Source organism: Arvicanthis niloticus, chromosome 8 (genome assembly GCF_011762505.2).
Source record: "Arvicanthis niloticus isolate mArvNil1 chromosome 8, mArvNil1.pat.X, whole genome shotgun sequence".
Classification (NCBI taxonomy): Eukaryota; Metazoa; Chordata; class Mammalia; order Rodentia; family Muridae; genus Arvicanthis; species Arvicanthis niloticus.
In genome coordinates, this window is record NC_047665.1 from 69,395,774 (window position 1) to 69,467,862 (window position 72,089).

At 40.6% G+C, this 72,089-nt stretch overlaps 1 protein-coding gene across 2 annotated transcripts; it reads left to right on the top strand.

Annotated features, from left to right (window-relative positions):
* The first annotated feature begins 368 nt into the window (after nt 1-368).
* Spag6 (sperm associated antigen 6) lies at nt 369-59,609 on the top strand. 2 transcript variants are annotated; one of them, XM_076939566.1, is made up of 12 exons: nt 369-1,438; nt 4,555-5,097; nt 5,171-5,266; nt 19,584-19,750; nt 25,119-25,302; nt 41,987-42,192; nt 43,070-43,243; nt 44,342-44,494; nt 47,029-47,220; nt 52,680-52,796; nt 55,691-55,836; nt 59,304-59,609. In XM_076939566.1, exons 2-12 carry the CDS (start codon nt 5,073-5,075, stop codon nt 59,371-59,373), a joined length of 1,530 nt encoding a protein of 509 aa, XP_076795681.1. In that variant the 5' UTR covers nt 369-1,438; nt 4,555-5,072; the 3' UTR covers nt 59,374-59,609. The 2 variants fall into 2 exon arrangements, with proteins under 2 accessions (XP_076795681.1, XP_034366380.1); XM_034510489.2 differs by having other exon boundaries at nt 369-5,097.
* Nucleotides 59,610-72,089: the final 12,480 nt, after the last annotated feature.

The window sequence follows — 72,089 nt, forward strand, 5'->3', positions numbered from 1 at the left end:
AACAATAATTAATGACAGTGTGTGTCCTTTGTAGGAATGAATTGTGCTATAGGGTCCTCAGATTCACTCTACATTTCAGCGGAGCTCACTGTCTGACCATTTCTGTTTAGAGGAACGGACCTGCAGAACTGATAAACAAGAGACGCTATTTTTACTTCAAAGGTTTCAGAAACCTAGCAAACCTTTTCTGTACGTTTGCAGTGACTTTCAGGAGTCAGCTCACACAACCAATCTGTTTCTGAAACAATCAGTGTACAGGACGTTTTGGCTTGAGACTAGTCACAGAGAAAGAACCGCAAAAGTTAAAAAAAAAAAAAAAAATTGGAACCTTGCACATGCGCATTGAGGTGCAACTGCTCCGTCACCCTTCTCCTCCTCCTTTCCCCTCCTAAATAAGCTACTGTGTCCTGTCCCTGCCTCTGGGACCCGGTGTACGCCTGTGGTGAACTGGGCTGGCTGCTGGGGACCTCGCAGGGTTCTCGCACAGTCCTTGCAAAGGGACCTGGAGCACTTCGCCACCCTGTCCGCGGCTTGGGAGCGTCCCTGGAGGAGACCGGCCCGGCAGGCCCAGCTTAGCCGCCGCGGGGCGTTTCTTGGTTGCACCCAGGCTGCGGCCTGGCCGCTCGGTTCCGGGCCGGGTCGGCGGAGGCCTCGCTCGCGTCGTGACCGCGCTTTTCCCAGGCGCACCGCCGGGGAGGGGGGGGGCGACTCATGCCGAGACCCCTTGCGGCCTGCGGGGGAGGCCTGGCTGCAGAACCCAAGCGGAAGGCCTCTCTTCGGTCAGCCTCGCAGGCTCCAAGGCCGGAGTGCGGCCGGAGGACAGAACCGAGACCGGAGGCCGCCGGGCCAGGCCCGGTGCGCGGCCAGCCGCTTCCGCACTCCGCCCGCGCGCTCCCTCCCTTCCCGGGGCCCCGCGCGCTCCCCTCCCTGCGGCCCGCGCGTCCCCGTGACTTCGTGGGTTGTTCTTCCCACTCTGCTCCCATGTCCCCACCTCGCTGTTCTCTTCTGGGCCTGAGGTTCCGAGGATGCTCCTGGGAGCTTGAGAAACTTTGGGCGAGTGAGAACGCAAAGGAGGCCGGGGCCTTGCCCTTAAGCTCAGCGGGGCGTGTTGATGCTGGTCACGAGCCTCGGGCGCACCCCTCTCTTCGGAGACCCTAGCACACCGGTGACACTGGGTGATCTACCGGCACCCCCACCCACCTTGGGTCTAGACCGCACCGCCTGTTCTGGGGGACCTGCACCTGAGCAGTGCATGCCCTCCCTCCGTACACGCCGGGGTAGTCTGCAAAGAAGCACCTTCCAGGGTTGTCTCTTGTGTTTTGTACAACAATGATAAGGAGCGGATTTTAAACTCCGGAGTGCAAATTCCCACATGATCTCTAAGAAAAGTCTAACAATAAAATTTGGGAGACATAGAGGGCTCTTGAGATGGTGGCAGGTAATTTTAAATGTAGAGCATCCACAAAGTTTTCTTTCTAGCCATGCTGGCTTTGGAGCAACTTTTAATTAAGAAAGCTCATGTAAGTAGGATGCTTACATGCATCTACTGCGCAGCAATAATTTGTTTTGCTCTGCATGTTACAGCATGAGACATATTACACTGGTTGACTCCTACATTTAAACGTAGATTTTTTTAGTAATCACCACTGTGCTCCTTGGTCTTTTAGAGGCGTGGGGTGGGGGCAATGAAATCATCACTCTGATCATAGTTTTCCTTGGGAGGGAACCAGACGCCTTGAAGCTTTGCATCCACTCAGACACTTCGGGGGAAGCCCTGTGTAGGTGGATCTAGATCTGTCGGACTAGTCCTGGTCACCTTAACTTTGTACTGGCCTGAAAAGCACTACTAGACCCTTAAGACATACAAGGTCGACTGTAAAATATTTGAGAAGCAGAGTCAAATACGAATAAAATACAAGTACAACATATACTTAGAAAAGCCAGCCTTTTCTAAGGGAACTAAGGGAAGTTCTACATCTTCTTTGCTCTGGGGGCAACACAACTGAGTGGTCTGCTCACACCTAACTGCATACTTTAAACAAGGACTGTACCATAATTCAGATAGCCCTATGTTTACTTTCTTCATGATCACATCTGAGCCCCTGAGCACCAATTTGGCTGCTGTGGAGCACACAGTACTTCTGTCAACTGGAGTGAGGAAATGTGCAGCTACTTCAGTGATTTTACACTTGATGTTGGCAAATGACAGTTACCAATGGAATGCCTTTGAAAAATACTAACATGTTTGAGTTGAAAAGATTTCATATCTATATAAAGCAGATAACGTTCTGTTAATAAGTTTTTTTCTAGTTTTAAACTGTCTCAATAGTTTGATTCCCTAATTTACCCAAACCCTCTCATCTTTGCTCCCCAAACACAATATTTGGAATCACTATAGACCTGAAATCAATAGTAGGCATTCTCATGTTGAATTAATACAGACTGAATTACATGGAGAATGAATTATTTTCCTCCTCCATGCTCTGGAAGACAGGCACATTCTCCCAAGAGCAAAGTGTCTGAAACGCAGGGATATTGTTATGTGTCCAGCTTAAAAGGAGAATGTCTGCACATTTCAAGTACCTCAACAGGTTTCTGAAATAAAGAACTTTGCCTTGTAAAATTCAGCTAGGAACTGGAAATAGACATGTTAAAACAACCAAAGGATCTTTTATGCATGAGTAACATAGAGTCCCACAATAGAATTTTCTGGATTCTCAGAGGAGATTTGTGAAGAGAAGCGGAACAAGATTTAAAAACTGGTTTTATACTTTGGGGTTTTCAGTGTCATTTTCATAAATAATCAGGGAATAATTTTGAAATTGTATTACTAGCCTTTCCCAAAAGGAGGCAAAGACTGCCAAACTTTTCATTGAAACAATTTTTCAAGTTAATATTTCACTACCAGTCAAATGCATAGTTTTATTTGGCAAGTTCATGATACACCTGTAAATTCCACTGGTGCTTTAAGAACAATAATCTTAAGTATTCCCTTGAGTAGTTCTTCATTTAACCATTAGTCTAAAGGTTTATATGTGGTCTTGGAACATTAATGTAACTATGTAAAACAAAGAAGCATTTTGTCTTAGAGTTAGTATATTGAATGGGTCAGGAAATATAGAATGGCTTCTTTTCAGTTACAGTAACCTCTTCACTATATTTTATATTTAAATTACCACTTATGGGTACAATATGATCATTATCTTACATTTCTTCATTGAACTTTAAAGGACTTTGGGGGAAAATACTGATAAAAACAAAGATATAACTTCTTTACTCCATCCAGCTTCTTCAGATCTGAAATAGGCATCCTGTAATGCATTTCATCAGGATAATGATTTCTACTAATGGGTATTGTTTGTGACATACAGACTTTAGAGTTTTAAATTTAAATATTCTTTCTACTTGACTTTTAAAACCATGTAGCATCCCATACGGAGGTTATTGAGTTCCTAACAATTTTAAAGTAGAAAATAAATAAAATATAGAAATAGAAAATAAAGAGCAAAGCACCTACTAAAAATGGATGGTATAGCAATTTGGGAGTTTGAATTGTCTGAAGACTGAAACTAAGCAACAGGACCTTTAAGTTGTGAGGGGTTTTTTTTTTTTTTTTTTTTCTTCTTCTTCTTCTTCAAAATGCTGCAGGGAACCGAAAATAAATTGAGTACACTCCATTAGCAATTTTAGTAATTCACTAGGGGTTTCCCTCTACCTGGGGACAGATACTTCTGCTTTAAAGGCCCTGTTGGGAAAAATGTAGAAGGCAACTGTGAAACTTCCAGAGTTAAGTAAAAGGTTGTGTCACTGGCTGCTGAACTGCAAAAGCCAAAGGCTGTCCTGGTGTGTGAAGCAGAGGACTAGTATAGTATTCCCTTGAGTAGTTCTTCATTTAACCATTAGTCTAAAGGTTTATATGTGGTCTTGGAACATTCATGTAACTATGTAAACCAAAGAAGCATTTTGAAAGAAGCTAATGGACACTCTATATACCCGTGTGGGCAGTCTATGTCCCAGCCTTTTGGGACTCCAGAGAATACCAAAGATTCTTCAGAGAGCTCCTATCAGGATGAGACTTTTAAAGTGACTAAAGTAGAAGATTCCTAGTATGAAAACCAGAGATGTGTGTGCTCCCTCCAGGTGACAGCAAAGATTTCCGGTCTGCCACTATTAGGCAGCAGCTGTGGATAGTTGCCCATTTGACACTTGGTGAAATGGTAGTTTCAGAGAGAGAAATATTTAAAATTGACACCTGTCACTGAAACATTTGGTACAGAAGTTTCAGAGAGAAGCTAGAACTAATGGTGAAATGTAGTGCTTAAATCTGGTGAAAAAGAAAAAGTCGTGGAGTTCACTTTATGTTAGCTGGTCTTTCCAGGCGAAGGCTCTTTTGGAAATGTCACTGGGCAACAAAATAAGGCCCGAATTTAAGAGAAATTGTTTTTTAAACAGTCATATTGAAATACGGAGACAGCAAACTTGGTAATTAGGAAAACCTGCAAGATGGATATTTATCACATTATTTTCTTTTCTGCTTTTCCACGGACTCTCTAGGTGTCTTCAATTGCTGTTAATATATTGTAATTCAGTGTGTGGACACAATTGCTGTGGCTCTTCAGGAATTCGGAAATCAGAAATGCCAAGTAAGGAAGAGAGGCATTAAGAGCAACACGGACTGACTTGATGTTGTGTTGCCAGTGCTGCTTTGATCCGATGACATGCCAAGCTAGCGCGTCTAACGGACCGACGTCTGGTATCCGAGCACCCTCCTTCCGTCCAGCCCCTAGTCTGCACTTGCAGCCCTCAGACCAAGTCCTCTCGGGAGATTCCTGCGCCCGGTGTACGGCCAGCAGGGAAGTGACAACCGACAAAGTGCCACGAGCAACACTGAGTCCCGGGTCATTAGATTGTCCCTCCGCCACTCCATCTACCATTGTGACGTCACGCCGGGGACCTACTGTTGCGTCCCAGTTCCGGCCGGTTGCCGGTTGCCGGGGAGTGTGGGTACACAGAGCAGTCCCGAGGGACGTCGAGGGGTCGCAGCGTGCGGACCCGACGCGCGCTGCGGCACCATGAGCCAGCGGCAGGTGCTGCAAGGTAGGAGCCTTGGGAAGGCGCCCCGACGGGCTGGCACCGAGGGCCAGCTACTCCACTTCGCTTCTCTCCACAGTGTTCGAGCTGTACCAGAATGCCCGGACCCGGTTCGTGCAGATGGTGGCCGAGCAGGCGACCAGACCTCAGAACATTGAGACACTGCAGAATGCAGGTGAGCCGTCACAACGCACGGGGCCATGGTCTCACAACTCACCCCTCACCCATCTTCCTCCTTCATCGCCCTGGCCTCATCCTTCACCCCACACTTCATCCTCACACCACTCAGTGCCCCAGCCTCGCCTGGTTCCGGGTCCTCCTCCTACCCCAGCTGTCCATTCGCCTCCACGCTCCCTTACTAGCTCAACTTTTGGGGAGCCGAGGAAGTGGGCTAAAGTGGTGCCAAGTTCCTCCGGACTCCCTCTCCTTCGCGGGATCTTGTGGGTGAGTCAGTGTAGGAGGCCTGGTATCATTTCTATCTTCGTTGCAATCAGCCAGTCATATGAACTGCCTGGAAGTCATTTTCCTGGATGGGAATCTACCCTAACCAGACCGATGCCCTCTCTTGTCACACTCTTTGATCACATTCACTTCCTAGAAACAAAGAAATTCCAGGCTGCTTTCGTTCTCTTGGCACTGATGGAAGAATAGTATGCTTGAATCTTTTCCAGGAGATTCGAAGTAGGCAATACGGACCTAGTATCTTTTCCCCACCCTTTAGTTTGAAAGGAAGGAGGGAAGCGAGGAGAGTTCATAGTCGGTGAAGTGAAATCCATCTTTGTTCCACCACCACTGGTGTGTGTGTGTGTGTGTGTGTGTGTGTGTGTGTGTGTGTGTTTCTGAAGAAAGAACACTTATTCATCCCTGAAGGGGCACCAAACACAGAACACTGAAGGATTCCATCCAAATCTAGCTTGGAGAACCAGTGAGTTTACTTAGCATTATTAACAGGAACCAATCTACCAGTGGCTACACCACTGAAAACACGTTTCTCCATCAGTTACCTTAACCACTCAGACATCCTGGAGAGGGTTCGGACTTTATAAGCCTCTCCTCTAGATGTCTTTATCTGTAGCCACCCCATGACGTAAGGGGTGAAGATGAGAGAGAGAGAGAGAGAGAGAGAGAGAGAGAGAGAGAGAGAGAGAGAGAGAGAGAGAGAGAGAGAGAGAGAGAGAGAGTTTGGAGAGTTCCTGCCAGTAACCACAGCTGCAAGAGTTCAAGAGGGCACTAGCATCGCCCAGAAGACAACTTTCCACTAGTGCCTCTGACTGAACTGTAAGCTTGATACCACTTACCAGGTCTTAAGAAAACCTCAGTTTACAGGATGAGCTCTTTAAAATTAGTTTAAATGAACACATCATTAAAAATAAATTAAGACCACATTGCCATGGTCACAGCATTTAGACAGCATTTACTCTGGGTTTCTTTGAGGAAACACCTTCTCTTGATCAGATTCTTTGTTTCCTCACTGAATTTTACTGTTTATTCTTTGGGTGTTATCTCTGGCTGTGTTGGGGAGCCATTTATAATAAAGTATGTTTTCAGTATTTAAGTATCTGTGAGATAATTGTAGGTTTAACCCCCTCCAGTGCCATCTTTCAAAACTTTAGTACAGGTTACAGGGAGGATACTGAGACAGAAACTCCTTGATCTTGATTTCCAACTTTTCAGTTTTGTTTCAGTCTATAAACTTGTCTTTAAAACCTCTGCCATGGTTAGGATACTGTATGACAAAGATCTCTTGTATTTTTCTTTTAAATTTTAAATTAGTGTGAATGCACATGCCATGTTGCCTTGGTTGCTAGAAGACAACTTAGGAGGTCAGCTCTCTCCTTGCACCTCATGGGTCTGGGATACTGAACCCAGCCATCAAGCATCAGCACACTGAGCCACCATGGCTGCCTTGTATTGTGCTTCTAAATCATGATTACTTCCAGCTGCTGTCTCTAACCCTGAGAAACCCCTGAACTAGTATCTATTTTTAAAATGTTGTCATTTCAGAACTTATTTTGTCCTGTAACTGTTTCATGTATATTGATTTCCTTTATTCTACCTACAAACATTTTTGTTTATTAGGGCATTTTACCTTTTAAAGACACAGTTACCTTTAAATTTATTTTTTCTCAGTCTTACTCAATGTGCTTGATATTCACAAGGATTTACTGCTTAGACAACACATATGTAGACAAAGAAATATTTTTAAAATAAAAATACTTAGAAAAAAATACTGAAACATTGCAATAAATATACACAATACTGAAGATAGAGTATCTTTGAGAATTTTAATGATGGGTTGCCTCTTTCCATCAGAGTACACAGTAGAATACATTGTCAGTTTGTCTTTTGTTTTGTTTTTATTTTGAAGACAAGGTTTTAGCTTTGGTGCCCAGGTTGTCCTTGAACTCTTTTGCCCTTCTGCCACAGTTCTATCAAGAAGTTGGGAATATGGACAGGAGATAACGGTCTGAGTGTATGGGGAATTTAACATAAACTAGCTGGCTAAGTGGTCAAAGTATAGGAGGCTTGTGGCTCAGGCCTGTATGTGTAGCTTGTGAAGAAACGAATCAAGGAGGATATAGTAGTCTTTCAAAATTATCCACTTTTGACTATCATTTTAATGGCACATTAAGATTTTTTTTTCTTTTCTGGAGAAGCACATTTTTAACATATTTGAGTTTATCTAGATCTCCTAATTCTTATAATTTAAAATCATAAATATTACTGTATATATATTCCTTAGTTCAAAACAACCTACAAGTTTTATCCTGAAACCTTGTCTTCCTTACTAGTCAATAAGATTAACCATTCTAATGTTATATTCTTTAAAAAATAATCACCATGGGTCTAAACATGCTTTTGAATGTGTTGGAATTTATATTACAACCAAGCTTTAATTAGGTGAGTGGTTTTCTTTTGACAGTAAGGTGTAAGTGCACTTTACTCTTGACTTTGATACATGGCCTATGTATCTGGCAAGATTTTGTTTTGTTCCACATCCCCCAACATATTCTTTAATTAAACATGCACCATAGATCTAGGATAATAAGAAAACATTTTCCACGTAGGCATAATGAGCAAAGCATAATTCCCGTGCTAAGAATCTTTAATCACTGTATGTGAAAGGAATTTTTAAAATGAGAATTACTAAAAACGTTGACACTAACTGTTTAACGAAGGTCTCTGTCTTTAGGTACTACTGATAGTTATCAGATAATAGTGAAGGTGGTCGGCCCATGGGATCTCCTTGGGAACCACCTGGGAATTTGAATGAAGTCAGCCTTGGAAAACCTTTACAGATAAACCCCTGGAGGTGGGGGCTGATTGTAAATTTAAGCTGGCCTCATAGGGAGCTTTAGGCTTCTCTGTCTCAAAAAAGACAGTCTTATCAAACCGGAAGCTCTTTACAAGTGTACAGAGAAAAGTCCTGGATCCCATAGGAACTGAGAGCCAATAAAGTAGTTCAAAGAATTGAACTGATAATCTGCCTGGATCAAGGCAGGTCCACAGAGACCAGTTTCAAGCCCATGACAGTCAGCTGATCAAATTTACTGCTTGGGAGAAGTAGGGGGAACAAGAGGTGGTATTTGCTATTTGTTGGTTTGTTTTTAAGTCCACAACGAGCACTTTATTCTTTGTTTTTGGCTTAGATCATACTTTGTGTAAGTTAATTTTAGCAGAGCAAAACTGGGATTTCTGCTGAACAGTTGTGTTGGTCCTAGGAGAAACGCATGGCTACATTTTTAGGAAGAATGTTGGCCTTGTCTAAGAGCCAATGGGCTGGTCTGTGAAGATACAAGCTAAGCTATGTTAGTTTCCAAAGAGGAATGTTGGCTTTGCCATTTGCCTTATGATTCCTGCCATAATGATCATTCAATATTAATTTTTAAAGATTTATTTTATTTTGTGTGTATGATTATTTTGCCTGCATGTATGTATGCATGTATGTATGTATGTATGTATGCATGTATGTATGTATGTATGCATGTATGTATGTATGTATGTATGTATGTATGTATGTGCACTATGTGTAGGGCTGGTACCCATGGACAATGCCCTGAAAATGGAGTTACAGGTGATTGGATGGTTATGAGCAACAGGGACTCTTAACTGCTGAGCCATCTCTCCAGCCCCTTGATGGCTTGTTTGGGTTCTTTCAGAAGTCCAGCTGACAATAAGTGATATTTGTGCATATCTAGAGAGAATAATCTCTGCTTAGTTTTCTAAACATTCTAACTTTGTGTCTGTCACATCAGTCAGTGTCAAAGTGTGCAGTAGACTACTTTGTTTTTTCATAGAAAAAATTTAAATATATACTTAGTATTATAGACTTAGTTTAACAGCAATGCATCTTGCTACCAGTCATCCAGACTGTTCTGCTCCAGCCTCAGCCTCATGGGTGCTGGGATTGCAGGTGTGCACACCACACAAGCTTATAACATGCATTAAAGAAAACCCTGAAGTCTAATTTTAAATGAAATAGATGTCAATAAAGACATTGGCCTCTTGCCCAAAGAATGTATTAAATAATATACTTATTTATTCCACAGTTACTTGTTAATTATTTATTATATGTCAAGTTAGCTACTATATAAGATATTTCTGGTAGAAAATTGCTCCTTTTTATTGTCCTGTAAAATATTCTCCCTCTTCTTTTGGTGCCAGGAAACTTGTACTCAGTCATCAACTTCAATAATAATCTTATATTTCTGATACAGTTATCAGCTCTCTCCTCTTATACGTAGCTATTGAATGTTACCACTTTACACATATCACTTTTGTGTGTCCTGTGGTTTGAATCCAGGGCCTCTAACATGCTAGGCATGTCGGGTACCATTTATACACAACTTTTATGGTGAACTTTCTCTAATATGCATGCCATAGAGTAAACTGTCTAAATATTTTAGAATGATTATGTACAATAAGGAATTAACTATATGAAGATTGTGTGTGTTTGTGTGTGTGTGTGTCCATGCATGTGTGTTTTGCTGGACATTGAATTCAGTCTTATGTATGCTAGCCATGTACTCTACCATTGAACCATATAAGCCTCAGACAATTTTCTAGCGAATTGCCTTACAAATATCTTTTTTTTGTTGTTTTGTTTTGTTTTTCGAGACAGGGTTTCTCTGTATAGCCCGGGCTGTCCTGGAACTCACTCTGTAGACCAGGCTGGCCTCGAACTCAGAAATCCGCCTGCCTCTGCCTACAAATATCTTTTTCTGCAGAGCTTACCCATGAAACCTGAAGCAGCAGCTAGTTTTTTTGGTACAGCCCTCATTAGTTAACATTCTGACTTCCCCCTAGATATATTAATTACCTGAAGTTTAATAATTATACATATTGCAAAATAAAAAATCAACACACCAGTAGAGGACATAAAAATCAAGAGTTCAGCTGTCCACGTGACTTTTGAATTACATGGAATTGTGTCTGCATGGTGTAAATTTAAGGGAGGAAACAGTTTAAATGGCCATATGAGTTCCTTGAAGTTTTATGAATTTGTAATTGCATTATTACTATACTTGACCTTGTATGTATAACATGAAAGTAACTATCACAAAAGTATTTTTTATTTTGTTTTTAACTAAAGTTTACTTGAAATGAAATTAATTTGCATGGTTGGTTCATTTGCCATCTGTGAACATTTGTGGCACGCACATGTGCCAGATGGACGTGGAACATATGTGCTGATCACGCAAACATTAAAAGGAGCAGTTCCTGCCCTTCCGTGGCTTATTTGCTAATGTATGTAGTTTATATATATAATATATATTACACACTTATAACAGGTATAATATGTAGTATATATTACACATATGTAATATATAATATGTATGTTTTATATATGTATATAACTGTTATATATTTACATATTACTATTTATTTGAAAGACACCTAAATCAAGATTTGGATAGGAGAGGTGCTATACAAGGGATGCATCTTGGTGTAGATATTACCTCTGTTGAATTTCTAGAAGGTAGCTGGATGCAACTGCTTTTAGGCAGAGAAAACATTATGTGTAAAGACAGGAACTTGAGACAGTGAAGAGGTGGCAGAAAATGCCAGCCTTGAGGTCTGGCTGGAGCTTGGGAACCAGGGCAAGGGGAGGAGAGTCGGTTGAAGCTGGAGAGAAAAGCAGGCTTACTTGTGAAGTTTGGGTTTCTCCTGCAAGAAATGCAAAGCCATCACAAGTTTGCAGCCAGAGGAATGACGGGGCCACTGTTGTGTTTGGGAACATGATTTTGGGGTTAGTGTGGAAAATAGTTTGGAATGGTTTAAACAGCACCACAAAGAGCTGGTGCCTGTCATGTGGATAAGAGCTGGCAAATGGGTGACGTCTGCAGGATGGAGTGACTTAGAATGGAGGGCAGGGTCAGGTAAAAACAAAGACAGGTTGGGAGATAACTCCAAGAAATCTTGTCTCTTGGACACACCAGCACCATTCAGAAATAAAGACTATTCCAAAGCAGAAGGACTGGCTTCTTCCTCTGGAAGAACATGGAGGGAGAAGTGTCTGAGGTGACGAGCAGCTTGGAAATAGAGTGAAGCTTAGAAAGGAGATCTTAGCTGCAAAGAAGTTTAGACCCACAGAACTTACATCTTTATCTGAAAACTATGTAAAAGCCCATTTAATGTTTCCTCATGTAATTATGTCCTAACAACTTTGCCTACAGTATAATACAACTCAATTGGACGTAGCTTTTTCATGCAGTGCTAGGGATTGAATCCTTGCTAGGTCTGCATAGCTCATGCCATCACTGAGCTGTATGCTTGGCTCTGAGGTAAAATGTATGATCTCACGTGAGACCTCATGGACAGATGGTAGTGGTGTTGATCAACTCAAGGGTGAGATAGATGCACTAGGAAAATTAGGGGATCGTTTATTTAATGTAATGGTTATAGAAGATAGCTGTATCAATGCTAATGGCAGAATAATGGGAATTCCTCACTGGCAGTCCAGAGGCTGTGGTACTCCTTGGCAGTTCCCCACAGTGGGCTCTTAGTTTTCATGCACTCATTGTGATCTATGGACTCCTAAACAATCAGTCAGGTAAAAAGAAAGCTGCTGTGGTTTTTTTTTTTTCTTCTCTTACTTTTCCGCTTCTTTTCTCTCTGTCTCTGTCACTTTCCTTCTTCCTTTAGTGAGTGTTTATTTTTAATATCATCCTCCTCACATCTGTATGTTTTTACAACAAATCTACCTATTATCTCCTGTCTTCTATCATCTATCCATCGTATGGTTCTGTGGAGTAAGCCTAGGGTTATATGTACAGTAGGCATGCATCCTAGTTAGGGTTCCTGTTACTGCAATGAAACACCATGACCAAATGCAAGTTGGGAAGGAAAGGGTTTATTTGGCCACACTTTTGCATTGGAAGCTGGCAGGAACTCCAACAGGGCAGAAACCTGGAGGCAGGAGCTGAGGCAGAGGCCATGGAGGGGTGCTGCCTTATGGCTCTCTTATGGTTTGTTCCCCAAGGCCTGTCCAGCCTAAATTTTTTACAGAACCCAGACCACCAGCCCAGAGATGGCACCACCTACAACAGTCTGGGCCCTCCCTGTCAATCACTAATTTAAAAAATGACTGAGAGCCAAATCTTATAGAGGCTTTTTTTTTTTTTTTCAGTTAAGGTTCCCTCCTTTCAGATAACTCTAGCTTGTGTCTAGTTGACATAAAGGAAGCCAGCACAGTTGTTCTACCACTGAGGTACAACTTGATCATTGATCATTGGAATAGTGAAGCTGTAAGAACACATCCCTAGGCAAAGAGAACTGCCTGATGACGGCTACATATAAAATATAAGCTCTAATTTAGGAGATAGATATTTGGGGAACTATTTGAAAATTTGTTTTCTTCCCTAAAAAAATTTAACTTTCTCAAAGTCACTTATTTAATGAAGTTATTCAAATGAAAATATTTCAAACAGACCTCTATTTTCTGTAATTTTATATATTTTAAAAACGTTTTTAAAATTTGCATTGTGTTACTGTCTAAAGTAAGGAATGTATGATGCTTGTGATATGGCAGAAATACAGGGAAAAATCAGTTAACTCTGATTTGGGACAGAAGAAAAAGAATTACCAGTCATCTATTGTCTTTGCATTTTCAAAAAGATGTGTATGTGTGTGTGTGTGTGTGTGTGTGCGTGTGTGCATGTGCAGGTACCTGAAGAAGCTAGAAGAGGGTCTCCTGAAAGTGAGTTAGTGAAGTTATAAGTGTAAGCTGCCTGGTGTTTGCCTGAGGAATTGAATGTAGGCCTTCTGGGAAAACAACAAATGCTCTTAACTTTTAAGCTCTCTCTCCAGCCTAGTCTTAATAGTTTATGAGTCAGATGTATTTGAAAAATAAAGAAAACATAAAAGGAAAAAATTTCTCTGACTATGTGAACTGGTGATATAAAAAGTAAAATTTCCCAAATTGGGAAACTTGTAGTTGGTTAATTGTAACTAATAAGTCATTACTAATAAACATTTATAATTTAATTAAATACTATAAAATAATAATTCACTTTAAGCTTTTTAATTTAATTTAATTTATTTATTTCAAAGATAGGTTCTCACTATGTTGCCCTGGTTGGAGTTGTTATAGAAAGCAAGCTGGTTATAAACTTACAGATACTCTGCCTCCCTACTGCCAAGATGAAGAATGTGCACCACAATTCATGGCTATTTTTGTTTTTACAGTCTTAACAGTTCAGAGTTCTTGTGGTTTAATTTTAAATATGAAAACCCAGTATTGACTTTACTCAATGATATATTTCAAAAGATAAGCTGCTGCCTTCACATAAATATATCAAAAAGAAAAGAAAAAATATCAATCATCTGAAAACAGAATAACAAAATCACAAAGGTGCATTCTCAAAGTCTCAAAGGTGCATTCCCTGTGATACTTTACTATGTATGTTTTGACTGCTTTTAATAAAATTGTTATATTTATTATAAGTATGACAACCGATACTTGATACAAGTCAACCCAAAGGAAGAGATGGGCTAAACCCTCAGATACATTTCTCCAGTAAAGATGTAGACCAGTAAGCACATGAGAAGATGCTCAACATTCTTAGCTGGGGAAATGCAGACCAGCCACAGTGCTGCTGCTGCTGCACTATGCACACCATGAGGATAGTACTACTCGGTTGTAGAGATACTGGGCCCTGTGTGGTGTAGCTGCTGTTGAAGATAGGTAGTTCTTCATGAAGGGAGGGACTCATGGCTCCACCTGTATAGGTAGTTGAGGATGGCCTTGTCAGGCATCAGTGGAAGAGTAGGGCCTTGGTCCCTGAAAGTTTGGATTCCCTAGTGTTGGGGAATTTGAGAGCAGGGAGGAGGGAGTGTGTAGATGGTGGGAGCATACCCTCACAGAAGTAGTAGGAGAAGAATGGGATAAGGAGATATTTTTGGGGGGCGGGGAGAGGAGGTAACATTGAAAGGTAAATAAAAAATATCCAATAAAAAAAACAGATAATGGATCTGGCAATTGTAGTCGAGCAGTTGAGACTTTTTGTCAACAATTTATTACGGGAATTTTGTATAATCCTCAAGGACCAGGTATTGTGGAAGAGGCCCATGGAACTTTAAAAAGCTTGGTGAGACATACTGTTGCTGAGACAAAGAATGATGCCAACCTGTGAGCTTACTGGGTGCCCTGACAAGGGTGACCGGGGAGCTGTAGTGGACATATGTTCCTGACCCACCTTTGCTTGACTATATCCCAGATGGAGCAAGCTGCCTTGCCTCAAGTTTTTAGACCTTCTGGGATAGAGAATCGAAAAGAGAAATTATAATATCTCTTGTAATCTTCTTAAAGGTGACCAGCTATTAGGACTCAATCATGTACTGCTCTAGAAATCAATTCAACATGGGAAATAACAGTCTACTTTTGGAAAACTGGATCTGGACTTTGTCAGAGACATATTTGAAGTTAGCTGTAGCTCACTATGATGTTACAATAGAAAGAGATAAAGTTGGGACAGGATCTGGATTTCAAACCAGGGTTAGTGTATGTTTTAAGGCTCTTTTAATTGTCAAGCTAAAATTGATTTTGTCTCTTCTACAATATTTATTGTAAGTCGCATTGACTGTGTAATTTCCAATTGTGTTAGTGTGTTGAAACCTGGCATGTCTGTTACAGGGGTCTATCAACCAGCTTTCATCTCACTGCCCTGAGTGTTAGAAAACCTTGATTCTCTGAAAAATGCTTGAAAGTGCTGGAAGAAGTGAGTTAGGCTTTAAGCAGAAACAAGAGGGTAGCGGGCTTGATTATTGCTGGTATAACAGCTTTAATTCCATTCATTGCTAGCACCACTGCTTCTGCAATAGCATTGACACAAGGAGTTAAGACAACTATTTTTGTTAACCATCTATCAAAAAATGTTACTAATGCACTGAGTATACAAAAGGATTTATATAGGTGTCTGGAACAATGGATGGTGCTCTATAACCCATTCAAATTATCTGAAGGAGGTTCAGGGTTCAAGAGTTAGGAGCCATCCCAAGTGTCATGACAAATATCATTGGAGTAGTGTTACTTTTGAAATTCACAATGATTGTCATTATAATTAGAAGTTTAAAGACACCTGTAAGATATTTGGCATAATCCTAACACCTCTCTGGGTGTGTTAACTTTGCATAGTGAGATTATGAAATTAAAGAATGCTGCTCTGTTGACCTTTGATGCTGCAGATAATGCGGATAAAATTATCAATGACCTGAGGTCAGTATTTCTATTTTGGTCAAACCTTAGGAATGACATATATAACTTGATCAGGCTAGCCCTTCTTATCCTGGGAATACTTTTATTCCTACCCATCATGTTAAAGCTTGTCTTTAACAACATCAACATGTTGGCAGCCAAAGTATATGACTTGAAACTGAAAATGGACCCCCAGACAGAGTTATTAAATTAACAGGCTGGCAAGCCAAGAATGGGTAAGATTCTCCACAGAACCTTATCAGCCTAAGACAGAAGTGCATTGCTTTTGATAATGCATATTCCATGGCAGGTAAGGAAGGCACTCTTGTCAGAATGACCTAAGACAGGCTCAGTCTTGTTAACAAAATAAAAAATGGGGAGAGGTGGAGAGTCTCTGGGGCTGCTTGGCAAGAAGCTTACATGGGCCGAGGACAAGGAAATGGGCTGTTTGGCAGAAATATGACATGGGCCAAGGACAAGGAAGTAGGCTTCAAGCAGGAATCTGACATTAGGCTAGAACAAAGAAGTAATTTCAGGTAGGAATCTAAATCTTAGGCTACAACAAAGAAGTAATCTCAGGCAGGAATCTAAATATTAGGCTAGAACAAAGAAATAATTTCAGACAGGAATCTAAATTTTAGACTAGAACAAGGAAGTAGGCTTCATATATGAAAATGACCTTGAGTTAGGATAGGGAAGTAGGCTCAGATACTTTGGTCATCCTGATAAGCCTTTAGAAACAGTGATCACGGGAGTGTTCACATAACTGGGTTTAATGCCTTGCTTTTTCTTTGACTATTTGTGTTTATTGTATTGCTTGTTCCTTGTCTATTTGCATCTATTGTATTGCTAGACCCTCAACCTACAACTGACCTAATATATGCATGTAATCAAAATGGTATAAAAGTATAAGGGAAGAAGGGGTATAGGATAGGGGGTTCTAGGGAGGGGAACTGGGAAAGGGGATGGCATCTGTATTATAAATAAATAAAATATCCAATTAAAAAAAAGAAGATAGGTAGTTCTTAGCTGGGGATGGTTAAACACCATTGTAAACAGACAACACTTGTGTACAGTTACAAAGGATGGAAAGGTAAGTTTGTTATTTGTATTTTATCACAGCACAAGGACAAAAGTAAGGAAATGTTAAAATGAAATAACTATTTTTTTTAATATCCAGAAACTTTCTAGAAATAACCTGTGTGCACATTTGGTAATTATTGTAATTCTTTATTCTGTACTTTAAACATTTTGTTCTGAGACTTCTGAAGTTATCTCTCTTAGGAAGTCTAGTGAAAAGTATAAACAGCATTCATGAACATCAGGGCTTGGTTAACACAGGCCTGAACCACATGTGAGCAGGCAGCATCTTCCATCCAGGCAACTGTCTTATGGAACATGGTCCAATCTGGCCAATTTAAACACAGAAATAATAACCAAATAAAACCTGAAGCTAGGAAAACTCACAGGCTGTATAATTAAATACATCTTGACACACAGTTGTTTCTAGCTTATGCTATTTCTGGTCTGATCTCATGTTATTATGAATGCTATTTTTTTCTCTTTCAAATGTTTCTAAATATAGAGTGATGTAAGGATATTCGGTAATATTTGTTTTTGTCTATCACCAGAATATATGTGTGTGTGTGTGTGTGTGTGTGTGTGTGTGTGTGTATATATATATGTCTTTCTAACTTTTAAAATTATATCTTTATTTACTTTTTTGGTGTCACATGTGCATGTGTGTGGGTGTGCATGTGCCACAGCTTGCATGTAGAAGTCAGAGGATAACTTGTAGTAGTTAGTTCTCGCCATGTAGGTCCTGGGGTTGGAACTTAGGTAGGTAGTTGGTGGCAAGTTCTTTTATCTGCTGACTCATTGGTTTCTACCAGGAGATATTTTAAAGGAATGGTTGTAAGGATGTTTAATAGGTATGTACCTTAAATAACACTTGGAAAGCCAAGAAGCACTTTGTTCCAGTTTGAATGCTGTCATTGTTTCTTGTAATGTTAGACTTAAGTGGTTACTCGGAAGCAGAAGCAGCACATGGAAGATAAGGCTAGTACAAGGAGTTGAATATCCTGTGAGATAACCATAATGCATTTATTACGAGGTTCCTTTCCCTGGCTTCAGTTCTCAACTAACATTTGTTCACTGATTATCAACAGAGATGTTGATAATTAGTCTGAATTCTAATCTCATTCCATCAGTTCTTAATTGTGAACAATTTATGTAGTCCTTCTCAGCTTCAATTCCTTTATTTGTGAAAGAGACATAAAGAGAGGGCCTAGTTCTTAGGTTTGTCATGAGAGTTAAGTGAGTTACTATGGAACAAAGCCCCTAGAGCAATGCTTTTGCATCAAACTCCCAGTCCATATAAATGGACTTACTGTGATGGTGATGATGGCCATATGGCCACTGTGTATTCAACCCTGGCACAAATATTACCAGAGAGCCAATGATACATTGTTTCATCAGAACAAGGATTTGTTTAAAGATCCATCTAGCTGGCTATTGCTACACTGTGGGTTTTTCTTTCTCCTACTTTTCCCTACCTCCTTTCTTCCACCAGTTCAACATCCCAACACTAGGTAGGAGAGAAAAATGGATAAAGGACAAAGGGAAAGATATTGTCATTTGACTAATTCCTGCTGATTAGGGACATCAAATTTCTTGGAGCAAGTTTGATCTTTGCAAAGAGGGTATCTAATTATTTCTCCTCCTCCTCCTCTAGCTCCTCCTCCATCTCCCTCCTCCTCCTCCTCTTCTTCCTCCTTTGTCCCCAATTATTTAACAAACTGCAACCAAAAGTATCCAACCAACCACCAACAACCCACCCACCCCCTAGCATTTATGTAACCTCTGAAAAAACTTCAGAATTCAAAATGTCACATAATCATAGAACCTATCTGCAGCTGTCAAAATCATGCTACAGCACAAGAAAAATCATAGTCAGTTGCTGTAGACAATCTGAAGCAGCCTCATATCCCTCACCTGGAATTAAAACAAAAACATATTCTCATCATATTTCCAATTTTTTTAAAAGAAACCAAAATTCTCACTACAGATCTACTTGTTTCTCTTGTGAGTGTGATCACTGACCGGCACACAGTGGCTCTCTATCAAGTTTGAAATAGAACCTGAAATTTTTTCTGTAAGAAAATGTAGAAAAACCAGATAAAACAAAGGATCTGGACCAGTCCTTGAGAGACAGGACTGGCAAAGGTGGTGGGGCTGGGGGCTGGGCTTTGCCCCAGATACACTAACCTTTCTCTGCATCCCTCCTGATGATGTCATAGGTGTTTACCTGCTGAGCAAGATGTTAATTCTCATCCAGCTCCAGAGCTGAATTTCCCCTCTGCATGCATTTGTAATTTTGGCAGCTTGCATGATTCTGTGTGTCTTGACCATCAGATATCTTTAAAACATAACTAATTAGTTTTCAGTGGATGCTCTCTCTCTTCCTCTCTCTCTCCCTCTCTCTCTCTCTCTCTCTCTCTCTCTCTCTCTCTCTCTCTCTGTGTGTGTGTGTGTGTGTGAGAGAGAGAGAGAGAGAGAGAGAGAGAGAGAGCACAAGAGATTTGAACCCATGATTCCTCTGCCTCAGCCCCATGAAAGCGGGGCATTACAGGTGTGTACCATTATGCCTAACTCTCAATTGTTTTATTTATTTGTTTTACTAATTTTTTTCTGTTTATTTTTTAAGCCTCCATTTTCTGCCTACATATGTGCTGAATCACGTTTTGCCTTTTAAAGTAAAATTTGCCTGAATTCTGTTTCTCATCCTTTAACTCAGGTATAATGTCTTTGCTGAGGCCTCTTCTTCTGGACGTGGTCCCAACCATTCAACAGACTGCTGCCTTGGCTCTGGGGAGGCTGGCCAACTATAACGACGACTTAGCAGAAGCAGTTGTGAAGGGTGACATTCTTCCTCAGCTTGTGTATTCATTGGCAGAGCAGAATGTAAGACTTTTTCAAAAAACTTTTTTTTTTGTCTTGGATTTTACAAATTGATAGCTTTGGCACAGTTGTAAACTGGAAGGCATTAGAATCCCAGAATGCAAGTACAATCTTAGATCCCTATATGCACATGAGAATATCTTTAGGGAATTTTGCTTTGGGGCTTAAAGACATTTTTCTGTTACTGTTAATTTAAGAGGACCATGCAAAAAGTTCAGGGGATACATACACACAGTGTTTCTTTACACTTCAAAGTTCTAGATCTACCTCAGGGAAGAGGACAACACCCTCATGAGAACATAGCTGCTTTCAGAAGACCTCAAATGCAGATGACAGAATAAGAGAATAAGACAGAATAAGCCTGTGTTAAATTGACAGGGAGAGCCTGCGTTAAATTGAAAGTTTGATTAAGCACGTTTCTAAGTAGACAAGCATTCTATCTCTTGCTAAAGAACTCTTAGTGTGATGGGGGGGGGGTTAAAGAAATAGTCCTTAAAGTGCTTACCCCATAAACACTAGTACCTGTGTTCAGTTCCCAAAATCCATGTAAAAATGGCAGCCATAGTGGTACAGGCTTCTAATCTCAGCACTGGGATGCAAGGCAGAAACATAAGGGCCTCTGGAGGTCACCGGCCAGCTAGTCTAGCATAAGTGATGATCTAGGCCAAAGAAAGACAATGTCTCAAGGGAGCAGAGGGCTTTCCTGAAGATGACCCCCAAAGTTGGCCTTTGGTCTACATACACACACACACACACACACACAGACACACACACACACCACAGACACACCACAGACACACAGACACACACACACACAGACACACACACACACACACACACAGTACTTTGGTGTTATTCTGTGTTCCTAATGAGCTATATCTGGTGTCTGTAAGTAGGGTTTTAGACCACCTCTTAGTTATTGTAATGCAGGTATGCACATTCTTTTTACTTCCTTAAGACTAGATTCCTACTTATATAATACAAAGATAAATAAAAACTGAAGAATGGGCAAAGAACTTGAATAGCTACTTCCCTAAAAGAACATCTCCGAATGGTCAAAAAACAAGAGAAGTTTGGCAGCATCAGTAAGAGGTACAAGTCAAAGGCATGGAGTGGTGTCATGGCACACTTACCAGGTGTTGGCAGCATCAGTAAGAGGTACAAGTCAGAGGCATGGAGTGGTGTCATGGCACACTTACCAGGTGACCATAACAAACATCCTTAAGGAAAACAAGGTGATGATGTAAAGAAGCAGGAACTCTCAGTGACTGCCAGAAGGAATGGAGAATGGCATGAAGACCATGAGTAGTAATTCAGCAGGTATGAGGCAAGCTCCTGTGTTTGTGATACCAATAAGCAATTCTAGTGCCTGAAGAACTAAACACGACACTCACAAAAGTCATGTACAAATGTTCAGAGCAGTGTGACTCACAGCATGGGATGAGAGAGCAAACCAAGTCTATCAACAGGTCAACCAGTAAGAAAACATCATCCATCCCACACAATGTACTGTTACTCTGTCATAGAAAGGACCTGAGCACTGATAAATGCCACATGGATGATTCTTAAATCATTATGTATAATGAACGGTGCCAGACATGAAAGAGTGTACAGTATAATGCATATGAATGTAGAGAATATGCAAATCTGTGTAGACAGAAGCAGGCTCGCGGCTGCCAAAGGCTGGTGGAAGAAGGAAGGGAAGGCTGCTTATTTTAAGGGATTCTTGGGTGGTGAAAATGCTCTAGAGCCAGACAGCAGTGCTGCCCGCACAACACAGGGAATGCATCACAACTAACGTGGGGAATTGATGATACATTTATTTTACCAGACTCAAAATATCTTAACTATGCAGAAATCTGTTTCATTTGATAGGTTTATCTTTTAATGCCTTTTCAAGGAATTATAGAAATTTCATTTTTCTGTGGGTGTTCCTGCTTCATCTGTGCTACCAGGCTTTCTCCCTCTGGACCATTTGGTCTTTCCTTGGAGAGCAGGCTCTATGCTTTTGCATCCCATGTGGAAAGTCTCAATCATTTTCTAAGTATGACTGACTATGTATTAGTTATAAGCACTAGACACAGAAGTGAGGCGGGGGCTTGAGTACAAGCAATGCAAGGAAGTGAGGCATTACCCGTGAGGCTCTGCGGCCTTCACTGTAGCTGTAACCCATGTCCTCTTTGTAAGTGAATAAGTCCTGTGACCTCACATTTTGTGTTCAGTTCTTTTGGCTATAGGAATAAAAACACAAAACATGAAACATTAGAACTGTGTAGGAGAATGTGATCAGAAAGTATGAATTATAAGCTCCCTGTAGTTGGGCTGGAGAGATGGCTCAGAGGTTAAGAGCACTGACTGCTCTTCCAGAGGTCCCAAGTTCAATTCCCAGTAACCACATGGTGGCTCACAACCATCTGTAATGGGATCCAACACCCTCTTCTGGTATGTCTGAAGACAACTACAGTGTACTCATATACATAAAATAAATAAATCTTAAAAAAAAAGACTCCCCATAGTTAACAGGGAGCTATTAATAACTTTATGTTATAAATCTGATGATTCTACAGAATAAAAAGTCAAATTAGTTTAAAGGTCATGACAAGAAATGTGCCATTATTTTTTATGATTATAATAAAGTAATCTTTAGAAAGTTATTTTAAAATTCTACTGAAGTGGAAACTTCTAGTTTCTTTGGAAAGTTAGTTGTGTCAAATGATGTTTCTTTGGAACACACAGGTGAAAAGATGTCTTGCTAAAGTAGACACGTGAAAGAACATTTTCCCAAAGCAGACATGTGTGAAAGGATGTTTTGCTGGCACAGATATGTGAAAGAATGTTTTCCTGAAGCAGACACAGGTGAAAGGATGTTTTGATATAGCAAACACACGAAAGGACCTGTGATGAAGGAGTATAAATATGACCCCACAGGCAGTGGGAGAGGAGTACTGAGCATTGGTTTGGTTTGCTCCACCATCCTATTCTTTGATAATGACAGGCATGTATTGGTTCATCTTACATACCTTTGTTGAGCTCAACTTGTGGTAATGGCGCCATTAAGAGAAACTTGCCCAAGAACTGCTTGTGAGGTTTCTATGGCAGCTTGGGGCTTCCATGGCCTCACTTCAGGCTGGTTGGTGAGCCTGACAGTTTCTTCAGGATTGAACTACAGCTGTCTGCTTGCTAAAAGGACCAGACTATAGTTGCTGGTTCATGCCTGTTATCTGCCTGCCTAGAAGACTGGTCTGCAGCTGCTGACTGAGTCTTATTTAGTGTTGGCTACAAGACTGAACTACTGCCAAAGAAGATTGAGCTTCCTGAACAGGTCCATTTCCCCCATATCCTAATAACTTTTCTTTTTCACTACCTTTACTGGGTGGTGGGCTAGAGGAGAGGTTGAACCTTTATCAAAAATAGGTTTCAAAAAATTTATGCCTACCGTCTACCTTAATTTTGATAATAAATTAGAGATTGTGTTCTTGACATAATTTAAGAAAGTAAAGGAAATATGTCACATTAAAGCACCAGACCAGTACTAACATAGGATATTATTTTCATTGACATGTATAACTTTTTTAGATATAGCATGTTAAAATACACTTAGTGTGTTTTCTGTCTCTTATAATTTATTATTGTTTGTGTTTTTTGTCTAAGTTAGTAGAAACCTTTCAGAGAAGGTACTGTAGTTGGCTAGTCCTTTCTAGTATAGTGGTTTGAATGACAATGGCCACAATAGGCTCATATATGTGAACACTTGATCCCAGTTGGTGAAACTGTTTGAGAAGGATTAGGAGATCTGGCCTTGTTGGAAGAGGTGTCACTGGAGGTAAGGTTTGAGGTATCAAAAGCCCATGTGTGATGGTTTGTATGTGCTCAGCCCAGGGAATAGCACAATTAGAAGGTGTGGTCCTATTGAAGTAGGTGTGTCACTGGGTGGGTGGGTGGGTGGGGGCTTTAAGATCCTCATCCTAGCTGCCTTGAAGCCAGTTTTCTGCTAGCAGCCTCCAGATGAAGATGTAGAACTCTCAGCTCCTCCTGCACCATGCCTGCCTGGATGCTGCCACACTCCTGACTTGATGATGATAGACTGAATCTCTGAACCTGTAAGCCAGCCCCAATTAAATGTCGTCCCTATAAAAGTTGCCTTGGTCATGGTGTCTGTTCACACCAGTAAAACCCTAACTCAGACACCATGCTAGCCATGTCTGTTTACTTTTCTGTCTGCCTTCTGGTTGTGAATCAGATATGAGCTTTTAGTTGCTGCTTCTGAACCATGCTTGTCACCTACTGCCTTGGTTATGGCGTCTCCTTACAGTAATAGAAAAGTAACTTAGATGGTAGTTAACATAAAAAAATTATAACTGATGTCAAGTAGGAGATTAATTGAGTTTTATTAATAAGGAGTGTAAGATCAGCTGAATGTGGTGTATATGCCTTTAATGTCAGCACTCAGTATATAGAGGCAGGCAGATCTCTGCGAGTTCAAGGGCAGCATGGGCTATGTGATACGGCCAAGGTCAGCCCAGTACACACAGTAAGACCTTATCTTAAACAAACAAGCAATGAAACCAGAAGAGAATTATGAGATATTCTCTATATTATAATATTCATATAACTGTGTTGTACCTAAACATTTCCTATATATTTGTTTAGCAACATGAAGAGAGAAATGTGTTACTCCTGTGTTTCACTTCCATTTTTTATTCTTTAAACAAATGAAATTTATATATTGGCCATATTATACATGTGGAACAGCATTCACAAGTCACACAATGGCTGGCTTGTCTTCATCTCTTAAAAAACCCTTTGTAGAATAGAAAAATAACATCTTTTTGTTTATTTTTTTTAACCAGGAGAAGTTTTAGAAATGTTGAGAATGTTTTACCTTAATGTGATTTCGAGGCATATCTCAGAGCAGAGCTGCTATTCAGTGTGGTAAACTGACGTCAGGAAAGCCTGCCAAACTGAAAGGCTGAGGGAAAATAAAGGAGAAGATGTATGTGATCAGTCGACAGAGACAGTTAATATACTAACATTCCAGAGTTCCCCATGAGTCAAACAGTACCTTTTAGTATCAAGCAAATATAGAGAATCCAATTGTTTTATGAATTTCCAGAAAGTTCCATGTTTATATTCGATTTTATACCATTTCCAAATGCATGCATCAAAGTAAAACATTTTTAGCACAATTTAAAATTTACCTTGTTTCCAGGTTAGTTACTGAACAGAAGCAGTGGGGGAGATAAAGAATCAGCATGTTCCCAGACTGCTCCCATTGTCTGCATTCAGAGTCTGCTGTGCTTTACATTAAAGCAATTTTTGTGTTGCTTTCAGGCTATTTTAAATTCTGGATTTGTTCTCTTTTCCCCCGTAGTGCGTCTACAAGAAAGCGGCTGCGTTTGTGCTGCGAGCAGTTGGTAAACACTCTCCTCAGCTGGCGCAGGCCACAGTTGACTGTGGTGCCCTGGACTCACTGGTGATATGCTTGGAAGATTTTGACCCTGGAGTCAAGGAAGCTGCAGCCTGGGCACTTGCATATATTGCAAGGCATAATGCAGGTACTGGGGTGTGCTTGAAGACAGACTCAAGTTTAGCTTTATTGGATAAAACCAGTTTTGTTTAGTAAATCACTGATGGAGGTTTAAAGGTGTGGCTGGACATTAGGAGAGACCTGTCTTGAAGGATAGCCACACTGTTTTGGATGACATATTTACAAAACACTTCTACATTTGAGCCCTAACAGAAGGGAGTCTGAAGGAGAGAAGTGATATGGCAGAATGGGACTGGAAGCCAGTAACAATGGTACATGCCTGTAATCCCAGTATTCAAGAAGCAGAGGCAGAAAGCTTAAAAGTGAGTTCAACCAGCCTGGGCCACACAGCCAGACACTGTCACAAAACCAAACCGAACCAAGCTAGATAAAACAAACTAAGTTCATCCAAACCAACCAGATACACACACTCTTGGTAACTCGTCAGAAGATTGTTACTGGTTTGCCGTGCTTTGAGCTCATTGTCATTCAAGACAGGACATTTAAAGCCAATCAAAGAGCCAAATCACATGGGCGAATGATGTGGTGAGATGATATAAAGTTGTAGAAAATGTTTTATTCCCCTGTGTTAGCAGGAAGGAGGAGGAAGAAAATAAGGGCAACACTCTGTAACAACTGAAACCCTGGTGTGGTCACCAAGCCGAGACGGGGCTCTCCTGGGAGAAAGCTGTGCAGACGCATGATTGAGAAATGATATGTGGGGGTGTATCCGCTCCATCTCTCCGTAGAAGCTGCTAAAGAATAAATGACAAATGGCAGTTGAGAATGATCAGCTTTGCTAGGAATCTGCACCCTGCATGCTGAGCAGGGCAGGACTGCCACATTGTTAGGATCTGAATTCCAGGACAGGCATTGTGCTCAGCTGTGTGACCTCAGTCTCAGTTTTAGAACTGCTGGACATTAACATCCTCATTTGAACAGAGAGTAGCTGACAGTCAGTCCTGAGGTTTGTAATAAGGATGGTGAAACTACAAGCACAGAGCTCTTACCAGTGCTTGGCATGAACCTGGTAAATACGAGATGTCCTTAGTAGTTACTATTGGAAAGGCACCATAACACTGATGACTTTTAGCCAGGTGTGGTGACATGTGCCCATAGGCCTAGCTACTGAGGCCAGCCAGCACTGCACAGTAAGGCTTGAATCTTTAAAAAGTTAAAAAAAAAAAAAAAAGAAATGACATTTATTACATTGTGAGGAGGACGTCCAAATTGCATAAACTAATGGAAAGCAGTTTATCAAAATTAGTGGCAGTCCCGGGAGAGGCTTACTCCAAACACCTGCTCTGGAAATTGATCCTGAGGAAAGAATATTAAAGAAGGAAAAAGCTGTATTTGTGGGAATGTTATAACATTATTTATAGTATCAAAATGCCTCAAATATTTGATAGAACTTGAGTGGTTAAATTATAGTAATCCATTTAATAAAATCTCATGCAATAAAGTAAAAAGTAATTAGGGTCCCCACAAGCTAATGCAGAAAAGTAAGTATAATACTAAAATGGGGGGCAGTGAGTGGGATGTAATGTGAATAAGTAAAAAAAATTTTTTAAAAAGATAAAAATTACTGAAACAGAGAAAGTTGTATATTGCAGTTACAATACTGTAAAATGAGCCTTTCTATAGATGTGGACTATGAAATGCATGTTGCATTACTAAGCTGGTGGAATTAAAGTTGTCTCTTCGCTTCTAGATTTTCCAGTGTGTACAGAGAACAGCAGCTTCTTGTGGGGAGTCGCTGTTGAGGCTAGCTCTGTACCTTGCCGTTCTGATACATTGTCTCCTTTTGACTGTAGCTGACCTTTGCTGCCTCTTTCTCTACTTGAGAGAAGCTTAGCCAATAGGCCTGTGGTGATGTGAAGGGAGGTATGAGAATCCGTGTCTAAATCTGTATACTCCGAAGTCCATGTTAGCCACTGCACCACACAGCTGGGCTGATCACTTCCTGACAGCGCTAGAGGAAACCCACAGAAGCAGACAGAGGCTCTCTCTCAGGTTATGCTTGGTTCTTAATGGGGACAGGATAGAAATAGAGCAGCAGGAAACTAAGCTGAAAAAGAAAACCCTTAGTTTAGAAAGGTTTGTATTAATTTTCATCCCATTGTATCTGGAGTTTGTAAGTTGTTAGCCTGTCATATAGTGTGTTGAGAGAACTCGGTGTTTCCAATCAGAAGCAAACAACTTCACAATTGGATTCTGATGAGTCAGGTGACATGTTCCACACCGTGCTAAGTCTCTCTGAGTAGTTTACAGAGCTCTGTGGAATGGCCACACAGACACATTAGTGGGAAGGATGTTTTGTCCTTGATTGCCCAGGCAGGGAGAAGTTACTGTAGTTCATAAGAAGGACCTGACTGAGGGATCACACTCCACTTTCTTTCAATGATTTGGATTCCATGTTGAATTCCCACTGCAACCTAATATTTCACAGGCCTAGGGTCCAGAAGCTCCCCAAAGAGATCACTGCTGATTTCTCAGAAGGAAAAGGAACTGCTGTCCAGTACCACAGAAGTCACTGGTCAAAATCAAATAAAAGGCAAATAACCCGCCCCCCCCACCCCAATAACTGGTCTGTCTCTCAATGTTTTCCTAAAAGTGGAACTTATTGAGATCACTTGGAAACATCCATTCAGTTCTCTTCTTGATATTCATGAGAAGTCACGTGATAGTTTTAAAATGTTTTAGACCTCACGTGAAATGCCAGAGGAGTTATACCTTACTTAAGGGCAAGAGGAAGATAAGGTTGGAGGTCTGAGGTCAGATTTTTTCTTTTCTTTTTCTTTTGTCCAGAATGGTCCCTTCTTCCTTCCTTCTTGCTAGTCTTCCCCACTTTGCTAACAGGTCAGTTACAAACAGGTTAGCTAACAAGTCTGTTATGATTTTCAGGGCCTTATCTTGCTTTTGGAGACAAAAGTTCCTGACCAGAGGCATGAAGGATTAGGAAGAAAGGGCGGTAGGATTGTAACCCCTGGGCAATGGAGCAAGCAGATACAGAGAGATGCCTCAGGATTCCTGGCCCCAGTATCCCAGGTTGTAGCCTCAGGAGCAGAGGTGGGCTAATTAAAAGTGCAGAATGAGGCAGAGGCCAGAAACAGCTTAATGTTTTGAGGGAAACTTCTCTACAGCTAGGCTCAAAAATAAGTTTTAAGTGTTAAAAGCTTTAGTTAAAAATCAGGCTATCTTTATTTGGTTGAACTTAGTCTAACAAAGAGGAGAACATTTGATGAGATATTCTACCACTTCTGCATGATTCTGGGCCAGAGTCCAGCTTAGGTAGGTGTGATGGCATGGCCAGAGGGCACTGCTGGCCACCAAAAGCTTCTAATGGGACTCTTGGACAACCAGTAGCTTCTCAGTTCCTCCTCTGTGTAAGGAAGATGTTCAGGATACCATCCTTCTTCTGTTCAAGACACCCATGATGTCAGGCACCGCTGCCTCTAATTGCCAGGGCTGATTTCCACATATGTGCCCACTCTTCTTCTTTAGCTTTTATTTATGTGCAGCTCAGCCATGAGATGGAGCCACTTCAGCCTGGAGCCTGGTTCACGCCTGGCTGCTGTGGACACCACAAGAACATTTGCTGTTGGTGTTGTGAAGAAGGTAGAATGGCCTAGAAGCTATAATCAATTTTAAAACTCACATATTTATTTATGATGAAATCTAAAATAAAAAATAAAATCTAAAATCTACTAACCAATTTTCAAAGTAATTATCTTTTAAAAGTGCAAGTTTTGATGATCAGTATTGGAGACAAGTGTTAGTGATATTAGCACCATTAGCGTGAGATTAGATGAAGAGCAGGGGGCCAGTTCTGCTGTCCCAGGTACTTGGGAGGTAAAGTGGGAGCATCCTGGGAGTTACAGAGCAGCCCAGGCAGCAGAGTGAATCTTCCTATCTCAGCAACACTGTAGACATTTCTGACTTTATCTTAACATATGCTATATTATTCATTTTATTATTCATTATATATATTTAGTTTTGGAGTGCTTGTGGTACACAGAGAGGCAAATGAATCTTACAGGATCACAGTATTTTATATCTATTTGATCTTGACACTTATTTCTGAAATTCCTTTCCAATGACAGTGGTGCTAGGGAAAGGAAAACGAGAAAAACAAAAGTCTCCTGTATGTTTTCAGGGAGTAGAGGACAAATGTGTTAAGATGGTATTCTACTTAGAACCGTGTTTTACAGGGAAGTTATTTTGCTTGTCATCAGTGTGCATGTAGGTAAGTTGTTCACTGTGATTTTCCTGTAGTTTTAAAATCCTTGTGATTTTGCTGTTGTCATTGTTACTAAGAATTCAGTAAATAAAATCTGATTTTTTTAATTACAAAAAGAATTTGGAGTGTGAAAGAACAAAGTGTAATTATTAAACCTCGGTGTCCCCAGTCACCTGGCCTATGGTGTCCCTAGTCACTCAGCCTATAACAGTGGCTATATGACTGGTAATCAGCTTGCTCAGTGACATCCTCATCATGGAACTCGTGAAAAACCAGAGGGACTGCAGTGTGTATTTCCATATCTTTAAAAATATTTTAATCATAAACATTATTTATATAAAACATTATTTTTCAAATAAAGAAAAGCATCATACATCAGAATTAACCAGGCTTAAATCTATACAACTTTTGGGCTTTTGTACAGTTAGAACAGGCATTTGGAATGGAAGCTGTGGAATTTCACATTAAAATGTACACTCTGAGTACTGAATACATCTGCTGCACATATCTACTACTCCAAAACCAACAAATCTGTGATGAGACCAGAATTAGACAGTGGTTAGCTTTACGTCCTCTCCCGTAACTCCTGTCAGTGCACACATAAGCCCTTCCTCATCCCATGTTTAGCCTTTCTTTCCCTCTTTCTACATGTTTTATGGCACCACATGTACATTTATCTACATACAGACCTAGGTTCCATATATGAGAGTATGATGTTTTTTAATTTCTGAGATTATCTGACCTCACTTAATATTATAAAAGTCCGTTTTCCTGAAGTTTTTTAAAATTCATTTTCCATTATATATTCCAATCCCTTGCTATAGAGAATGAAGTGGACATAAATACAGGGTGTGAATATCCTTATGGCAAGGCACATGCCCAGGAATTAGATAGTTGGGCCATATTTTCCCTTTCTGATTGTTTGAGAAATCTCCAAACTGACTTCTTCAGTGACTGTATTAATTTGCACCACAAGCAACAGTAAATAAGAGTTTCTTGCCACATTATTTTTGATATTGGTTATTAGATTTCCTGACAATAGCCTTTCCGACTGGAATATCAAAGTACTTCTAATTTGTATTTTGCTGACGATGAGGGATACTTTTAATAATAGTTATTGACCATTTTGTTTCTTAAAAAACATTAGTTCATTTATCTATTTGTTGATTGGCAGTTCTGTTTGCTTGGTAGTTGATTTCAATAATCCTTTGTAAGTTCTGGAGATCAGCCCCTTGTGTAAAGCATGACTGGTGTCTGTTTACTGATTGTTTACTTTGCTTTACAAACCCTTTTTATTCTCATATCACTGTATTTTTCTTAATGGACAGAATAAAATAAGTTGACTAAGATCTCAGCCCTGAGGGGGAAAATAATTGCTACAAATGGGCATCAAGGCCATGCAGGCAATGGGGTTCACATCAGACAGGAATGCATGCAGGCAATGGGGTTCACATCAGACAGGAATGCATGCAGGCAATGGGGTTCACATCAGACAGGAATGCATGCAGGCAATGGGGTTCACATCAGACAGGAATGCATGCAGGCAATGGGGTTCACATCAGACAGGAATGCATGCAGGCAATGGGGTTCACATCAGACAGGAATGCATGCAGGCAATGGGGTTCACATCAGACAGGAATGCATGCAGGCAATGGGGTTCACATCAGACAGGAATGCATGCAGGCAATGGGGTTCACATCAGACAGGAATGCATGGAACTACACTACTGTATTAAAGCGCATGTATGAGGGCCAGTGGCTCAGTTGGCACAACACTGGCTGTGTGTAGCCAGTCTTTGGCTACTTTGTGGGTTCTTCTTTCTTCCACCCTTCCAACCCCCATCACTAGATAAGAGAGAAGAAAGAATAGAGAGTAAAGCAAAGATATCACTGAATAAAGTCGGGGTCTGAAAGGGGGTGACATTATCACTAGACTACTTTCTGCTGATCAGGGGCATGAAGGTCCTCGGGGCAAGTTGGATCTTTGCTCTCAGAATATCTACTTTCTTCTTCTTGCTCCTTCCTTGCACATGACTACTTAACAAACCTCAGCCAACAACTAACAACTACCACCACCCACCCATCCACAAGAACTAACAACCACCACCCACCCACCCACAACAACTAACAACAACTAACAACCAACCACCTACCTCTCGGGACCCTAGCATTTATATACCCTTTAAAAAGTCCCCAGAATTCCAAATGTCACACAGTTGCAGAATCTCTAGCTACCAAAATTATACCCCTGCTAGAGCATGAGACAAATCCTAGTCAGCTACTATGAACAGTCTGAAAGCAGCCCCATATCCCCACACCTGGGATTAAGACAAAAGCACCTTCCTATTTCTGTGTTTTTTAAAGAAACCAAAATCTTCACTACATATGTGTGGTTCTCATTACCATATAACATGGGCATGGTATTGTAATTCCAGTACTGAGAAGGTGAAGATGGGGAGAATCAGAAGTTCTAGGTCATGTCTAGTCATATACGGTGTCGAAGGCCAACCTGGGATACATGAGATTCTGTCTCAAAACAAAACAAGCATCTATAACGCATCACATTATATATACTAGGATAGTGACATATAAGTGATGGAATACAATAGTAAAAGCAAAGGTCACCAGAACCCCGGTCTAGGCCCATCTCATTTTCCTCTTAAGGACCACTCAGGTGAGCACTGACCAGACTTTGGGAATTGAAAAAGAGAAGGCAATGACATGAGACATGGGAGAAGAAAGAGTCTTCTGACCTCTCCCATTGATAGCACCTAAAATTCTTGTAGTCTTGGATTCAACTTTTGGTTTTCTGTTAATACTTGTGGGAGAAACATCTCTCTGTGTGGCTGAATGAAGAGAAGGGTCTGGAGTGCTGGAACACAGTGCCGTGACACCCCAGAGTCTAGGCCACCCTGCTTCTTGAACCTCATTGATTTTCCAATTCACATAACACTTTTTAAATACGGAGGGGGAAACATTTTAATTTGCAGCTGAATTTCTCGGACTACATTAGGCATAATGCATTTGAAACCTGAAAGTACTCTGCTTGGGCATTTCACAGCCCTGAGGAGAGAAGTTAGCTATTGAACCTTGGGACTGTCAGGGCAGGAATTGTGCTCTGCAGTGAGATATGCATGGCACCTAGCCTCACCATACAGCTTAACGCCACGCTCTTCAGGACACAGCAAGTGTACTGTGCTAGCTGACATTGGGAGGTTTTTTGTTTTCATATGTACTTTTAGATGAATGGCTCAGCTTGCTTTCAAAGTGTAGAATAAGTTAATTACATCAAAGCTATTTACTCAAACAGTGTTTCTAAAGTTGTTAGGGTGAGAGCCTGGGCCCTGGCAGCCCTAACAAGCTAGGCTCGACCACCCATCCTCAGGAGACCAATTAAGTAAATAAGTAATAGTGAAAGCAGAGAAAGGAGATTTATTCAGTGTGGTCACAGCAGGAGGGAGAACAAGAGGTCCTGTGACCCCTCTCCAGCACCATCTTAGAAGCCCTAGCAGGAGGCTTATGTTTAAATAGAAGGCACAGGTACACACAGCTAAGCAGGCAATCCCGAACAGTTGGCCAGCCAAGCTAGCCAAAATGGTCAGGTTCAGCAGGGTTTCCTGCCTCAATAAAGTGAAAACACTTGATGTCCATCTCTGATCTCCACACACACACAAATGTGCAACTACACATAAAGTATATAAACATGACTAGAATACAATCAGTGTACTGTCTGCTAAAATAGCAACCAAGCTAAGCAAAAACACTTGTCTAGGGTCTGACTGAGGAAATGATGGCAGTATGTACCCAGGGAGACTTCAGACAAATATTAAAAGTGTCTGGTGAGGATTTGGAGGCTCGGTGGTTACGAGCAGCTAGTTCCAGAGAACCTGAGTTTAGCTCTCAACACCAGTGTCAGGGGGCTTACACCTGCTGCTACTCCAGCTTCTCTGACCTTCATGGGCACTTCTGTGCACATACCCACACAGATGCCTGACACAGACACAGACACAGACACAGACACAGACACAGACACAGACACAGACACAGACACACACACACACACAGACACACAGACACACAGACACACACAGACACACACAGACACACACAGACACACACAGAGAGAGACACAGGCACAGAGACAGAGAGAGACAGACACAGACACAGACGACACAGACACAGACACACAGATACACAGACACACAGACACACAGACACACAGACACAGAGACACAGACACAGAGACAGAGACATACAGACACAGACACAGACACACAGACACAGACACACACAGACACACAGAGACACAGACACACAGAGACACAGACACAGACACAGAGACCAGAGAGAGACACAGAGACACAGACACACAGAGACACAGACACAGAGACACAGAGAGAGAGACACAGAGACACAGACACACAGACATAGACACACAGACAGACACACACACACACTATATATATATATATTCTTCATTGTTGAGTTAGCTCCACTTCAAGACACTCAGGGAGGCTCAGTAGAAGCTCAGAAACAGTCCTCTTTTCCTCTTTTCTAAAAGCCCGTGTTACTTTTGTTTGTCCATTATGAAGCAGGATCTTTTTATGTGGTCCTGGCTGTCCTGGACCACATTATGTAGATCATAGATCTTGAATTCACAATGATCCACCAACCTCTGCCTTCTTCATGCTGGAATTAAAGGTATGCGCCACCATGTCTGGCGTCTGGTGTGACCTTTTTAATCTCTAGTGTCTTACTGTTGTTTGCCTTCCTCCTTGCCCTGGTTCCATAGAGAATTCTGTCAGAACCTTGTAAGCTTTGCACAGTCTTCTCCATCCCCCTGGGTTTCTACAAGGCAGGGACTTTACCTAGCACTGAGCAGAAGCAAAAATAAATACCAATAAAGTCTGAATGAAAACCATTGGCATTTCCTATAGTAAGGATTTTGTTTTTAACATTGTAGGCTAAGTGAAATCCCAACCATGGGAGCAAATCTCTATCAAGCAAGCAGATAATGTGAAAAAACTTGTAGATATAAAAAACACATTTTATAAAGATCGAATTTCACTTAATTTACTGTGCTGGCTCCTTTTCACTCAGGCACTCTGGACCTGCTCAGGAGCTTAGCTTTACCCAGTCTCAGCTGCGGAGAGTCAGAGGCTAACGTGGTAGTGGCGGTGGGGCATAGGGTGCTTTAAATCCCCTATTTACTGTCCTTCAGGCTATAGCCAGGATTCTTCTTTTTCTGCTTTCTCTTCTTTAGTCTTCGTTTCTTGACTTTCCTACACCATGTTGTCAGGCCACTTTTTATAGAAGCCCATGTAATTGTTGCCTGCTCTTTTTGTTGTCCAAACCAGTTGACCATAATTTCTAACTAAAGCCCCATTATCTGAAGATCAATGGCCTGATTGACTCATAAGTTTTTAAAGAAGCCGAATTATTTTGCCTTGGAATCAAACGTATGTGTCTATGTTGCCCTCTAAACTATCATTCGATCCGTATGTTAGGGCTGAAGGATGACTATGAAGACCTACCAGAAGACTGTGAGATGGGAGTTATGGAAAGACAGTAACATCCGTAAGTGGGAGGAGGAAGAAAATTACACCAAGCTTTTTCATAATGCACAGAAAATTCCTCTCTGTGCTTTTCCTATTTCTATCTGCAAACTGAGCTGTCAACCAATCTGCTCAAAGTTATAGCCAAGCTGAGGGAGTGCTGGCTCTGGATGTGGCATCTCTCAGCTGTGTTGATGAAGACCAGGTTGCCATGGGCGCCACCCCAGTGGTGTCTGCTTCCGACTGTGTGCATCCTGTGTGGTCTGCCCCAACAGACATGATATTCTGTAACTTCCAAGCTCCTTTATGACAGAGTGCAGGGTTGGTATTGGATCCTGTGTTCTGGGCCATCATTTTAGATAGACCCCTCCTCTGATGGTCTGTTGGGAAGCCCACGTACTGGAAAGGGCAAGTTCCAAGACTCATGAGTGTACTTGGAAGTAAATTTCAGATGACTGAAGCAGCCATCCAGCGAGGGTGACCCCTCAACTGTAGCCTAGTGAAAGGTTTGAGTCCCTTGGCTAAACCATTTCCGTATTTCTGACCATCAGAGACCACTAGGGAGTAAATGCTTTAGGTTTCTAAGTTTGGTGTAATCTATTACATAGTAGTAGATGACCAAGCAAATAAACAAACAAAAAACCCAACCCAAAATGTAAACAGCTGGGTTACACCAAGACTAAATTAATTTTGCTTGGAAGAGCTGTTGTTAAAGTCATACTGAAGCTTTGGGAATAAAGCTTGTTTTATTTTTAAATTATAATTTCACCTAATTATGAAAAATTGGTTGAATGGGCTGTCAGATTATTATTAATGTAAGAGTATGTTCTCAATGTATTTTTTCTATTGCTTTCTTTTAAATTTTAATTGGGCTGGGGATACAGTCAGTTAGTAGAGGGCTTGCCTAGCATCTGCTTAGCATGCTGAAATGGTATGCTAGCTAGCACTCTGAGGCTCAAGCAGGAGAATGAGAAGTTTAAGGTCATCAACATCATGAGTTTGAGGCCACTAGCTTGGGATACACACGACTCTGTCTCTAAATAAACAAAAACAAATAGACAAATAAATAAATGAAAGTTTGGAAGTGGTATAGCTATCTATGTATTTTATTTTTATGGTTAGAGCAAAAACCTCCCAGCCCATTTTAAAATTATATAGGGCCACCTAAGTGCCAGGCATTGGATTGTGACTTCTGGTACTTTTATGAGAAAACAGGTTAAAATACACCTTTACAGGGCTTGGCAATAAAATAAGTAAGGTTAAAGAAATTAGGTTTTCGATGGGCGGTGGTGGCGCACGCCTTTAATCCCAGCACTTGGGAGGCAGAGGCAGGCGGATTTCTGAGTTCCAGGCTAGCCTGGTCTACAGAGTGAGTTCCAGGACAGCCAGGACTACACAGAGAAACCCTGTCTCGAAAAAACAAAAACAAAAACAAAAACAACAACAACAAAAAGAAATTAGAAATTTTCAGAGGAGTTGCTGAATTTGTAGATAGTCCCTTGTAGATAGTGATTTCCCTTCTCCATTGTGCCCAAGTGCCCTGCTTTCTCTTATTTCTTTGGGCCTTATTTTTTTTAGTTTTGATTGATTAATTGCCTGAGCCCTGTAGGCATTGCTTTTACCACCTTTGATCCAAACAGACAACGTCTTAATGCATAGTTAAAAAGTGAGATTCAGCCTGAGGATGTATCCCAGTGTTACACAGATGGGTAAGTAAGATCTCTGATGCCCTTTCTCTCCCAGCAGTGTACAGAGCATCTTTTGGCTCATAAAAGCTGGCAGGAAAGAACAGTTTGTTTGTGAGTTAAATACACAAAATTCAAGATTTAAAGCTAGGGTCCTGTGTTGGCTGCTTTTATGTCAACTCGACACAAGCTAGAGCTATGTGAAACTGCTTCCATAATACCCAGATGCAGGACATTTTCTTAACTAGTGATTAATGGGGGTCTAGGCCATTGTGGGTGGGGCCATCCTTGGGTTGGTGGTCCTAGGTTCTATAAGAGAGTAGGCTGAGCAAGCCATGATGAACAAATCTTTAAGCATAACTCCTCCATGGCCTCAACTCCTGCCTCCAGGTTCCTGTCTTTAGTTTCCATCCTGACTTCCTTTGATGATGAATAATGATACAGAAGTGTAAGCAAAAAATAAATCCTTTCCTCCCTAACTAAGACAGTCCATAGATGAGGGAGAACATAAGGTGTTTGTTTGTTTGTTTGTTTTTTGAGACATGGTCTCTCTATGGACCCCTGGCTGTCCTGGAACTCATATGAAGACCATGCTGGCTTCAAAGTACAGAGGTCCATTTGTCTCTGCCTCCCAAGAGCTGGGATTAAAGAAAGGTATGTGACACTAGGCCTGGCAGGAGGTGTTTCTTTTTATCTGGTTACCTTACTGAATATCTTTTTCTAATTTCATACAATAACCTGCAAATTCAATGAAATTATATTTTGTATATGTGTCATATTTTCATTAGCCATTCAGTTGATGGACTTCTAGGCTGCTTCTGTTTCCTAGCTGTTATGAATAAAATGGCAATAAACACAGGATTTCATGTAGCTTAGGCTAGCCTCAAACTTGCTACAGAGCTGAGGATGACCTTGGACTAATAATTATACCTACCCTCCCAAATCCACATCACAGAAGTGCACTACCATACCAATAAAATATATATAATAATGTATTATATGTTATTATACTATTATTATATATTATAAAATATATAATTATATATTATATTATATAATTATTACATAATACAATGTTATTATTTAATAACTATATATTAATATACAACATATTAGTATATAATAAAATATGTTTATAAATTAACTTTGAAGATTAATTTAACATTTAAGCTGAGGTTAAGATATTTTCAGGTACTAAAGATAAATTTCTTGACTATTCTTAAAAAATTGATTAAAGTTTTACTATGTAGCTGACTGACCTAGAACTCACTATGTAGATGAGGCTAGTCTGGAATTCACAGGGTTTTGCCTGCCTCTCGCCTTTTGAGTACTGGGGTTAAAGGCATTCCCTAGCACACTCGGCCTTCTTGTGTATTTTTGAAACAATCTTCAGTGAGCATCTGTGTACATAGCAATCATTGCTTTCATAAGTATGCCAATTGAATAGCCAAAGCTGGCTTCTAAAATAGTTTTAAAATGAGTTCCCTGAGGAGAGATGGCTCAGTAGTCACTGACTCTTCCAGAGGACCCAGGTTTGAGTCCTAGCAACCACACAGTGGCTCAGGACCATCTGTAACTCCAGTCCCAAGCGATTTGACACCCCTTCCTGGTCTCCTTTGTCACCAGGTGTGAATATGGTACACTGACATATGTGCAGGCAAGACACCTCCACACAAAAACTAAACAAATTCAGTTCCCTGAAATTTCTTGTAGGCAAAGTTTTAGATGTACATAGTTTCTGAATGTCTGGTTCTCACTGCTTTTTTTGTAGAGTAGACAAGCAAAGGAAAAGGAGGGTGGGGTAGGAGGGAGGAGGTGGGTAGCACTCTCTGGGATGAAGCCCCTGTATACATTCTCTTGAAGCACCACAGACTCAGGCCTGGTCCTGCTCTGTGCTTATAGAGGTCTCTTCCTGCATTCGCTTGGAGCAAGTTCTAGTCTAGAACAAGGATGTAATTCTGTTCTACTTCCTCCAAGTCCAGCAGGGTTCCAGCTGGTGGTAAGCACTGTCTAAACACCTGATATGTACAGACGTATATAGCAAGCATAGGAGAGGCAAGAATCGTATATCTGGATGTTTTTAGCTGTTGGTTGCTGAGCATTGAGCACAGTGACTCAAGCAATAAGAACTTTTAAAAGAAATGTATGCCAGATGATATAAAGTTCAGAGTCAGGGCAGTTCCAACTGGACAATGTCATGGAGGACCCAGATGTCTTTCCTTTCTGCACTCAACCATCAAAATATCAGCGATGTCATCCACAAGACAGGGCTGGTGCTCCAGATGTCTTTTTCAGATATGGCCATACCCAGCAAAGAAACGGTGCTGTTTCCTATTGTGAATCTCAGAATACTGCAGAAAAACCTTTCACAAAGCTTCCAGTAGACTTCAGCTGAGGTCCTTTGGGCAATATGACTCCCTCACTGACAGATACTGCTGGGTGTACATGCTGGCCACTGGTTTGATACACCAGTGAAAGTGGTGACTGAGAAAAGGAGAAAGAGGCATCACTGAATATATATAGAGAGGCTGAGGGCGGGATGTGTGCACGTGATACAGTGGAATCCCCAGGTAATGTGCCCTTACCCGTGGAAGAGCAGCTAATAGAAACTGCATGAGTGAAGGTCATAGGTCAATATTACTTCTAAGGAACACCATGTGGCATTTAAGTGCAGACTCCAGCACCATGGGACCATATATACTTGCTGATGCAAAGGATCCAAGTAGAGAATCTAAGTAGAAAGTTTGCTGGGCCTAGTGAAGGTTCTTGGAAACTTCATCTTGCAAATCTTCCTCCAGGGACCTCCCAGTCTCCCCACATTTAACAGCACTACTTTCAGAGATTGCAGAGCAGCATAGGGGGACCTAGGTAGCTTTGTCAGGACAGTCTGCTTTATTATTAATGGTTCACCATTCAGGTGATGGAGCATGTGTCACTCCAAAAAGTCAATGAGAAAATATGTATAAATCTAATATAGATGCTTTGTAGAAAGAACCTTGAGTTTTTGTTGTTAATGGCTTATTTACTTAGCTGGGAATTGCTTAATACTTCCATTAAAGAGTTGAATTATCCTGTATGCGCATTACTCCTATAACCGTGTGAGAGTGAAATCTCGAAGTGAATTAATCTTTCCACTTTCTGTAGATAAACATCTGGCTCTTTGCCTTAGTTTCTTTTCTGCTGCTGTGAAAAATGATTTGAGGAAAAAACGGTTTATCCAGCTCCCAGTTCCTGGTTTCATGCATCCTGGCAGGGCAAAGTGACAGGAACTTGAGAGAACTGGTCATGTTACACCCACAGTCAAGAGCAGAGAGGAATGAAAGAAGTCATTGCGGGTGGTGCTCAGTTTGCAGATTCAGTCTTATGCAGCCCAGAATCGCCCTGCTCAGGGAATGGTACTGTCCACCATCAAACCAGGTCTTCCCACATCAATTAACTTAATCAAGACAATCCTTTGCAGACATTCTCAGACGCTAGCCTTAATCTAAATAATCTTTCACCAGTGCACCTGGAGGTCTGCCTCCTGGGTGTCAAGTTGACAGTATTTACCATCACGCCCATTATATTCCAGTAGGCAAATATTAATTGATATTACCAGATATCTACCTGTATAATTTGGGTTAGGTTGAATTCCTCAGGAACATGTTAATTAACAGGAAATTTGAGTGTTATATTTAGAAGTGGCACACCCTGTATATTGTCTTCATTTCTCTTGGGTGGGTGGGTATGGGAGAGAAACAGGGATTGTCTTCTGTGCCTACTGTCCTGTCCATCTTCTGGTAGATACAGCAGCAGACCAGAGATACTTCTGAGGAACCTACTACATTGCCATGTCATAGCCAAATCTTTCTGATATTATATTTGTAAAAAAAAATCCTTTTACTTCCTCAAGTTTTTTGAGATTGTATATAAGCTTCCTATTTATGTCATATTACATGCCATGTTTTTTAAATAAATTAAAACATTTGCTAAGGAATGTAGTACTAATTTGTAGAAGTGTGTCACAGGTTCCAGAGTCAACTGAGCCTAGCACATAATAACCTTCCATTAATACCTGTTTAATGAAAGAATAAATAAAATGTTTATACAGTATTGAGTCTTCTAAGGTAATTATGGTAATTTAAGGAAAACAAATTATAGACACTAACCTGTATTTGCTAACATTAGGGGGTTTTTTTGTTTTTTTTTTAAATGTAGTATTACCAATCTTTTGAAAAATTAACTTTTTCCCAAGTTAAAGATTTAAATGATATGATAAATTGCTATTTTAGTTTGACAATTTATATATATGCACTAGAAATATATATACATATATATATTTATATATGCATATATATATATGTGGAAATAAGAGTGTAAGTTGTAAGGAAGAGATTACAGAAATGATGTATGTAATTCAACGAGACCACACATGCATCAAGAGTCGAATGTGTTACTGGACAGAGCTTTCCTCTTCTCAGGTGGCACTTACTGCATGCACATTATAAGGCTCTGCTCTGATAACGCCAATTCTCTGAAGTGTAACATTATTATTTTATAGTTTTTATTCTTGGACATATAAGTAAATCAGCACTGTATTTGTTATCTTTATAGCATGGTTAAGATAAATATAGCCCTTTATCTAAATATTATTAATATCAAAGTGTGTTGATAAGTTATAAACTTCAGTTTTGAAAGTATTTTAGAATACAACGAAAAGACAGCCTTTTATTTTGCATAAAATTTTTAAAAATATTTTCAAAGTATTAAAGATGAAAGGAATTTAACAATCGACATTATTGGCCCACGAGTCATGCTAATGCTTACTCACCTGAATAGCACAAAATACCGCCTCATTAGGGCGGTTGGTAAATTTTTGGTACTTTAATTTTCTCTGTTATTGTAAACCATGCATAAAATGCTTGCCTATTGAGAAGTGCAGAATTGCCAGAGCTTAAACAGCTGACATCTGCTTACTCTCTTAAAAAAAAAAAAAAGAATAACAAGCCATTTCAGCCTAATCTACCTCAAATGTGTTCATGTAAATGGAGGTCCATCTATTGACCTGTGTTCTTTTCAGCTCAGGATTGGTCCACATGGTTTATGAAACCAGAAAGGCTGATTTGAAATGCAGATGTTGAGAGAGTGAAGTACACCCTCCCCTTTTTCCTTTGCTGTATCTGTCAGGGTGAAAGATGGCTTGCACAAGGGTCAGTCACCCATACTCACTTAATTACTTTTCTTGGACCCACAGAACTGTCACAGGCGGTGGTGGATGCGGGAGCCATTCCTCTTTTAGTACTCTGCATCCAGGAGCCGGAGATTGCTTTGAAAAGGATTGCTGCCTCGGCCCTCAGTGACATCGCAAAGCACTCTCCAGAGCTGGCGCAGACTGTGGTGGATGTTGGAGCCATCGCTCACTTAGCACAGATGATCCTCAACCCTGATGAAAAACTGAAGGTATCTACAGCTGAGGTCAAGAGACAGCAGACAAGCCGGAGCTCTAACAATCCAAGACAACGGAGATGTGTACAGACTAATGTTATCAGGAAAAACAATTGGCAAATACCATGGGAGGCAGACACGATATATCCTGTCTTGGGTCTTTTAACGTGAAAATAATGCTTTGGGTGTCACATTTAAGATGCTATTTAGAAATCTGTGTGCAATGCTGAAGATTCCTGGTAGCATTAGTATTAACATTAATAATTAAAACAAGGCATTGGCCTGCCCCAAATAACTCAGTTGGGATAGTCTTAGACTGAAAACAGGGCCTAAATGTCTTCTAGCCCATCACTAGAATAGTTGAATTTCTTATGAAAATTGCCATGCTTATCAGTCTCTAGTAGCTCTCTAAATTTACCAGTTATATAACTACATATGTATAGTTTTAAAATATTAACATTAGCTAAGCAGATGGGGAATTATTTCAGATGGTACCAACAGCATGCCATAAAGACATTCTTTCTGCTGTTATTGTACTACATACCACACATATCATAAATTAGCAACCTATGTGTAATCAAGAAGGGATATTTACCTAAAGGTCTTATATTTTAATTATGTGTAAAAGGTTTTAAAGTACTCAGTAGAGAACTAATGGAAAAATCTAATAATAATAATAATAATAATAATAATAATAATAATAATAGAGTATGTGAGCAAGGTGCTTTCGAAAGTCCCAAGGCTCAGAAATCTTAGATTATGCTAATATCTATGTGGCTCTTTGTCTTCTGATAAAGAAATTAGACTAGCACGATTCTAAGTTACATCTGAGCTCTGAGGTGGACCAGCGGATCTATAACACTTTGCTTCACTTTATTTTTTTGCTTATCAGCAACAGGTCCTCTCAGCTCTGAGTCACATCGCAAAGCACTCCGTAGACCTGGCAGAGATGGTTGTTGAGGCAGAGATTTTCCCAGTTGTTCTTACCTGTCTGAAGGACAAAGATGACTTCGTGAAAAAGAATGCGTGTACTCTGATTAGAGAGATCGCAAAGCATACGCCAGAGGTAAAAGCAGAGCAAACCCAAACAAAACACAGGCCTCAAGACGAAGTTTTGTTTTTTCAAATTAAACACCAGTTTGTCTATGAGGTCTGAGCTTGCTCCATGCGGTATAACGGGGCCATTGCTCTTCGTCCTCAGCACTGCAGACGTTTTGGATGATGTGACTGACTGTACACGGTAGTGTGGATACTCACCAGCCTCCCTGGGCTCTGCCCACTCGATGGCATTGGCGCCTCTCCCCCACAAGTAGTAACTAGGAAACTTGACTCCAAATGTTGTGGGACATTCTCTAGAGAACAAAATGACCTCCATTTGAGATCCACTGAGTTGTATTCATGACATTTGAGTTTGAAATACAGTTTCAAATTATTGCTAGCCTTCCATTTCTAGATTGTGGGGAGACTCCGAACCTCTGTCATCCTTATCATTTTATGACAGCTGGGGGCACGGGAATGATATTGCCGGGGTTGGCTGGGACCAACCACAGAGGCTCCCTGGCCTGCTGTGGTACTCAGATAGCTAGCTGCGCTAATGTGATTTTCTGCTCTGAGTTTTTAGATGTGAAAAGAGACAAACCAAGCCTGTGTTGATTTTGAAGTTGTCTCCTTTTCCTGTGCATATTTTGATTAATCTGTTTTTCATTTCATCACATGTTAAAAGTAAATTTCATCCAGCATCTCTACGTAGTCGAGATTTTCCAGAACCGAAGAGCACCCAGCTTGTAATCACAGTTGGTGTGTGAGTAATTAGGTCAGATGCCAAGTCTGATGTCTTTGGACATTGATTCATCAGACATTGTGATTGGCACTTTTGTGGCTAGCTAGGTATGAACTAGTCCTCAGCTTAGTGTCTAAGTGAGGAATTTTGAAATTCATTACAATAAAGATAAAAGTTGTATCTTTTCTTTTTAAGCACAGAATAAACTTTTCCACTATGAACATTTGGGCATTTGAGATGGAGGCTTATTATACGTGAGCATTTCTTTAATACTGCAGAGTGGCAGTCACCTTTTCCAGGTAGCTTTACGTACTAAACAGAGTGTGGCTGAGTCTTAGCTAAAGAGCATCTTGTGCTGTCTGGGGTCTTACTCTTTTCTTCCAGCTCTCCCAGCTGATTGTTAATGCAGGAGGCGTGGCCGCCGTGATCGACTGCATCGGATCCTGCAAAGGGAACATACGTCTGCCGGGCATCATGATGCTGGGCTATGTGGCTGCTCATTCTGAGAACCTGGCCATGGCTGTGATCATCTCCAAGGTTGGTGCATGCTTCCGTTTCTCCTCGATTTCATGGTAGACCCAACCATAGACTGACCCCGGGATAGGAAACATTAACTGGACACAGTAAAAGAATTGCTTAAATGTGTTCAGCTGTTTCATTGCTTATACACATCAGCGTTTATTAATATGTGTTCTTTGAGGAGAGATGTGAGTTATAAAATACGTAAAGCTTTCAATACCTAACAGCAACCTTTTAATGAGCATTACTGTAATCTGTCTTTAAGTATTATGTACATGCATATCTTGAAGGACTAATTGTGCATACTTAAAAACACTCTAGCTGAAAACTTCATTTAAATGACTTGCTCACTTAGCACTTTCACGCACGCAGAGGTCTGTGTAGTCCTCCGTTGCTGTCATCTGGGTCGGGAGATGGTGCTGGCTAGCTCTCTTTTCAGATGCAGTCAGGCATTCAGAGGGCACAGCAAACAGCAGTACTTTCATTGTTTTACGCTCTGGAAATGTAGCCTTTTCTCAATTTACAGCTTTGTATGAACCCACTCTACAGTGTACCTGTGGCCTGTAGTAGGTGCTCACAAAATATGTTGGAATATAGATACGGATTTCCTGAAGATCACTTCAAAGGCTGTGCATTCACACTGTGTGCTCACACTGTGTGTGGCAGCCCTCTGGGCTGCTGGGTTCTTATCAGTATAGAAAACCTGCTGTTGTTTGTTAAACAGAAATGGGGATTTTTTTTTCCCCTTACTAACCCTCCCAACACGAAGGAGCCCCAGATCTTGATTTCCTACCTATTCCACATGCTGCTCCCTGTACTGAGGTCTCTCTGTCCTGGGTTTCTTTTGTTCCTCTGTTACTGCAGAATGACTAGGGCAGTACTGGTGCTTGTAGAGGGGTCAGTAGGGATGTGCCTGGGGTTTCCATCCTTGGCTCCTTTGTCAGGAAGATGTCTCATTAGAATGAGGAGAGGGGCTGCAGTTGCTTGTGCATCCTACATTTCCTTCTAAATCTGGCCAGGACATTCTCCCCTTCTTTGGTGGAGGGCTGCTGCCTGTCCGTCACTGGCTTGGCTTTCAGTTCTTTGAGCGCTAAGGTAGAAGCAGAGGTCTGAAGCAAATCACACAGCAATGGGAGGTATTTCTTCCTTGTTTTCTGAGGAGCTGCAAGGACCAGTTGATAATGTCTATTATTTATGGCTCTCTGTTGCCTCTGAAGCACATTTACCTTCCTGGTCTCATCTGTGCATTCACAGTTGGGGCCAGTAATGTGCAGCTTGGGGTGAACTGCAAGGACTGACTGCTGGTCCTCTCCTCCCTCGGTCCCTCCTCCCAAGTCACTCCATCCTCACAGGATATAGAAACATGATGAGTTTTAGGAAACTGAGCCAAAAGTCAGTCAGTCAGACAGACACACAGACAGGAAAGGAAAAGAAAAGGAAGGGAAAGAAAAAGAAAAGAGAAAGAAAACACAGAATAAGAGGCTATGGGGAAGGCGCACATGATGGTCTTGACCTTTGCCACAGCAGCATTGACATGTGATACCAGTTCTCACAGTACTACATTTGAAATGATTACTATTGTCTCAAATTAATTATAAAATTGTGCTTTATAGAAATCTGGAATTAAAAATTGATGTTTATTTTATTTTTAAAATTTATTTATTTTTATTTTATGTGCATTGGTGTTTTGCCTACATGTATGTCTGTGTGAGGGTGTCAGATATTAGAATTACAGACAGCTGTGAGATACCATGTGGGTGCTGGGAATTGAACCCAGACCCTCGGGAAGAGCAGGCAGTGATCTTAACCATGGAGCCATCTCTCCAGCCCCCTAATATGTTTGATTTTTTTTCCCCTAGATCTATAAACTTATTTTGAGGACTTTTGATAATGTTTTTATTATTTAAACAAAATTAGAGTCTAAAACACAAAATGAAAACACATGCCACCCATGTAACAAAAGCAGCCTCGTTACAGCTGGCCTGTGACAATGAGCAGAACCAAGCTGACTGGAAATGTAGGTGGTGCTTCAGGGAAGATGTTAGTGGAAGATGGTCCATGTAAAAGCCTCTTAGAGTGGAATCTTGTTCATATTCATCTGATTTTTAGTTTGTAGTAGTTATTTGACTTTCAGATTCACTGTACTTGGGGTGGGGTATGTGTGTCGCTGAGGGTTGAACTGAGAGCTGTCCTCATCTTAACTCTTTAAACAAAGGAAACTAAAGTTTTCTGTTTGTCCCAGTGGAATCTGGTTTTGCCTGGTCTGAGGCATCCCTCTTGTTTGCTTAAATGCCCCTCTATTTGGGGGATAGGAGCTGGTAGAGACATTCTTATTTAAGTTGGATTGTTACAGGTAATTAAGGTAATTTAGCTCTCATCATTCTAGTGACTTAAGAAATTGCTGCCCTTGTCATGGAAGCATTTATTGAACCATTTAGGGGGGAAAAAAGAGAGATCAGGGCTGAAATGATTTCTTGTAATGCCTGAGAGACAGGGAGGACTTTAATCCCACTCTAGATTTACAACACTTGCTCTTTTGATTCCCACTGCAGGGTGTACCCCAGTTGTCAGACTGCCTGTCAGAAGAACCGGAAGACCATATTAAAGCTGCGGCTGCCTGGGCTCTTGGGCAGGTTGGGAGACACACTCCGGAACACGCACGGGCTGTCGCTATCACAAACACGTTGCCAGTGCTGCTGACTTTGTACATGTCCCCAGAGAGCTCTGAGGACTTGCAGGTGAAAGTACGTGCTTGCTTTTAACAGGATTCATGAGACTGGGCAGACACTTTCTCATTCTTTAAAATATGTGGTTCAAATATAATGATTTTCCTGATGGACTGTGTTACTTTTCTCAGTCAAGAAATACAAATCTGTCAGGAGAATAGGGTACCTTATCTCTGAAAACTGGTTACCCTTGTCTTCATGGTCAGAGATGTCTTTTCAAGGAAGTTTACAGACAATCGTACTTGGATGTAAAGTAAATGTCTGGCTTTTGCATTCTATATTGCTGTGGGCATTTTCTATGAAATAGGAATGAAAGAAAAGAATTTTTTAAATTTGGGTTTGCCGGAGAGCATTCTGTCCATTTTTACAGTAAAAAAAAAAAAAAATACAAAAGAATTTAAATTGCTTTTCAAATATATAACTAGTTAGAGAATATTCTGAAGCTATAATTTATGTCTCCTAATTTCAAGGATGTCTGATCTTTTAATTCTGTGTCTTCTTTCTTTTTAAAATGTTTAAGATTCACAAAATTAAAAGTTTTTTGAATCATGCATTTTTTAAAAAGGCAGATTATAAAAACTATTACTGGCTGTGAAGGTGATTCATGAAATAGGCATATAAAGTAGGGTGGACTATTTAGTAATTGTATAATTTTAAGGAAAGAAAAATATTTTCTAGCATACATATTAGAAAAATATGGAGGACTTTCAACTGACTTGGGAGAAGTTTACAGCAAAGACAGTAATTCAAAATAAGATAAGCACTGGCAGCCCAGTGGCTTGGTGGGTAAAGGTGATCTCTGCCCAAGCTGAAGACTTGTGTTTCATCCCCAAGACTCACATGGAGGAAGCAGAAAAATCGGACTCAGGCCAAGTTGTCCATTGAGCCCCATACACTGCTGCAAGCTCACGCTTGCAGCCTCCCATACACAGAAAATAAAAGATAAATGTAATTAATGCCCAAAGCAAAATTAATAAAAGAGTGCATTAAAATTGAATCAAATGGGTAAATTAACAAACAGTGAAACACACGTGCTGAAATGCAGCTTTGGATGACAAAGCAGAAAGTTTCCTTTTGTAAGTTTTATCAAAGTGACTTTCTTTCTTTGGTTATGTTTACATGCTACTTTTCTGCACATTGATTGTTCAAGTTGTAAGACTTTCCAGATCAAAGCAATGCTTACATAGATTGAGGGAGCCCCTCACATGAGCGTCGCAGTCTGGTAACGTGTATAGCAATGCCTGGCAGACAGAAGGAGATCAGGTTTGGTCCTTCCCCGGTCTTCTCCAGGTACACAGTGTCTGGTTCTTCAACTTTCTGCTGAGAAATCCGAGACCCATTTACAGTTCTGATTTGTCTAGGTATGGCTGATTAAAAATGTAATCAACAGGAATTGTAGTTTAAGAAACCCTGGCAATGTGGCCCTTAAGTAGCATTGGATAGTTTTTACAATGCTACCAGTGATTACCATGTACAGGTTACAATGTATAGCTTTTTTTTTTTTTTTTTTTTTACTTCTAAGTGGTACAAGGATTAACCTGAGAACTTGGACATGCTAGGTATGAAAGCCCTCAGTCACTAAGTCAGCTCCCTGGCTCATCTAATGTTTTTAATGAACCACTGTGACATTATATTGTACAAATATCCATGGAGAAAAATTAATTGAAAAACCTTACTTTTAAAAGTAAGATAGCCTTTATTCTGTTTTAATTCATCACAGGAGGTTAAGTTAGGCTAGCTGATAGAAATAAAGTTTCTTTTGATACAGTAATTTACTTTTAGGAAATACACCGGCATTAGATATAAAAAGCGAACCTTTAGTAATTTCCCTGACAACAAACCTTCCCAAAGCTTGGAATTCATCTGAATCACTTCTTACTGTAGTGATGTCATTCTTTTGTTCTTCTCCAGGGTCTCTTGGAGTATCCAGTGAAATCTGCAAAGCCTGTTTGACATAACACTAGCTCAATGAGAAAATGTGTATCCAAAGGCATTAGCAACTGTCTAGTGGCATTTCCCACTTGTTACTCTGTGGCAGCTTTCAAAGAATAAAGCTAGCTCAAGGTTCATTTTGTCTCAAAGGCATGTCAGCTTCCGTAAGCACTGGCTAATTGGTTCTAATCAGGGAGAGCCAATGAGCAGCCTCTTGGGATTACTCCTGTGTGGTCACTGTTTGCTGCCCCCATGATATTCTAGTGCCTTAATAGTGAAAAGTCTGTTATCTGACTACATCATCCAATATATTTTCTTTAGAGCATCATGCTGAAGTACTTTAGCTTATGTTGACATATGAATCCTTATGAAACCGTCCAGCGTGTTAACCCCACATAGGTCTCATGTTCTCATGGTCATTCTTTCCATTGCATTTTAGTAATTTTATTGATATATAACTTACGTAACTTACCTACTTACAGTATAAGATTCAATGGTGTTTAGTCTACTTACAGATTGTGAAATCATCATCACAAACTGATTTTAATTTTTCCCTCCATCAGTTATCCTTCCACATCTCTTCAGCCTCTAGGCAACCGTTAATTTTCTTCCTGTATCTATGAGCGGATACAATATCTGTGCCCTTTTGTGTCTGGATTGAAAGTTCTGTTAGCTTGTTGTTTAATGTGTATGGCTGTCTTGCCTGCATGTGGTCTGTTTACCATATGTTCCTGGTGCCCATGGATGCCAGAGAGGGCATCAGCTACCCTAGAACTGGAATTACAACCATTGTGAGCCACCATGTGGGTGCTGGAAATCAAACCTGGATCAGCTGGAAGAGCAGCCACTGAGCTGTCTTTCCAGCCCCTAACCTGACTTTCAAGACTCTTCCATAGTGCATATCAGCCATTTGTTCCTCTCTGTTGCTGGATAATATTCCACTGTTTATCATTCACCAGTTGAAGATAGACACTGAGCTCTTTAAATTCTTTATCTGTTTTCACATTTTCATGTGGATTATTTTTTTAATTTTTAAAAAATTTATCAGCAGTGTGTGTGCGCACACATGTATGTATGTGCACATATATGTATGTGCATGTTGTGTGTGCATAGACATGTGTGCCATGGTTGTATGTGGAGTCTTTGGACTTGATTCTTTCCTTCCATCTGGAGATCAGCCTCAGGCTGCTGGGTGGATGTGAGCAGCAGGCATGTTTACTGTGTCTCTAAGCTGGAGGCATGCCTGCATTTCTTTTCGGTATATTTCTTTAAGTACAATTGGTGGGCCATTGCTAATGCTTTAAGACTTAAGATTTTAAAAACTACTGCACTGTTTTCTTATACAACCGACTTTTGCACATACTTGCTAATGAATTTTATTTATTCATTCTAGTCTTTTACTGTAGCTATCCCAATGAGTACTTTTGATTTTCATTTTCCTAATGGCTTGTAGTATTGGAACATTTTCATATACTTCCTGTCTGGTTGTGAATATTCTTTGATCTTCTGCCCATTTTATTATTTAAATTTGAATTTAAATTGAAAATTGGTATCAATCTCAGGGCCTTCTACATGGTAGGCAAGTCCCTGCCACTGAGTTATATTTCCAGCCCTGCCTATTTTTAAACTGGTCATTTGTGTGTTAGTTTTCACAGGTCAGAGGTAAGCAGGTAAGCAAAACCTTAATTAACTAATAATTCTTTTGTGTGGGACAGTACAGTTGACTATTATCATAATATACATTCCTGTCTAAGAGAATAGCTATGAAATAAGTGTGTGTCTTTCAGACTAGGGAAACTCCACAAACTTCTGAGGTCATGAGATTTCTCTTTAGAGCTCTTGACTAATGACTTGATCCGTCACTGACCACTTGGATGGTCTGAGTTGGAGCAGGGCTGTCTGTGAGCTGTGATTGATATAATCTGTGTCATTAGAGCTATTTGACCTTGTTAGCAATAGCAGTTAAGTGAAATTTCTTTGTCTGCTAAGGTCACCATGGTCTTAAGATGGTTTACAAAGGGGCAATATAATCAGGTGTGTTGAAAACTGGGATGTCTCTTCAATTCACACTGCTTGTGGGCTACCTTTCTCCATTCTTTAGTTAACCTATGCAACAATGATGGCTGTGTAAGACTCCTTAGTCGGGCTCTCTAAAGAAAACCTAAAATCCAAGAGATCCTTTAATGATAGCACAAATAGGGCAAAAGTTTTACTGACTGCAATTGACATTTATAAAGTCCACGATGTAAAATCGAAATGGCACTTCATTTCAAGATCATTGTCAGACACACAGTAACAAAAGCAGCAGAAGGGCAAAGTGTGCTGTGTCTTTAGAGGAAGAAAAGAGCAAAATCCTTAAGGTAGCCTGGATGCTCACCACACCCAAGATGTGGGGTCCTAGAGAGAACTACCTATGGGCAAACAAGTAGTTGTACTCACCATACAAAGAAACAGTATCAGAGCCAGCCACAGTTGCAGCAGTGTTCTCATCACAGCAGGGCCCTTCAGCCCCGCTCACAGCAGGGGACAGCAATATTGTATCAGTTTGAAAGCAGGGAGAGTGCTGGCAGGAGGGGAGGTGGGGACATACATGTGGTACCCATGTTTGGAGAGTGATTCTCAGTTGACAGTTGATTGGACAGTTGAGTAGATTCTGTTTTTCTTCTACTTGAATATGGATCAATTTCTAGCCATGAGCTATAGCAGTGCCTACAACTGCACACTGAGTAATTCACACACTAGACATTTATCAAAGCATCTATGTAAAATGAACTCTTTTAGATAGTATAGAGTACCTATACCATATAGATATTATATATAGATATTTATATATGTATAGATTTATAGAGAGAAATAATTATATAGTTATATATTATGTATTATTGTATATGTTATATACGTTATAAGTATTATCTTATATTGTTGATTAAAACAAATGCAATCCTTTAGTTATCTGTTTAATAGCTATAAATGTATACTTATATATTTATTTATTTTAATGCAGGTTAGTTTACAGTAAATAAGTACATTTATACTTTTTAACTTTGTAGATTTTTTTAATATTTATTTTTCTGTGTGTGAATGATTTGCCTTTATGCACACCAGAAGAGTGCATTGGATCCCATTACAGATGGCTGTGAGCTATCATGCGGTTGCTGGGACTTGAACTCAGGACCTCTGGAGAAGCAACTGGAACTCTCATCCCCTGAGCCATCTCTCCAGCCCCATTTTATCGTTTTCATGTTCTGAAGTATATTTAAGAACTCCCCTGTTCACTGCATAGTTTAAAGTTTAACAGGATTCAGTTGGTAAAACTGGTAATACCAGTCAAATAGTCCTTCAGTGCTGAGAAATGGAGATCTGTACCCTGCGTATCTGACTTTAAGACCCTTTAAAAGGGGGCTACAGGGGCTAGAGCAATGGTTCAGCTGTTAAGTTATGCAGAAAATTGTTAAACTGTGAGGAATTGGCTTCATTGTCAAATTCCAGAAATGTGAGACATGAATTGCCAAGATTCTTATTTATTTTGTTTTGTATTTTAACAGAGTAAGAAAGCCATAAAGAATATCATCCAGAAATGCACCTACCTCCCAGCTCTGGAGCCATTTCTCTATGATGCACCTCCCAATATCCTGAAGTATGTGGCCGGACAGTTCAGTAAGGTGAGAGACACGCTCTCGGCCTGGGAGAAGGGGAGAAGGGGAGAAGGGGAGAAGGGGAGAAGGGGAGAAGGGGAGAAGGGGAGAAGGGGAGAAGGGGAGAAGGGGAGAAGGGGAGAAGGGGAGAAGGGGAGAAGGGGAGAAGGGGAGAAGGGGAGAAGGGGAGAAGGGGAGAAGGGGAGAAGGGGAGAAGGGGAGAAGGGGAGAAGGGGAGAAGGGGAGAAGGGGAGAAGGGGAGAAGGGGAGAAGGGGAGAAGGAAGGGGAGAAGGAGAGAAGGGGAGAAGGGGAGAAGGGGAGAAGGGGAGAAGGGGAGAAGGGGAGAAGGGGAGAAGGGGAGAAGGGGAGAAGGGGAGAAGGGGAGAAGGGGAGAAGGGGAGAAGGGGAGAAGGGGAGAAGGGGAGAAGGGGAGAAGGGGAGAAGGGGAGAAGGGGAGAAGGGGAGAAGGGGAGAAGGGGAGAAGGGGAGAAGGTGAACGGTATCTATGCGCTTGCTTTTCTGTTTCCTCCTGTAAAATTGGCCCTGGGCTTTACTGTTCTCACCAGTCTCAGTTGATACAGATCACACTGGTTAATAAGACTCACAAAGGAGACACTTCATCCTTTGTCATACAGTCCTCAAGCTCTGTACTATCTCCTTAAACAGTACAGAGGGTGGTAATAAGCCGACACCTAGGAAACCTTACTCTATAGATGGTTTCTGCCGGGACCTATCTTTTAGTAGTTTCCAGTGTCCTTTAGTCTCGCTTTTAGCCTAGGAGGTCTTTGAGCCCCTGAAACACTTTAGAAACTATACTGGAGATGCTCCCAGTCATCCGGTGCACAGTGACTTCTAATGAACAATTTTCACAAGTGTAACTGTCATTCTTTGTAGATCATTGCAGATGGAGGTGGGTTCTCAGAGTGCAGAGCCAACAAGGCAGCTCTGACAGAGAGGGATGGAGAGAGCAACTGTGTTACAGTACTGACTCTCAGGGTGGTCAAACTATACCCTGCATATCTGACTTAAAGCAGGGTTGACAGGGGCTGCAGATATGGCTCACCTGTCAAAAATACTGTTCTTCCCGCCTGGCTTCAATTCCCAGCACCCACACAGCAGCTCACAACTGCCTATAACTCCATTCCCAGGGATTCCATGGCCTCTTCTGGTCTCCATGGTCACATGTACGTGGTATACAGAATTAAATACAGAACACCATATACATTTTGAAAAATAAATAAATTATTACCATGTAGTCTGAGGCAGAGGCAGGTGGATCTCTGTATATTTGAGGTCAGCCTGATCTACACAGAGAATTCCAGGCCAGAGAGAGCTGCAAAGTGAGACCCTCTCAAAAATAAGCAAGCAAGCAAGCAAACAAAACAACAACAACAAACCCAAAAAACAAATCAAGGAAATTGGGGCCTGCACAAGTCATATGCCAGAGTGCATGTGCTTAGAAAACAGCTAGAACTGTATTCCAAGTTATCCCTCTAATTCTTCAGGAAAGTCTTAACTCTCTGCACCTCAGTTTGATTACACATAAGACAGGATGAAGGGTGCTTACTCCACAGATGGTTGCAGAGATTAAATGAGTAGCACATGGTAAGAGCTCAATCTGAGGTACATAAAAATACCCCAAAATAAAAGCAAAAACAAGCAAAAATTGTTTTTTTAAAAGACAAGATACTTGTGCCTGATGACATGGCTCAGCAGGTGAAGGTGCTTCCATCTCACCTGCCAATCTGCGTGTGATCAGGACCCCACCTGGTGAATGGGGAGCAACTCCTGCAAGTTGTCATCTGACTTCTATCCATGTGCTATGGTGTGTGCAGCCCTCTAACACAGATGTGATGTTAAAACAAGAGCCCACGTTGGGGCTGTGAGCTGTCTCAGCAAGTGCACGCACCTGCCACCCAGGCCTGGCCCAAGTTTGGTCCCCGGAGCCTGCATGAAGATGGAAGAAGAGAACCAACTTTACAGAGTTGTTTTCTGATTCCACGAGTGTGCTGTGGTGCTTGTGCCCACCCCCAATAATAAGAAAACAAGCAAAACAAAAACTTCATGTGTTCAAAGCCAACCAAAGTTTCTTTAGTTGATGAGAGAAAACAAACTCAGTCGGATAGTCAGTTTTAATACTATTTATTATAAATAAGGTCATTTTTTTCTGCCTCCTCCACCCCTCCATCTCTCCTTCTCCTCCTTCATCCCTCCATCTCTATCTCTAGTGGTTGGGATCAAACCCAGGTACTTGGGCATGCTTGTCAAATGTTATCATTGAACTGCCTTAGTCTTTTGAAGATAGTATGTCATTGTATGGCCTAGATTGACCTTTAGTTCATAATCCGATTAGCTCATGATCCTCTGGCTGAGCTACTGGTGTATGCCACCATATCTGGCTTGCATTTTCTTAAGGGAGCTAATATTTGAGCTGAGTATTAAACAGCGGGCAAGAGTTATTCTGGCAAGGAGGTGTTTCTTCAGTGGGAAATACCAACGATCACATAGCTTGCATGCTCCGATGTTCTGGAGACAAAACTTGGGATAAAGACTCATGAATCTGGAACTTGGAAATGTATTTAGGAGATGATGGGAGAGGCCCTCCTCTTCCTTGTTACAGAGATTGCCTTCACTTCCGTGAATACTGGGGAGACCTCAGATCACGCAGCTTTAGGCATGAGTAGGTCTCCACCTCCTCTACTCACCACATATTTCATCTTTATTTCATCTCTACCCCACGAGGGTTAATGTACTTTGAAAAAGAATGTATTTTTCTTCAAGTCATCAGCTCTTTAAGTTATAGGTAGTATACTGAACATAAGTTCTCTTCTGTATTATTTCTGATACAATATAACTTTTGAAGAAACAACATGACTTGGAAGAGTAAAGATTACGTTTTTTATCTGTTTCTATTCTCAAGGTGCTGCCACATGACAGCAAAGCTCGAAGGCTTTTTGTAACAAGTGGTGGACTTAAAAAGGTCCAAGAGATAAAAGCGGAGCCTGGGTCTATCCTCCAAGAGTACATCAACAACATCAATAGCTGCTACCCAGAGGAAATAGTAAGGTGAGAAAAATTGATGTTAAGCAGTTCCATATTACAAACCGATTTTCGGTTTTCATATCTGTGTCAAAATGTAGACGTTGGGGGCTGGAGAGATGGCTCAGTGATAGACATGCTTGGTATGTAAGCAAGAGGGCTTGAGTTCAAATCCCTACACCTGTGTAGAACCTGGGCCACACATAGCCTAGGTATTGGGGTCAGAGACAGGTAGAACAGGGGAGCTCTCAAGACAGCCAGACAGTTGATGTCAGTGAGACTGATTCACTGATATTCTGTCCCCAAAACAAGGAGGCGAGTGATGTGCTGATGTCCATACACATGTGCAGAGAACACACACACACACACACACACACACACACACACACACACTGCATATAGCACACATACAAAAGAAGAAAGAGGGTAAAGGTTAGGAAGAAGAGAAAGAAAAGAAAGAGGAGGAAGAGGAGGAGGAGGAAAAGGAGGAAGCAACTTCCTTTTGTTGATTGAGATGATTTTGCTATATAGATCAGACTTTCCCTGAATTCACTAGCCCTTCCCTATTAGCCTCTCCTCCCACGTGCTGGGATTAAAGCCATGTGCTACTAAGCCTGGCTTGAAGTCTTTTTAGAAACTTACAATTGCATGTCTTTGTATACATACATGAGTGCAGCTGCCCCCAGACAGATAACCCTGGAGCATCTGACATGGTGCTGGGAACAAAACTCAGGTTTCTACTTGGGTCCTCTGCAAGAGCAGTATGTGCTTTTGACTGCTGAGCCATCTCTCCAGTCCAAGTTATACATTCTTGAGAGGTTTATGATGCTGTTGTTACTCTTTGAGAAAAACTCAGCTCATGTGTCAGACAGACCTAGGTTCCCGCCTCAGTTTTAATTATTTCCTAAGTGACCTTGAAGACAATTATTTTATTATTTAAGCTAGAATTTCTGTGTTTGTAAATGTTATTACCTATCTTATAACATTAGAATCAAATGACATCATAATCAAAGGGTTTAAATGAGTAAGAATTCCATCCAGGCAACATGTCTCATTGTCCCTTTTGGGGTATCTCTGTTCTCACTTTTTTTTCCTCTTGAGATTAAGTAGCATTATTAGGTAAATAAAATTTAATCTCATAATCATATTAGAGACATTATACTTAGGTCCTTATTTTTTTTCCTATTTGTTTTGATGACAAATGCATAGTAAGCAAAGTGTTTATCCCAAATTTACAAATATAAAATTATTGTGGTGTATTTAAAATGTCCTTTATTGCTGAGCCAGAGTTACATAGTTTTTCCTAATGGAAGCTACTTTTTAATTCCTTACCACCACAGTAGTTGGAACGAGGTCTTTCTCACAGTAAATGAATAACTTGATATCTTTATTTATAGGTCTATATTTTAAGACACACATGGGGTCGGTTGCAGCTATGAGGGGCTGGGCAATTCTAAGTGCCTGCCCTGTTGATGATCTGGGGATGTTTACTCACTTCTTGGCTGCTGGGAGTCCTAGAGAAGTCTCTGAGGTCTTTGGTGAAGGACATTTGGCAATGGCAGTAAGCTTGCCAATGAGTCTAGTTAAATGAGTCTAGTTAAAGCCTCAAGAATTACTGGTACATCCTGACTGATGAAGTGAGCCACGTGTATCATTTCCAATTGTCTGTCAGTCACATTAAAGAAAGTAAAATGAAATGGCAAATAAGTTTTAATAATTTTTGAGACTCTAATTATCTAATCCGTATAAGTTTAACTTGTAATAAATATAAAGTTAGTTAGTTTATATCTGTATAATTTTGTTACTTCTAGCATATCTTAATTCAGATGGTAAATCTCATTGTAAATATTTGGGTTGAATTTAGATTGTATAAAACTAACATGGGAAAAAGACAGGCTCACAAATTATTCCAAACACATTTTGTGTTTTCCAAGAGTTGATTTGTCAGTTTTGAAGTTAAAATTTTAAAATTAATTTCTTAGCATAGTAGCTATATTTCTAGTGTTCTTTAGCCCTATGTGACTAGTAGTTATTTTAAGTAGCACATTTTAAAAGATTTTTAAAACCTGGCCTCCTGACATTTATAGAAAAACTAACCTGTCATGTGTCCAACACATTTATGAAGAGTCAATGAAACTGGGATTAGCTTTAACAGCTGTACTGACTCAGACATGGAAAGACAAGTAGCCAATTCTGCAGCAATGCCAGCCTAAGAAACCCATTTTGAAACTAATTTTTCTACATTTGGTGGCTTTTTGATGATTTTTTTTTGAGACATGGCCAGTGACTTGCTGTGTGGCCTTAGCTGATCTGGAACTTGCCAGTTAGGCTAGGCTGGTGCTAACCTCACAGAGATCCACCTGTCTCCACCTCCTGAGTGCTGGGAGTAAAGTCGTGTGCCACCACACCCAACTAAAATTTTATTTTTATTTAATTATGTGTGTATGTATGTATCTGTGCAAATAAGTGCAGGAAAAAAGAGCATTCTGTACGTGTGTGTGCGTTTTCTGTTTGACTTTGTGAACAAGGGACACTATTAAAGAAAATATAGCTCTGTTTTGCCCTGCTAACTTGATAAAGGTATAAAGACATCTAACAAAGGATAAGTCCCAGCATTAACTTTAATGTATAGAAAACATTTTCAGAGGCTTAATCATTTTGAGTAAATATTCAGTTTTTTAATCCATTTCTACATTAGAATATGTACTAGATTTTACTTGGCTTTTAAGTAAATGTAAAATCTTTCCACACCATGCCACTATTCATATACACTATTCATATATTTAATATTTTATACTAAGTATTTTATAAGATGATCAATTTAGAAATCTGAAAATACAAATGTATGGTACTACATATGCCCAAGAAGCAATGAAGATAATTTTCTATTTTATATAATGAGTGTTTATAAGACATTTATTCAATTGTTTTCCATGTGAATTATGACTGGTTCTGATCCAACTGTACATCAAGACATGGTTTCTAAGGCAATTGGAATGCAGAAGTTGATTAGCAATAACCAATTATATCCTCTAATATACAAGACATTTATTAGCTATGATCTTTAAGTACCACCACTCATTTGATATGATAACAAGGATGTCTCTGAAATACTACCCCTGGATTGAAAGGATGCTTGGAAAATGTCTCCTTTGTCACCTCGCTTTTTTTGAAGTGTTTCAGTATCTAGGATAACACTGCAAGTTAGGGTTCTCTTTCTTCACATGCTCTAACCTTCACATCAGCACTATGGAACATATGTGAAGTTTCATTCAGACAATGATTTAGCTTAAAACACTTTATATTTGTTTATGTGTGCATGCATGTGCATCACAGCATGTATGTGAAGGTCAGACTTGTTGGGTTGGGTCTAATGCATGTGCTTCAGGGATGAACTCACCAACCTTACTGGTTGAGTCTATTCTTTATATAGACTCTTTGGTTTCTACTGTATGAAAATTTCCATATATTTGATAGCAAATTTTCTGTTTCAGGTACTATTCTCCTGGATACTCAGACATACTTCTGCAGAGGGTCGACAGCTATCAGCCGCTTGCTAACTGAATGAAGTCTATTACAATACTCAGATTCATAGGAGAATAAGGATAACAGTTGTTAAAGATCTTTCTAAATATCTGAACCAAGTGCATCCTAGTTTTGTTCTATATGAAAAAATTTAATGTTTTCTATATTTATGTAATCCTTTAGAAATTATTACCTACAGTGTATGAAAAGACTAGCAGTAATCATTTACATGAATAAAGCAAAAAAGTTAAAAGGCAATAAAGAATTTTAAGGTATTTATTTTTCTATAAAACGCATAAACACAACACAACACACACATTCTTGAGACTAGATATAAATGAGACATGCTGTTTGAAAACCTTTAGTTACGTTCTCACAGATCAGCTAGGTAGGGAAACCTGACCTTGACAACTATACAGAAAGACAGGCAAGGGAGTGTGGAGAGAATGATGGGGGTGAGGGGTGCTGGGCCCTGAGGAAGGAAGGGGGGTCCCGGCCCTGAGAAAGGAAGGGGGTCCTGGGCCCTGAGAAAGGAGTTCTGCGTGGCCACTTAAGAGCACTGAATCAACACACGAGATCTGCAGATCACCTGCCTGCTTCCTGAGAATCTAAAAAAGCCCTCTTTTATTCCTGGTTCCAGAATTGTTTTCTTCTCACCCTGCATGAAGTATTTCCTGCCTTCTGTGCACTCTGACAATCCAGTTCTCCCTTCCAACCGAGGGGTCTTATCATGATTCCTGTTCAAAGTTGCAGACACAGAAAATACGTCCTTAGGATTCCCTTGTTCCAGGTTCACTTTCCCAACTTTCAGAATTTATGTATTCAGGGATTCAAGGTATAATTTGAGAAAAATAGCAGCAGGCTCAGACGTAACACATTTCACTTAGGTAGGAAGCTGTAATGGGGTCAAAGTAGAGTCCAACAGAACACTAAAGATAGCGTTGCAAAAACCATATTTTTTTCTGATTTTCCCTACCTAGCCAATACAGCTCTCATCTTAGGAACATTTGTCTGGATTCACACATCTTGGTTATTATGCCTATATCTTTGGGCATAACAGGATATATCTCTTTTTAATTAATCTATGTGTATGAGTGTTTTGTCTGTGTACCAGGTACATGCCCAGTGCCACAGAGGCTAGAATGGGATTGGAGTTACAAATGGTTGTAAGCCATCATGTGGGTGATGGGAATTGAACTAGGTTCCCCTGGAAGAACAAGCAGTCAAGGCTCTTAACCACTGAGCCATCTTTTACTAGCCCCTAAAGGTTTACTTCTTGAGAAGGACTTCTTAGAGGCCTGAAGAACAGAGGGGAACAGGGTAGCCCAGGAAGTCCCTACACTACTGTGGTCCCTGAAAACCTGGTTTCGAGTTTCCTTTTGGGACTTCATTTATGTTTAGTTTCCTCAGAGGTAAAGCCCCCATTTCCTGTGTTTACCTCTGCATATTTTTTTTTTTTTACAAGCAAACAGCTTTATTGCATTTTTCAAGACTTCTTCACAAACAACAACCAACAACCAATCTCCCATTTCCCCTCCCTCCCTCTCCCTCTCTGTCTGTCTGTCTGTCTCTGTCTCTGTCTCTGTCTCTGTCTCTGTCTCTGTCTCTCTCTCTCTCTCTCTCTCTCTCTGTCTCTCTCTCTCTCTCTCTCTCTCTCTCTCTTTCATGACAAGCTACAATACTGAGTAATTTCCTTTCTGTGGTGGTGCTGAGGATGGAACTCATGGTCACGTATGTACAATGCACACCCCTGACCTCACTAATACTTTCATAGCCTATCTTATTTCTTTACAGCAATTTCTTAGACATGTTGCATAGGAAAATGTAATTTTTATCCCTAATTTTGTAGCTTTCCTTTCTCCTTCCTGCCTATCTAGTTTGTCTTACAAAGCCATTTAACGACCAGAGGAAATAAAAAGTAGCGTTCATAATTCTTAATTAAGAGTATTTTTAGCTCTGTGTGATGTCTCAGCAACGGGGAGCTGACCGCAGCAGGATTTCAGGTTCCCCGTGACAAATTAAGAACCTGTGTGACACACACAAAACAAACCAACAAAACCAACCACAGCTGCAGCAGTTCTCAGATGACCACAATGGTAACAACCAAAGTTAAGTTACCTTGGTTACAGTATCTTTAGATATTGGATGGTGAGTTCTCTTTCATTTCTTGTTACTCCATTATACCTTGCAGTTGGCACTTTCCACTTTATACATAATTTTTCTTTATCAAGGAGTACTACAGTAGGAATAAATTAATCCCGTCCTGCCAGATGCTTCTGATCTGATCAGATGGAACTGGACATTTTAATTAAATAGAACTGGACATATTAATTACATTTCTTTTTTGTTTGTTTCTTTTAAAACAGCATTTAAAAAGCCTTTTTGTGTTAAAGAAAAAAATAATGTCTGCCACTGCTGATATTCTCTGACATTTTCATCACTGGTCTGAATTTGGTCAATGCTAACTCTCCGTGCAGGCTAACCCCTCCCTGCCGTCCCCTGCAGTTTATTTACATTTTAACTTTTTTATAGGGATTCCTCATGTGTGAGGGTTAACTGCTGCAAGGTTCAGAATGGGATTGGCCAGACCTTGTTTGCAGATGAAACTGCACTTTACCTGTTGTGGGGAGGGATTAAATGAGTAGTACTTTTCTGAAACAGATATCATATCGAGGCCTGGGTTCTAGTCAGTAGTCAGTTAGGGAGTAATGGTGAGGATATGCATTCAGCCTACTCATAAAATGCTCAGGAAACAACCTATAAGGAAGCAGGTAACAATGTTGCCACTCTTCATTCTTCACATGCTTCCTATGAGTTGTAGGACAAAGTTATACTTTGTGACCAATAGTTGTGCATTGTCTCCAGTCCTCATTCCAGGTGAGTGGGGTTTAAGCCCAAGGATTTGTGATAGAACAAAACTACATTTTCTGCCCTCATGGAGTTTTCTGACATGCACACTTTCCCAGAGGGAGCAAATCATCCATAAAACACTAAGCACAAAGCAGTTATATTTAACTTAGCATGTGAAAACAAATGACAGCTTCTTCACAGTCACAGACATTGGCCTGTTTTTCTGTTTTCTCTCAACAAAAACCTCTTGCCCCAACAAATCAAAGATTTTCTAGAAATTAAGCCCTTAACATAAACCTTGTCATTAAATCCCAAGGTGAGGCCATCTAAGAAGTCATTTAGAAACTGACCTCGGAAAGATGAAGAATTTTCTGTAACCGTCCCTTTAAGATAGATGCTAGGAAATGTTGAGGTTTATTTGACCACCAAATTTGATGTGTAGAAAACTTAATTTGTAGCTACTTTCCCAGAGATTGACAGGATCAAGTTACAAGTCTGTATCTATAACTACTGTATTTTCCAATTGCTTCAAAGCCTTTTGAGTTTTAAAATTAGATTTTGGTAAAATATGAAGACGTCATTTTGCTTTAAATCAGTCCTGGAGGCTATAAAGTTAGACCAGGTCAGTGGTACTACTTTAAAGACTGCATGACTTTGTAAATGTCACTGATGGTGTAAAAGGCGGAGGGAAGGGAGCAAACCCATTCCAGATCTCAGAGCCCAGGGAGGCTTGCCATTCAGAAGTTAGCCAAACTTCAAATGCTTCCTAGGCCTTGAACAGTTAGAAGAAGTTGGGGAAAATGTATCCATGTTATTCGTGAATTTTAAAATAAAATTCCCAGAGGCACAGCAGTTCCTTTGTTTTATGAAGCGCAGTTTTCAGTTTTCTTTCTCTGTCTAAATGGGTTTAGGGGAAATCCTTGGTGATTAATCCTTGGTGATTAATTTAGAGATTAGCACAAAAAAATATTTATTTCTAGATTATTTATTCATGATTGGCATATTTTCTATAGTAATTTTAACTGAATGGTGGGTCAAGAATGTTAGAATACCATCATAAAATGGTCCATGTCATTCAAAGTATGCTGGATACAAGGACGTTCAGCAGCTAGTGAATGACTGCAGCCTATACTGAGTTCATCATTTCACATATTTCTGTGGCATGTATAGAGTAATTTAAACCATGTTATTGCTCTGGTCTCCTCAGCAACCAGTGTTACCAGCACTGTTGTAAGCATGCAGTAGGCAGAAGGAGCAGCCGGCTAGGTTGAGAGGTACCAGGGCCTCTGGTGCCTGATTGATTTAGGCTGACTCAGCTTTCTCACTATGGCCAGCCAATCTCTTCAAGTTCTGATACTTTCCTTTTCTGAAATAGTGCAGTGCAGAAGGGACCAGAGTTTTAAGGAGACCAAGATCCACATGAAAATCCCCAAACTACTGTGCTCCAATTGAGGCTGTGGGCAAATTACCAACAGCATCCCCTTCACACAACTCAGAGGGTTAAACAAGGCTGAAGAAGCATAGGAATTGGCAGGGCAGCAACAGTGCCACCATCTTTGAGCTGAAAAGGCTGACCAATCAATCCTCAAGACATTTTATTTCCATTAGCACACTTTGTTGTGATAATCTTATTTTGTTAAAATAAGACACTTGACTGCCATCTGCTGGAAAATTCTTTTTCTAAATATGCAAATTAGTGATGTCCATGGCTTAACCATGACACCCAGGATGTACCCGTGCCTTTGTGTTAACCATGACACCCAGGATGTACCGGTGCCTTTGTGTTAACCATGAGCTGTAATGCTGTACTCAGAACTCTCGATGAAAGTCTACTTGCTACTTTTCTGACTTCTGTGATGTGCTGTTTAGAAAAGCATTCCCGGTAACACTGTGTATAAATAAATTAACTTAAAAAATTAAAAATTCAAAGTTAGTCTCAATAAAAGAAATGAGCATTTTCTGTCATTTCCCACTTTGCCAAAAATAATATTCTACAGTAATCCCATCCATAGTTAAGTAAAATTAGCTGAAATACTAACTGAGGGGCTGGGGAGATGAGTTAGCAGTTGGAGTGCTTGTTACTCATGCAGAGGACCAGAATTAAACTAGCATGCACTTCTGGGGTTCAGAAAATCATGTGTAATTTCAGATCCAGGGGATCTGACACCATCTTCTGGTGGTGGACCAGAAGGTAGGAAAGCAACTCCGCTGTGCTCTGGTTACCCAGGTTACCTGGGCTCCGACAGAGCAGGTCTCTGTTCTAGCAGGAAGTCCTTATTGTAGTGATGACTGCACACAAAGGGAAAACTCTGACTCTTCATACCTATCTAGCACTGCAATCACAAAGAATACTGGCTAACGTTACATATGGGAGAGTTCATTCACAGTGGGAGAATTCTATCAGGATGAAGGATTTATCGATGGCAAGGACCATAGGTGCCAGGGTGGCTTATAGAAACCTGGAGGAAACAATAGCCTGTTGTTCAAGACTTGGAAATGTTACAACTGTCACAGTAGAGTGACAAACAGTACTACCAGCTCCAAGAGTCATACTATGTAAGGATGGAAAACTGACCACAGGACTCTCTATGGAGATTAAGTACATTAAAAAGAGTAGCATCACCAAGGGTCTCAGTGGAGGCTGTCTCTGCATGTAAGGCTCACTGGAAGAAATGGGGGCTCTTTGACAGAAATAAGGATAGGATCCCAAAATAACAAAAGCCAGATTATACCAGAAGCAAAGGATATGCAATTATTTCAACAGGAGGAGGTTAATATGCCATCCAGTGGTCCTATCCTGACATTTATGAAGACAGTCAATAGAACTTAATGTTCTAGGGGCAAAATAGGGGTAGTTTACAAGGGTAAAGGTTTAAAACAGAAACAATGTATGTGTTAGGAGACTTAAGGGTAGCTGCCTGTGCTGTTTTGGTCAGATTGACAGAAATTAGAGTCACCTGGAAAGAGGGAATCTCAACTGAGAGACTGTCTCCATCAGGTTGGCCTGTGGGCATGTCTATGGGGCATTCTCTTAATTACTGATTGATGAAGCAGTCAGCCCACTGTGGGCAATGCCATTCCTAAGCTAGTAGGTCTGAGCTATGTAAGAAAAGTATTTTAACGACTCAGAGGAAGCATGCCCATAAGCAGCCTTCCTGAGTTCTCTGCTTCAGTTTCTGATGCTGGGTCCTCCTTCCCTCCATGAATGGATTGTAACCTGTAAGCCAAATAAGCTTTTTCTTCCTCAAGTTGCTTTTGCTTAGTGTTTTATCACAGCAATAGAAATCAAACTTGGATACTGCTGCAGTCATTTGCTCAGTGTTCTGAACCGTGTCAGCTCTCAAACCCCAACCTCATTGTCCAAGGAGACGGTGATCCTCTCAAAAGTATACTCAGTGGTGTTTTCTCATGACAAGAATGTCGTTCTAGCCCTTCACCAGGTAAACAATCTTTGCAGCAGGAAGCCTTGACATGCCAGTCAGAAAACCCAACGGTATTAGAGGGTTAGGAAAAAGAGTCCAGGAAGTTACTGGGAATCATAAAAGAAGAATCACAGTATAGACTTATAAGATCCCAGAGCAAGATTCACACCACCCATAGAAACAACATTCCAGAAATTCTTGTAGACTATTATGACCTGATGTAGATGGATCATCTGACCATAGGACATCATGAAGATATGTAGCCGGAGACCTGGTTATACATAAATCATAAAGTTGGGTGAGCCTAGAAGTAATCCATCATTAAACAGCAGCAGGAGGGATGGACATGAACAGAGAAGGAAGACACCAGAGACTAGACCCAAATGCCATCCACTACTATTGTACTGGTCTTCACAGCTGTGGCTGCATGGGGTGGCCCTCAAAGCAAGCCGATGAGTGAGGTAAAACCACCACCTATTTTCTCACAGGTGGCTTAGTCTAGAGTGCAAACTAAAGATGAATGCTGCTATGATATATAATCTTGAGGTGACCTTGAAGGGGGTGATTATGGGAAATTCTTGAAATGGGGAAAAGTTTCTGATGATCAACCGGTTATCCACTTTGTATGACAAGAAGTGTGGCTCAAGGTAAGATGCATGGGGGAGTAGTTTGACCAAGGAGATGGAGAAGTCCCTGTGTGAATATGAAGGGTGAAGAATTCCCTCAAAGCAGCTGCTACCAAAATCACACTGAACAACGCCCGCCACTCAGCCCCAGAGTAATGGTAGTGCTGACACAGGGGCACCGGGATAGCTCAACAAGTGTGAGGATAGCGGTTATGTGCTGTGTCAATAATGTGGACTTTCACTCACGAAGGCTGATGCAGCTACTCTATCAGATATCCACACAACACTGCCTTGGACCAGAGCCCACTGGTTCTCTATTCAGTTTGGAGACGCCAACCTAGAGATGATATTCCATAGACTGAGATGCCATCCTAAGTCAACGAATAGCCTAGGTCCAAAACAGAATACATGGAGACATAGGTCTGAGGGAAGTAGGCACGGCCCTGCTTCATGTCATTCTCAGTGGTCCACTTGGGAAACCATGCCTTCTTTCCTAAACCTTACACTCTATGATTCAGGAACCCATAGAGTGTTTCCCAAAGGGGACATGTGTCATTAGTAGACTCAGGATCTACTTATATTTTCAAATGCAGCAGCCACTCGATACAGTACTTAAGTCTCTATGCCAAGGTAGCAGGACAGTAATCACTACTGTAGCAGGAGCGATTATAGACCCTGGTCTCACGGAGGAGGTAGGTAGGGCACATTACAGAATGAAGGAACTGAAGAATATTTGACACATGATGATAGAAAATTATATCTGGAGTAGGCATGGCAACCAGGGACTATGAGTACTTGGGTTTTCACACTAGGCTATGTGCCTAGACCAGCACAGGATAGGGTAGAGTGCAGTAGAAGGGAGAGGAACTGCTGACTTCAAACTGGAGAGCCTATGCACTGAATTAAATCTCACAGCCAGAATGAATCTTAATTTGTCAAATTTTAAAATCAAAACCTGTATTTGAATAAGAATAAGATCACTGAGGCAACAAACTAGGTCAAACGAATCCAGCCAGATCAAAATAATCTAAGTTCTTCAGATTTCCTGAGAACTTTAAAATTCACACTGTGAAGAAATTATCACTGTGTCTCTGGATCTGGTTTTGGAGTTGTTAATGCTAGAAAGCATTTTAAGAAATATATACTAAATATTATATGTCATGTGCATGGGTGGGCTAACATCACACCAGGAATGTGAAGGTCAGGGGACAGCTTTGTGGAGACAACTCTCTTCTAACAACTTTACGTGAGTTCTGGGATCAAACCTGTGGGTCTCACACACAGAAGCACCTTTACTTGCTGGTCCACTATCTGCTTTTCAAAAAGCAACTCCACAGTCAAATCATACCCTTTGAATTACAGCATGAAAGGATATACCAGGCCATGCGTCATCATGGAGTTAATTTAGTTCTCATTCCATGTAGGATAATGAAGACCCTGAATAGTGTGAAATACTACTTTCTGCAGCCACGAGTATACCACACCAGGAAAAATCCTCAGGTTTCTTGTACAAGGGAAGACGTTTTGGAACATAGTGTTCATATGAAGTTACTCGAGGAAGCCTTAGATTGTCTGTTCTAGATGCACATCTAGGTTCACTCACAGGGGCAAGCGAGGAGCCACACTTGATCATCTCTGTGTTCAGCCTGGTGCTGAGAGGTGATCACTACATCATTATGGCGTGAATGAGCCTGCAGAGCTCCAGGAACGCCCTAGCTGACCCTTAAAGGAACTCTGCTCCTATACATTTTCTTTTGTCAGCACTGCTGATGAAATCCAAAGTTTAGAGGATGCTAGTCAAATCTTCTACCACCGAGCTACATTCCCATCCCGTGAAGAAGCTCAGAAAAGACAACTTGCCCACAGAAACAGGCTCTTTTCAAGTTTTCCTATGGCAAGACTACAGCTCTGGCTGGCTGTTTCGACCACACAGACCCAGTTGAAGGCAGCAGTGCTTGAAGCATTTCTTAGGATTTTAAAATAGAAAAAAAAAAAGAGTAGTTTAGAAGGAATGACCCCACACTGTAAGAACACTTTCAGACTGTATTCTGTTCCCCAGATTCAGTTGAATGCTCCAATCAGAGCCTCCTGGGAATTGTAGAATTTACTCATGAAACAGTGATAATTGAGTCTTTCCGAGTGGTTCAAGGCAGCCTACTGGAGCAGTCAGTGGGCACCGGCTCTGAGACATCAGGGACTAGCTCCGAAGTGCTTGTTTTCTAGGGAAGCAGTGTAGATGCTCCATAGGATACTAGGGTATCCTGTCTGTAAATATGTACTGTCAGTTATGTTCTCCCCAGCTGGCTTCTGCTGTTTGCAAATAGGAGAAAGGCAACTGGAGGAAACCAGATGGATCCTGGGTAGACTGTGGAAGAACTTTGGTGCTGCCCAAGGAGGTAGTGAGGAAGGAAAAGAACTGAGTACAAGGTCCTGAGACAATGAATGACTCAGGAGAAGCCTCTGCGCTGCCATACTAAGTGGTTTAGAAGTATCCATACTGCTTTAAAAGTAACCATTATGCTCTCTCCCCAGCCTCTTCCACGATTAGGGAAGTTTCCTACAGTTCTTGTTCTGATCACGTGAACTTTTAAGCCTGTCTTTTGCCTTATCCATTCAAGGTGCCAAATAAGGATCAATGAAAGTGTCACAGAGGCTTTGTTTTTCCAAGATATCCCTGTGAATTGATCAGCTTTTGTATTGAACCCAAGGAAGGCACTTACAGTGACTCAATCCGTGCATCTTTTTTTTTTCCCTTCCATTTTCCAAATTACTTCTCTGCAAAGAGTTTAGTGCTAATCCTGCTTCTCTGGTTTAAACCATTAATTCCCTGGAGGTCTTTGGTAAGAAAAGACTAAGTTAGGAAAGACAGGAACAACTACTAGGAGTCTATGTAGGGAGAGGGGAAAGAAGAGGGATTTGGGCATCTCTATGCTTCGTGTCTTACTGACAATTAAATACAGTGGTTTGTTCTGTTTTCTGCCACTTGAGGGTTATTTAATTAAATTCATGACTGAGGATGCTAACCAGCCCTGAATCTAAAATAATTGCTTCTCTGTAGGTGAGACGTAAAGCCAGGATTGATTTTCCCCTGGCTGATAGCTCTCCTTCTGACTCATGAATGTCATCCCCACTCCCCTCCACACGTAATTTGATCTCTGTATTTGATCTCTATTTAGTAGTACACTTTGCTAAACAGACGTCCGAGTAATTAAAATCCCACATGGGCACTCTAGTCAGCGAGTTACATCTATTTAACAGTTGGCTTAGAAACTTTTCACCCTTGGCTTTCCCCCCATCCTGGTGTTATGTGTTACCAGCCTTTAGCAGGTTTAAATATTGCGGCTGAAGCTGGTTGGGTTTGTTTTCCTGCATGTGTTAAGTCTTTTCTTTTTCTGACACTGTTTCCCTACAAGTTCCGGGCCTTTGTTTCAACTCACCTGGATTTGCACTAGTATCCATGTTCTCACGGAATTAATCACCTGTGTACAGTCATGCCAGACCAGCAATCTTAAAAAAATCTTAACAAAGTCGTTAACAACCATGAGTGCCTTTTATTCCCCCCACCCCCAGACATAGCCAAATATTTCAGTCTGAAAAAAACTTCAAACAAACAAAACAAAACAAAAAAACAGAAAAAAAACCCCCAAAAAACAAAACAACCATGGCCCCAACAACAAAACCTTTAAAAGGACTATGAGATCAAACACTAAGAACCTGTTTGGTTGCTGTAGGTCACGAAAGGCCTTTAATGTGTTTGGAGGACAAGCTGGGGAGAGTTTGTTACATGGAGTTTGCTACTTTGGGAGAGGATTTAAAACTTCCATTCACTTACAGAAGTTATTTATAAAAAGTGTTACCATTAAAAAGACAATATTTGTAATGATAAATCTGATAGGGACATACTTTTAAACAAAACTTTTAGACAATGTTGAAACACAAAAGAGGTATACAAATTCACCTTCCAGCTGACAGATAAGCATCAATTTTAAATTCCAAAGAACTAAACTTTTTTTAACAATGCATCAAGTTTAGATACCTATCAAATTAGCCAGTCAAAAAATCAAGTTGATTTAGCAAATGCATGTTTTTCATCATATGCATGTTTCTTGTAAGGCCTCTTCTAGAACATTTCAGAATCTATTTTTTAAAATGTGATTTAAAAAATCAAGCAGCAAGCTCAGAAGCCATTCAGGTACTGCTTTAGTTCTAAAACTTTAAAAGTAACTTCATTGCCACACTTACATTTCAAAAGTAGGTAAAAATCCTTCTGCTCAATGGAAACATTTTGGTGGTTTCCATTCAGCTTCTACCCTTGTTATCTAAACTAACAAAGGTTATGTAAATAAGCAGAGATATAAATTAACAAGTGTCTTAGATAAACAGTTGCACACAAGGAACCAGATTCTTACATAAACAGTGATACCACACTGGAGCTAGTATTTCAGGAAGGTAGATCCCACAACAACAGGAAACAGTGTGGGTGATCGGGTACTGTCTAATACCGACCCTGCTCTGGACCTTGAGAGTTCTAGGATTGACATGGTTTTCATTCTCACTGTACTCAGGATATCCCCACCCCATCCCCACCTGCCTGTTCTCTAGTCCTCTCCCTCTGTATGCAGCGTGTGTTTCATCTATAAAAGTTCAGAGCATTTCTCTCTCTGACCTGACTTCCTAAGCCTTGTTTTCCCTCCAGCCATTCTAATCATATGTCTATCCTTGTTCTGCTGTTTCTTTCTGATCATTGAACAACAATGTATTAATTCTGGTAACCGATTCCGGCCTGCACTGCCTTGGTATAAATTGGGACGGCTATTTCTTGCCTCCCTCACAGAGTTGCGAGGATCTTAAGAGCTCCTACAAAAGCTCAAACCACATTTCACCCACCACTTTCCATCTGAGTGAGCTACAGCAAGGCTCTTCTCTGTACTTCCGTCCAATAATATAGAAAATAGAGATAATGAAACTACCTGCGTTTGACAATGGTTACATGGGGTAATTCCCGTGGATCACATGGTCAGAACATGTTTACAACAGTCCCAGTTCCCTGCAAGTGCCAATACAAATGCAGGGCTCAGGCAGGGTTTCCCCTCTGAAGTCAGGGCACTTCTTCTTAGGATTGGGTCAGGTCTGGTCTGCATAGCTCAAGGCTTCTAGGACTGTTCTTGTTTGGGTGGTACTACAGTTAAGCTGTAGCCTGAGTGCAGCCTGTGGCAGGAAAGAATGGGAGCTGTAAGATGTGAGCATGCTGGTTGAGAATAATCCTCACTTTCATGGCTTCGTCAATAAACATATTTCAGATCGTTTGTTTATGTTGATTTTTCACTTTGCTATCTATTTGTGCTGAAAAGGCATATGTGTGCACATGCAGACACACAGACACCATCCCTTCTAGTCTAGGAGACGGGGACTGCAAAAAGACAAACTGGGCCCATCTAAAGTTTTGTAGACCAAAGTATTGTCAAAATATAAAAACAGCCTCCATATCATTTACATTATTGTCATTTTATAGATGTCAGCATAACTGTAACACCCTCTTTTCCAGATAATAAAGGAAAGCACAATGTTTCAGGGACACTCTTGAAAAAGAAATGAGACAAAAGCACTTACAAATTTACTGTTACCCTGTAGAAGAGAAACAAGCTGAGAACAAGCAAAATATACAAATAACAAAAATCTGAGCATTCAAAAGAAAAAAATGGGATGAACAAACCTTCCAGATGAACTCTCTTCTAAGTGACCTTCTTATACTGACGTATAGATACATTGATGCTATTGTATAAAAAGTTTTCCAGAAGACTCTAAGATTTAAACGCTAATTCTCCTACTTGATATTCATGACAAATACCTGTGTTAC

Coding starts and splice junctions, on each gene's coding strand:
- Spag6 (XM_034510489.2), top strand. CDS start 5,073: ATGAGCCAGCGGCAGGTGCTGCAAG. Junction 42,193..43,069: donor ACCCTGATGAAAAACTGAAG/GTATCTACAGCT, acceptor TTTGCTTATCAG/CAACAGGTCCTCTCAGCTCT. Junction 52,797..55,690: donor TGGCCGGACAGTTCAGTAAG/GTGAGAGACACG, acceptor TCTATTCTCAAG/GTGCTGCCACATGACAGCAA.